This window comes from Coregonus clupeaformis, unplaced genomic scaffold, assembly GCF_020615455.1.
Source record: "Coregonus clupeaformis isolate EN_2021a unplaced genomic scaffold, ASM2061545v1 scaf1798, whole genome shotgun sequence".
Taxonomy (NCBI): domain Eukaryota; kingdom Metazoa; phylum Chordata; class Actinopteri; order Salmoniformes; family Salmonidae; genus Coregonus; species Coregonus clupeaformis.
The window spans coordinates 1599-73687 of NW_025535252.1; the positions used below are offsets into that span (position 1 = coordinate 1599).

Genomic DNA, 72089 nt, shown 5'->3' on the forward strand with positions numbered 1-72089 from the left:
CCACTTCCTATCTAGCACGACCGCACAGTGTTCCGTACTGTTGCTGTTATCAGGTTGGCTACTCTTCCAATTCCTAAACTCAGCCTCTCCGTCACCATAATAGGCCCTATCTTCCAGAGACCACCTCCAGCTGTTAACATCATTATACAGCCCTATCCAGACAGTATCATTGTGATCACCAAAAGCCCAGTTCTGCCCAGTTCTTGCCCATGTTCACAAAGTAGTACTGATGAGGGAGTTATAGAGAGGGTAAAAACAGCCCTGTGAACAAAACTATCATTTAGTGCATAATTATCTGTTCCTTATCACAGGCCTGCTACACTGGATGCATAACCTTTGCAGAGCGTTGGAAGCTCCCATTGTTGTCAATAAATACAGGGTGTAAACAACACAACACCACTCTGGAAATGAACACTGCTTCCACAGTGCCCCAGTGTAGCTGACAACACATAAATATAACTTAAAGAAATACCAGTGACTGTCTTTCTCACCTTACATGCTTACTCACTGATGCACATACACACACACTATGAATTTACTGTACTGACCTGTTAGAAACAGTAAGAGAATGATTCTCCACCCCATCGTCTGGCTGACAGTGTTTCCAGAGGCTGAAGAGATAGTTCAATCAAATTACAAAATTACATATTGTTTTCAGTACCCTTTAAGCAATCGATTGAAAAAGAAGACAACCATTTATGCTTTGTTTCTGTTTACCTGGCGACTGTCTTCAAATGCTAACTTGCAAATATTTACCCAAAAAAACAATGCAAGTCAATGCGTGTCCAAATCATCTTAAAGTAACTTTACTGAGGTACACATGTCTTGTGTTTAAGACATTTTAAAGAAATTGCTGAAAAAAACGATAATTTCGAACATATTGCAATTTCCATTATTCATTTTAAGAGGGAAAACGACAGTTATGGATGTGACAGAGTGTGAAATAAACATTTTATATTGAAGATTTCTTGATCAGAATCTATCGTAAGATGTTTGTTGTCATCTGGAACGTTTTTAAAACGTCAGCAGAAGCCATAGTACCTTAGAACTACATAATTGCAGGTAGCCTGAAAGGTTTACTGCATGCTGTAGGCTAAGGCTACGCACCACACCCGAATATAGTATTTATTTCTCTTTATACATGTACATACATGTACAGTACTAGTCAAAAGTTTGGACACACCTACTTATTCAAGGGTTTTCTTTATTTTTACTATTTTCTACATTGTAAAATAATAGTGAAGACATCAAAACAATGAAATAACACATATGTGATCATGTAGTAACCAACAAAGTATTAAACAAATCAAAATATATTTTATATTTGAGATTCTTCAAAGTAGCCACCCCTTTGCCTTGATGACAGCTTTGCACACTCTTGGCATTCTCTCAACCAGCTTCACCTGGAATGCCTTTCCAACAGTCTTGAAGGAGTTCCCACATATGCTGAGCACTTTTGGCTGCTTTTCCTTCACTCTGCGGTCCAACTCATCTCAAACCATCTCAATTGGGTTGAGGTCGGGTGATTGTGGAGGCCAGGTCATCTGATGCAGCACTCCATCACTCTCCTTCTTGGTAAAATAGCCCTTACACAGCCTGGAGCTGTGTTGGGTCATTGTCATGTTGAAAAACAAATGTTAGTTCCAGTAAGCGCAAACCAGATGGGATGGCGTATCGCTGCAGAATGCTGTGGTAGCCATGTTGGTTAAGTGTGCCTTGAATTCTAAATAAATCACAGACAGTGTCACCAGCAAAGCACCCCCACACCATCACACCTCCTCCTCCATGCTTCACGGTGGGAACCACACATGCAGAGATCATCCTTTCACCTACTCTGCGTCTCACGAAGACACGGCGGTTGGAACCAAAAATCTCACATTTGGATGAATCAGACCAAAGGACAGATTTCCATCAGTCTAATGTCCATTGCTCGTGTTTCTTGGCCCAAGCAAGTCTCTTCTTATTATTGGTGTCCTTTAGTAGTGGTTTCTTTGCAGCAATTCGACCATGAAGGCCTGATTCACGCAATCTCCTCTGAACAGTTGATGTTGAGATGTGTCTGTTACTTGAACTCTGTGAAGCATTTATTTGGGCTGCAATTTCTGTGGCTGGTAACTCTAATGAACTTATCCTCTGCAGCAGAGGTAACTCTGGGTCTTCCTTTCCTGTGGCGGTCCTCATGAGAGCCAGTTTCATCATAGTGCTTGATGGTTTTTGCGACTGCACTTGAAGAAACGTTCAAAGTTCTTGACATTTTCCGGATTGACTGACCTTCATGTCTTAAAGTAATGATGGACTGTTGTTTCTCTTTGCTTATTTGAGCTTTTCTTGCCATAATATGGACTTAGTATTTTACCAAATAGGGTACTATCTTCTGTATACCAACCCTATCTTGTTGTCATGAGCACTCTCTCTCCCTGGTAGCAACATTTATTGCATTCAATTATCTTCCACTCTGCTCACCTCCCTCTCTCTACTCAGCCTAACTAGCTCCACCTGCCCTGCGCTGCTCTTGTTACCTGGCCAGCTGCACTGCATTTCCCACTCACCATCCTCACCTTGCCTCACTCTGTTCTAATTACTCTGCCAGCTGAACTGCATTTCCCCACTACCTCTCCCAGTATATCAAGCCCTGTTTTTCAGCCAAGCGCTGTCAGATCGTCTTCAAACCCGGACCAGTAACCTGCCTGTCTGCGCTCTGACTCCTGTTTGTGATACCGATCCTTTCTTGACTGCCTCCTTGTTCTACTGCCCCGTCTATCCCAACCTGCCTTCTGGACCTCGACTACTCTCCGATCTTCAGCCCCTCCGGTAACTCGTTTCTGCCTTCTGTCTCTCACCACGATATTTGCCCAGCCCTGATCTGTACTTCTGCCTGCCATTCATATTGCTGTTGTGTGTGTGTGTTCCCCCAGGTCTCCGACCACCAGATGAGCGTGCCCAGACGTTTCACCACCCTCAGCCCGATACGCGCGCTCCATCACTGGGGAACACACACACTAAGCACTTGGACTGGACACCCCCGGACATTTGGTGACCCCCGAGACAGGTACCCACAGGAGGACCCTGAAAGACCCCTGACACCCCTGGGACTCCTCTTCCCGCCTGTAACCTTGAATAAAGAACTCTGAATTTGAACTTGCGCTCTTGGGTCCTCTTCTGTTCTTGACAGAACGATCTGACCATCATGGACCCAGCGCACTCCCCGATCACGATGGAGGAAGAGCCAGAGAGGACTGCCCTACAGCGACTGGAACGCTCTGAGGGAGACATAAATCGGATGGCTGGCGACATCGCTTCCCTTCTCCAGCTATTCAACCAGCAGCAACAACAGTTCCAACTGCAGCAACAACAGCTAGCCCAAGCCCTGCAACTACTCTCAAGCCCGGCTACTCACCTGCACCCCCTGGTCCTTTTGTTCCTGTACCACCGATACTCCTTCATCCCTCCGCTGGAGGTCCCAATGCTGCAGGCCCGGCAGTGCTGCCACCAGATCCCCACGCTCCTGAACCAAGGATTGGGAACCCGGAACGCTTTTGATGGCAACCAGAAGCAAGTAAGACCATTCTTGAGCAGCTGCCGAATCCAGTTTGCACTACAGCCCAGGACTTTCTCAACAGAGGAGCCAAGGTGGGGTATGTCATCACACATCTCACCGGTCGAGCTCGGTTGTGGGGAACGGGCGGAATTCGACCGGCAAACCCCAGCCTGTGCCTCCTTCAGTGCCTTTGAGGAGGAGATGTTAAAGGTCTTTGACCTAGGCTCGCCAACAGCCGAGCTGCACAAGCTCTGCTCACCATCCGTCAGGGCAATCGGACAGTGGCAGACTTCTCCATTGACTTTCGTACCCTGGCCAGTCAAAGCTCGTTTAACCCAGAGGCACTGGTGCAAGCCTTCCTCCATAGCCTGGCGGACTATATCAAGGACGAGCTTGTTTCCCATGACCCGCCCTCAACGCTTGATGCCGCCATTGACCTTGCCGTTCGCATTGACCGTATACAGACCCGGAGGGAGGGAGAAGGGCCGTCTCAGTCAACCTGCCATCCGTACTCGGGTCGATACCGCTTCTGTCCAGCCCCTGCCTGTCAAGTCCCATAGCCAACTCAATCAGCCTGAGCCCATGGAGATTGGCCGTGCCTCTCTGACTCCCGAGGAGCGCCGGCGCCGTCTAAGCTCAACCTTTGCCTCTACTGTGGTGGCGGAATCACCGTGTCGCTACTTGTCCGGCAAAAGCCGCAGCTCACCAGGTGTAGGGGAGATCCGGGTGAGCTCAACAAGCCTTCAGTCTCCCCTCCATCCGAAAGACCCTGCTTCATCTCCGCCTTCAGCTTTGGACAAGACTCATACATTGGCCGCCCTTGTGGATTCCGGAGCCGAAGCAAACATCATGGACCCTGAGCTTGCACAGCAACTGGGCGTGAACCATCATCAACTGACACAACCCATTCCTGCACGAGCCCTGGATGGGCATCATCTTGGTACTGTCACTCATATCTCCGCCCCTGTGACAATCCTGCTGTCAGGAAACCACCAGGAGTCCATCCAGTTTCACCTCCTACACTCACCTGGCCAACCACTCATTCTTGGATACCCGTGGCTCCGTCAGCACAACCCCCACATCGACTGGGAGACAGGAACAGTCCGTGAGTGGGGAAGGAGTTGTCACCAGACCTGTTTAAGGGGGCCACCCTGCCCGTTCACCGGGAAGGATCTAGCGCTACCTCCGACATATCCAATGTTCCGGCCTGTTACCACAGCCTGAAAGAGGTGTTCAACAAATCCAAGGCGACATCTCTACCCCCACACAGACCCTATGACTGCGCGATTGATCTCCTGCCTGGCACAGCACCTCCCAAGGGTCGTCTGTATTCACTGTCAGCCCCGGAAAGAAAGGCCATGGAGGACTACATTAATGACTCTCTTGCCTCCGGGATATTAGACCGTCGTCTTCCCCGCGAGGAGCCGGATTCTTCTTTGTCGGCAAGAAGGACGGTTCTCTTCGTCCATGCATAGATTACCGGGGTCTGAACGACATCACGGTTAAGAATCGCTACCCACTGCCCTTACTTTCGTCTGCCTTCGAACTGCTGCAGGGAGCCACTGTATTCACTAAGCTGGACCTTCGCAATGCCTACCATCTGGTGCGGATGAGGGAGGGAGACGAATGGAAGACAGCGTTCAACACACCAACCGGCCACTATGAATATCTCGTCATGCCCTTCGGCCTCACCAATGCCCCAGCAGTTTTTCAAGCCCTAGTGAATGATATCCTCAGGGACATGCTAAATACGTTCGTATTTGTGTACCTTGACGATATTTTAATATTCTCAAAGACTCTGTCAGAACACACGCACCACGTCCGGTTGGTCCTGCGCCGCCTGCTGGAGAACTCTCTTTTCGTGAAGGCAGAGAAGTGCGAGTTCCATGCCAAGACCGTTTCATTCCTGGGGTATGTGGTGACCGAGGGCAGCATTCAGATGGATCTCACGAAGGTGTCGGCTGTCACTTCCTGGCCAGTTCCTGAGTCTCGGAAGAAGTTGCAACAGTTCCTGGGCTTTGCCAACTTTTATAGGAGATTCATCAGAAACTATAGCACAGTGGCTGCACCCCTCACGGCGCTAACCAGCACTAAACAACCGTACCAATGGACATCAGCTGCTGATAAGGCCTTCAATATCCTCAAGACATGTTTCACTTCTGCTCCCATCCTCCAGATGCCAGATGCAGCAAGGCAGTTTGTGGTGGAGGTAGATGCTTCGGACGTGGGAGTGGGTGCAGTGCTTTCTCAAAGAGCAGCTGAGGATGGCAAGATGCACCCCTGTGCCTTCTACTCCCGTCGGCTAACCCCTGCCGAATGCAACTACGACATTGGGAACCGCGAGCTGTTGGCTGTCAAGCTCGCCCTTGAAGAATGGCGGCACTGGTTAGAGGGGTCAAAGGAACCATTCGTAGTGTGGACAGACCACAAGAACCTGGAGTATATCCAAACAGCCAGGAGGCTGAACTCCCGTCAACAGCGGTGGTCTCTGTTCTTTACGCGCTTCATTTCACGCTCTCCTACCGCCCGGGATCTCGCAACATCAAACCTGATGCTCTTTCCCGGATGTTTCAGAAGGACGAGACCACCGCCATGACAGCTCCCATTCTTCCCAGCCACTTGGTCGTAGCGGCCCTCACCTGGGAGATCGAGAAGCAGGTCATGGAGGCTCTTCGGGACCAGCCAGGTCCAAGCACCAGCGCCCCCAACCGTCTGTTTGTTCCAGCAAATCTCAGGTCACCTGTGATTCAGTGGGGGCACGAATCCCGTCTGGCCTGTCATCCCGGCATCACTCGCACCCTTCATCTGGTCCGCCAGCGGTTCTGGTGGCGGGGGGATGAGACGGGATGTCCGAGAATTCATCCGAGCTTGTCCCACTTGTAACCGAAACAAGACTCCCAACCAGCCTCCTGCTGGGTTGCTGCAACCCCTACTCATACCCAAGAGGCCCTGGTCCCACGTTTCACTGGACTTTGTTACGGGCCTTCCGCCCTCTGACGGACACACAGTCATCCTTACCATTGTTGACCGCTTTAGTAAGATGACCCACTTCGTGCCCCTTCCCAAACTACCCTCTGCTAAAGAGACCTCCCAGGTGGTCCTGGAACATGTGTTTCGTATCCATGGCCTACCCCAGGATATAGTGTCAGACCGGGGCCCGCAATTCTCAGCAACCTTTTGGAAGGAGTTCTGTCATCTCCTTGGGGCCACCGCCAGCCTATCGTCTGGATTCCACCCGCAGTCAAACGGCCAGACTGAACGCATGAACCAGGAGCTGGAGAAGGCACTGAGGTGTGTGGCTTCCCAAAATCCCCCGGGCCTGGGCTCAACACCTGCTCTGGGTGGAATATGCCCATAATTCACTCACCAGTTCCTCCACCGGGCTCTCCCCCCTTTCAGTGTGTCTACGGGTATCAACCTCCACTGTTTGCCAGCCAGGAGGCGGATGCCACCTGTCCGTCTGCTCTTGCGTATGCCCGCCGCTGCCGCCGCACTTGGGCCCAGGCTCGCACTGTGCTCCTGAAGTCTGGAACCGGCTACGCCGTCGGGTGCCAACCGACGGAGGACCCCAGCACCTACTTACCGGGTTGGTCAGGAAGGTCTGGCTGTCTGCCCGGGATCTGCCGCTGCGGGTTGTATCACGAAAGCTGGCCCTCGCTTCATTGGTCCTTTTCCTGTGCAGAAAGTCATCAGTCCAACGGCGGTCCGACTTCAGTTGCCCGTTCCATGCGGGTCCACCCCACCTTCCACGTCTCCAAGGTCAAGCCGGTCCATGAAAGTCCCCTGGTCCCTGCAGCTCCGGCGCCACCTCCTCCGCGCCTCGTAGATGGCGGTCCTGTCTTCACCGTCCGGCGGCTGCTCCGCTCTAGGCGAAGGGGTAGGGGTCTCCAGTACCTCGTTGATTGGGAGGGATATGGTCCAGAGGAGAGGACCTGGATCCCGGCCAGGAGGATAGTGGACCGGACCCTTATCACTGACTTCCACCGACTACATCCTGATCAGCCTGCAATCCGTAGGGGGCCGTCCAAGAGGGGTTCCTAGCCGTCCGGCCCGCCCTGCTCCTGTCTCAGTGGCTGTCCTGTCTCCCGACCGTGACCCTCCAGCTCCTTCTGAGGATGAGGAGATTCACTCGGACCGCTCGGAGGAGTTCTGACCCGCCGCCTGCTCCCCTCCACCCTCCCGGCATGATGTTGTTCTTGGGACTTCTGGGGGCCGTCCCTTGGAGGGGGGTCCTGTCATGAGCACTCTCTCTCCCTGGTAGCAACATTTATGTGCATTCAATTATCTTCCACTCTGCTCACCTCCCTCTCTCTACTCAGCCTAACTAGCTCCACCTGCCCTGCGCTGCTCTTGTTACCTGGCCAGCTGCACTGCATTTCCCACTCACCATCCTCACCTTGCCTCACTCTGTTCTAATTACTCTGCCAGCTGAACTGCATTTCCCCACTACCTCTCCCAGTATATCAAGCCCTGTTTTTCAGCCAAGCGCTGTCAGATCGTCTTCAAACCCGGACCAGTAACCTGCCTGTCTGCGCTCTGACTCCTGTTTGTGATACCGATCCTTTCTTGACTGCCTCCTTGTTCTACTGCCCCGTCTATCCCAACCTGCCTTCTGGACCTCGACTACTCTCCGATCTTCAGCCCCTCCGGTAACTCGTTTCTGCCTTCTGTCTCTCACCACGATATTTGCCCAGCCCTGATCTGTACTTCTGCCTGCCATTCATATTGCTGTTGTGTGTGTGTGTTCCCCCAGGTCTCCGACCACCAGATGAGCGTGCCCAGACGTTTCACCACCCTCAGCCCGATACGCCGCTCCATCACTGGGGAACACACACACTAAGCACTTGGACTGGACACCCCCGGACATTTGGTGACCCCCGGAGCACAGGTACCCACAGGAGGACCCTGAAAGACCCCTGACACCCCTGGGACTCCTCTTCCCGCCTGTAACCTTGAATAAAGAACTCTGAATTTGAACTTGCGCTCTTGGGTCCTCTTCTGTTCTTGACATCTTGTCACAACACAACTGATTGTCTCAAACACATTAAGAAGGAAAGAAATTCTACAAATTAACTTTTAACAAGGCACACTTTTTAATTGAAATGCATTCCAGGTGACTACCTCATGAAGCTGGTTGAGAGAATGCGAAGAGTGTGCAAAGCTGTCATCAAGGCAAAGGGTGGCTATTTGATATATTTTGATTTGTTTAACACTTTTTTGGTTACTACATGATTCCATATGTGTTATTTCATAGTTTTGACGTCTTCACTATTATTCTACAATGTAAAAAATAGTAAAAATAAAGGAAAACCCTTGAATGAGTAGGTGTGTCCAAACTTTTGACTGGTACTGTATTTCAAAATGACATTACCAGTTGAATGTAGACACAAATATGATGCTTTTTCTTAAATGTTATATAAAAATATGTAAATGAGGCAATAGACATTTGGCTATAACGCCAAGCCAAGTTTTTTTGCAAGTTTCTTTATTAACTTCATAAAAAACAGAGGGGGACAGCTGAATTGTAAAACAAGCTCTGTGAGCGCTTTCCAAAAGCCATGAAATATAGTGCATTCGGAAAGTATTCAGACCCGTGGACTTATTCCACATTTTGTTACGTTACAGCCTTATTCTAAAATTTATTAAATAAATAAAAATCCTCATCAATCTACACACAATACCCCATAATGACAAATTGAAAACAGGTTTTTAGAAATGTTTGCAAATCCATTACTAATAAAAAACAGAAAGACCTTATTTACATACATTTTCAGACCCTTTGCTATGAGACTCGAAATTTCCAAAAGCCATGAAATATGATTAACTGAAAAGCAGTATTAGAGATTTGGCATCATCTGTAATGACAAAAATAAGTAAATACACCCTACATACACAGGTAAAATAAAGCCTGCACCCCAGAATACCTTAACGATAATCTGGAATATGGTTTCATTTGAGACACACTTTGTTTTTTCTCAGGTTGACCTGCCCTTGTACCCAAAACCAAAGCATGGATTGATGTCTTACTGTACCTTGTCCATAGACTGAGTACAAAAACAACTACAACATGACAAAAATTACTGGTAAAGAAAACAATATGCAATTTTGGAATTTGGGCAAATTATAGCCCATACAGTATCTAAAATGTTGACACAAGCTATTTCTAATTTCTCACTAAGTTAAATGAATTTCCAAACTGCACATACAGTAACAACTAATAATAATAATTAAGTTGCTGCAAATATAGGTAAAACAATAAGGGCAACGTTTTATTATTTATTTATATTTTAAAAAATTCTTACAAAAGAGCACAGATCTGTGCAAAAAATACCATAAACCTTAATATAATATGGAAGTGTGATGTAATTTGAAACTTTTTTTCAACAATGTGCATTTCAAGGAGGTGACTATTTATGCATCACTCAGTTTACTTAACTTTAATCAAATAATCGCGGCAATCGCCTCCTTATAACAAACATTGTTGTGGTGTCACGGTTTCGGCCGAGGCTGCTCCTCCTCCTGGTTCGGGCAGGCTTCGGCGATCGCCGTCCCCGGAGTACTAGCTGCCACCGCTCTATGTTTCTGTGTTTGATTGCTTTTGTCTGTCTGTCACACCTGTGTCTGTTTTAGAGTTGATTACGTGTCTTATAAGTTCAGTGGTGTGATCTAGGGTAGTTGTGTGTTGTTTTCCCTGTTGCCTCCATTTTTGATACGTGTTTGTTTTTTCCGTATCATTTATTTATGTTTAGTGTTTTACGCGTGTGCGTAATTTTCTCCCTCGTACTTCTTGTTTTGAGGTCGAGGTTGTGTTTGTATTATTGAGACTATTAAAGTCTTGTTGGACTATACCTCTGTTTTCCTGCGCTTGACTTCTCCACCACACCCACGACGGATTACTGACAGAACAACACACCATCATGGAGTCAGCAGGAACAGCGGCAGCACCCGAATCCCTGGAGGTCCGGATCGACTACCAGGACACCTTGATCCGGCAACTCGGGGCCGCCGTGGAAGAAGTGTCCAACCATCTGCGCCGATTGGTGAACCGAGAGGTGCCCACGCACTCTCACAACATCTTATCACCAACGGCCAGTCCTCCTCTCTCAGCACCGGAACCCAGTGGCATTCGGCTCTCGCTCCCGAGGGCATATGATGGTTCTGCAGCCGGGTGTCAGGGATTTCTTCTGCAGGTGGAACTTTACCTGGCCACCATACACCCGGCGCCCTCGGGATACGAGAGTGTCTCCGCCCTCATCTCCTGTCTATCCGGCAAGGCGTTGGAGTGGGCCAACGCCGAATGGAGGGGAATAGACGCCGCAACCATCACCTACGCGGAGTTCTCCCGCCGCTTCAGGGCTGTCTTCGATCATCCACCTGAGGGGAAAGCGGCGGGAGAGCGTCTGTTCCACCTCCGACAGGAGAAGAGGAGCGCACAGGAGTTCGCACTGGAGTTCCGGACACTAGCAGCGGATGCGGGGTGGAATGAGAGGGCCCTCATCGACCACTACCGGTGTAGCCTACGAGAGGACGTTCGTCGTGAGCTGGCCTGCAGGGACACCAACCTATCGTTCGACCAGTTGGTGGACATTTCCATCCGTCTGGACACCCTGCTGGCTACCCGCGGACGTCCCGAGTGGGGGTCGTCCATTCCGCCCTCCAACACCTCCGAGCCGATTCCCATGGAGCTCGGGGGTGCTGGCGCTAGAGAGAGGAGGAGAGGTAACCCGAGGGGGGCCATCCCCTGCACCACCTGTGGTCGTGGAGGACACACCGCGGCCAGGTGCTGGGGAGGGTCTCCTGAGGGGGGTGACAACAGGCCACGCACTGGGGAGTCATTTCAGGTGAGTAGGCGCCCCACTTACCCAGAGCTCTCTGTTGGTCACATGAGTATTCCTGTGAGATTTCCACAGGTGGCACCTCATTCCCAGCATAAGGCGCTAGTAGATTCAGGCGCAGCTGGGAACTTTATTGATCGGGTTTTTTGTCGTAGGTTAGGAATTCCCCTTCGGCCGGTAGAAGCTCCATTTACTGTCCATGCTTTAGCCGTTGGGGTCGGGCCTGATCAGGGAGGTCACAGCACCACTGACGATGACGACGCAGGGGGGTCATGAGGAGATCATTCAGTTTTATCTGATTGACTCTCCTGCGTATCCCGTGGTGCTGGGTCTTCCCTGGTTAAGTACCCATGATCCTACCATAGCGTGGCAACAGAGGGCTCTTATGGAGTGGTCTGCCCAGTGTGTAGGGAGATCTAGGTGTTTCCGTAGGGGCGACCTCGGTCGAGAGTCCGAACCAAGTGCCCGCACTGTGCATTCCCCCTGAGTATGAGGATTTAGCACTTGTGTTTAGTAAATCGAGGGCAACACGGCTACCTCCTCATAGACAAGGGGACTGTGCGATAAATCTCCAAACAGGAGCGGCTCTGCCACGGAGTCATGTGTATCCCCTGTCTCAAGAGGAGACAGCGGCTATGGAGACTTACATAGCCGAGTCCTTGGCACAGGGATACATACGGTCCTCTACTTCCCCGGTCTCCTCGAGTTTCTTCTTTGTGAAGAAGAAGGACGGGGGATTGCGCCCGTGTATTGATTACCGTAGTCTCAATCAGATCACAGTTAAGTACAGTTACCCACTTCCTCTGATTGCGATGATGACGGAGTCGTTACGCGGAGCGCGCTTCTTCACAAAGTTGGATCTCAGGAGCGCGTATAATCTGGTGCGCATTAGGGAGGGGGATGAATGGAAAACGGCATTTAGCACCACCTCGGGTCATTACGAGTATCTCGTCATGCCATACGGGTTAATGAATGCTCCTTCAGTCTTCCAATCCTTTGTTGACGAGATTTTCCGGGACATGCATGGGCAGGGTGTAGTAGTTTACATCGACGACATCCTAGTGTACTCTTCTACACGAGCCGAGCATGTAGCCCAGGTGCGCCGAGTGTTGAGAAGACTGTTGGAGCATGACTTGTATGTCAAGGCAGAGAAATGCCTGTTCTTCCAGGAGTCCGTCTCCTTTTTGGGTTATCGGTTGTCCGCGTCTGGTGTGGAGATAGAGGTAGACCGGGTATCGGCCGTGCGTAATTGGCAAACTCCAACCACTGTAAAGGAGGTGCAGCAGTTCTTGGGTTTTGCTAATTACTACCGGAGGTTTATTCGGGGTTTTGGACAGGTTGCAGCTCCCATTACGTCCCTGCTAAAGGGGGGTCCGGTTCGTTTGCAGTGGTCGGCTGAGGCGGACAGGGCATTTGTCAAACTAAAGAACCTGTTCACCTCGGCTCCTGTGCTGGCACATCCGGATCCCTCTTTGCCATTCCAAGTAGAGGTTGACGCGTCCGAGACCGGTATTGGGGCAGTTCTGTCACAACGGTCCGGCACGCCACCTAAACTCCGCCCCTGTGCGTTCTACTCCAAGAAGCTCAGCTCGGCGGAGCGCAACTATGATGTTGGGGACAGGGAGCTGTTAGCCGTAGTCCAGGCCCTAAAGGTGTGGAGGCATTGGCTAGAGGGGGCTCAACACCCTTTCCTCATTCTGACTGATCACCGTAACCTGGAGTACATCCGGGCAGCTAGGAGATTGAACCCTCGTCAGGCTAGGTGGAACATGTTCCTAACCCGGTTTGTTTTTAAGATCACGTACATCCCTGGGTCCCAGAATGGTAAGGCAGACGCCCTGTCCCGGCAGTATGACACAGAGGAGAGGTCCAACGAGCCTACTTCCATATTGCCGGAGTCTTGTTTGGTGGCTCCGGTGGTATGGGAGGTCGATGCGGAAATCGAGCGGGCACTGCGTACCGACCCTACTCCCCCCGAGTGTCCTGTGGGGCGGACGTACGTGCCGCTCGAGATTCGTGATCGTCTTATTTATTGGGCTCATACATCACCCTCCTCTGGACATCCAGGTATTGGCCGGACCGTGCACTGTCTTAGCATGAAATACTGGTGGCCAACGTTAGCTAGGGATGTGAGGGTTTATGTCTCCTCCTGCTCGGTGTGTGCCCAGTGTAAGGCGCCTAGACATTTGCCCAGGGGTAAGCTACATCCCCTGCCCGTTCCACAACGACCATGGTCCCACCTCTCGGTAGATTTCGTAACCGATCTACCCCCCTCCCAGGGGAATACCACCATTTTGGTCGTTGTGGATCGGTTTTCCAAGGCCTGTCGTCTCCTTCCCATGCCGGGTCTCCCTACTGCCCTACAAACCGCTGAGGCCCTATTTACCCATGTGTTCCGGCACTATGGGGTCCCCGAGGATATAGTGTCTGACCGAGGTCCCCAGTTCACCTCCAGAGTTTGGGGGGCGTTTATGGAACGGTTGGGGGTCTCGGTAAGCCTTACCTCGGGGTATCACCCAGAGAGCAATGGGCAGGTGGAACGTGTCAACCAGGATGTGGGTAGGTTTTTGAGGTCCTATTGCCGGGACCGGCCGGAGGAGTGGTCGAGGTTCATCCCCTGGGCAGAGATGGCCCAGAACTCGCTCCGCCACTCCTCCACCAATTTAACACCCTTCCAGTGTGTTTTAGGTTATCAGCCGGTCCTGGCGCCATGGCACGAGAGCCAGATCAAGGTCCCTGCGGTGGACGATTGGATTCGGCGCTCGGAGGAGACGTGGGATGCTGCCCATGTCCATCTGCAGCGTGCCATCCGTCAACAAAAGGCGAGCGCCGACGCACCGGGAGATCGAGTCTGGCTCTCGATTCGAAACCTGCCCCTCCGCCTGCCCTGCCGGAAGCTGGGTCGGCGGTTTGTGGGGCCCTTCAAAGTCCTGAGAAGATTGAACGAGGTGTGTTACAGGTTACAATTGCCTATAGAGTATAAAAATATTAACCCCTCGTTCCATGTGTCTCTTCTCAGGCCGGTGGTAGCTGGTCCACTCCAAGAAGATGAGATAGGAGAGACCCCTCCGCCCCCTTTGGACATCGAGGGGGCCCCGGCGTACAGGGTCCGGACCATCTTGGACTCGAGGCGCCGGAGGAGTGGTCTCCAGTATCTCGTGGAGTGGGAGGGGTACGGTCCGGAGGAACGGTGCTGGGTGCCCAGGAGGGACATTCTCGATCCATCCCTCCTGACTGAGTTTCACCATGGGCATCCCACGCGCCCGGGTCTGCGTCCTCCTGGCCGTCCCCAAGGCCGGGGTCGGCGCGCGGCTGGAACCGCGCGTCAAGAAGGGGGAACTGTCACGGTTTCGGCCGAGGCTGCTCCTCCTCCTGGTTCGGGCAGGCTTCGGCGATCGCCGTCCCCGGAGTACTAGCTGCCACCGCTCTATGTTTCTGTGTTTGATTGCTTTTGTCTGTCTGTCACACCTGTGTCTGTTTTAGAGTTGATTACGTGTCTTATAAGTTCAGTGGTGTGATCTAGGGTAGTTGTGTGTTGTTTTCCCTGTTGCCTCTATTTTTGATACGTGTTTGTTTTTTCCGTATCATTTATTTATGTTTAGTGTTTTACGCGTGTGCGTAATTTTCTCCCTCGTACTTCTTGTTTTGAGGTCGAGGTTGTGTTTGTATTATTGAGACTATTAAAGTCTTGTTGGACTATACCTCTGTTTTCCTGCGCTTGACTTCTCCACCACACCCACGACGGATTACTGACATGTGGAAAAGTTTCAAATTAAAACATGCGCAGATTATAATGAGGTTTGGTCTGGTCTTGCCTGGTTCTCTGGTCTGTGGACTGAGGTCTCCCGCTTGGTGTGTGTGTCTGGTGTAGTCTCTGTCAGTGGTTGCCTCTCCTCTATGCAGAGATCTTGAGAGGGCTGAGATGCATCTTTCCACTTCCACAGGTCAAACAATACGGCTGCTGCTGCCGTGACTCTAAGCCGGGAAAAAAGGACGTGGCAAGGTGCAAACCCATATTTCAATTCCGAATTCGTTAAAATTTGATTTAAGTTTAGGGTTGACATTAGGGATAGTTTTGGATTTTAGCAATGAGGCCTTTTATCTACTTCCCCAGAGTCCGATGAACTCGTAGATAAAAAATGTATGTATCTGCTTCCAGTATGAAGGAAGTTAGAGATAGTTTCGTGAGCCAATGCTAGTTAGCAATTGCACTAACACTAGTTAGCAACTTCCTTCAAACTGCACACAGACATAAAAATGATATCCACAAGTTCATCTGACTCTGGGGAAGAAGGTTAAGGGCTTCATTGTCAAAATCCCGAACTATCCTGTACCCCCAGTGTAGCGCAGATGCTCGCAATCGCTGACACACATGAACAATGTGGCTGAAATGATTGATGAACATGTTACCGTTAACTTTAGCAATGCTCACATACACAAGACGGGTGGTGTGGAATTCGTGTACAGGTCAGTTTTAGGTTTTGGGATGTCAATGGGATAGATGTTCATCAGAAATGTCCCCTTAGTCTCTCCCTTCCAAGGAAAAGGGTAGGGTAATATATACTGTTTATATAGTGGGCTGGCGTGGTTACACGTGGTCTGCGGTTGTGAGGCCGGTTGGACGTAGTGCCAAATTCTCTAAAACGACATTGCAGGTGGCTTATGGTAGAGAAATGAACATTCAATTCTCTGGCAACTGCTCTGGTGGACATTTCTACAGTCAGTATGCCAATTGCACGCTCCCTCAAAACTTGAGACATCTGTGGCATTGTGTTGTGTGACAAAACTCCACATTTTAGAGTGGCCTTTTATTGTCCTTAGCACAAGGTGCACCTGGGTAATGATCATTCTGTTTAATCAGCTTCTTGTTATACCACACCTGTCAGGTGGATGGATTATCTTGGCAAAGGAGAAATGCTCACTAACAGGGATGTGTTCACTAACAAATGTGTTCACAGAATATGAGAGAAATACGTTTTCTTGTGAGTATGGAACATTTCTGGGATCTTTTATTTCAGCTCATGAAACATGGGACCAACACTTTACATGTTGCGTTTATATTTATGTTCAGTATAATACAGTGGGGAAAAAAAGTATTTAGTCAGCCACCAATTGTGCAAGTTCTCCCACTTAAAGAGATGAGAGAGGCCTGTAATTTTCATCATAGGTACACGTCAACTATGACAGACAAAATGAGATTTTTTTTCTCCAGAAAATCACATTGTAGGATTTTTAATGAATTTATTTGCAAATTATGGTGGAAAATAAGTATTTGGTCAATAACAAAAGTTTCTCAATACTTTGTTATATACCCTTTTGTTGGCAATGACACAGGTCAAACGTTTTCTGTAAGTCTTCACAAGGATTTCACACACTGTTGCTGGTATTTTGGCCCATTCCTCCATGCAGATCTCCTCTAGAGCAGTGATGTTTTGGGGCTGTCGCTGGGCAACACGGACTTTCAACTCCCCTCCAAAGATTTTCTATGGGGTTGAGATCTGGAGACTGGCTAGGCCACTCCAGGACCTTGAAATGTTTCTTACGAAGCCACTCCTTCGTTGCCCGGGCGGTGTGTTTGGGATCATTGTCATGCTGAAAGACCCAGCCACGTTTCATCTTCAATGCCCTTGCTGATGGAAGGAGGTTTTCACTCAAAATCTCACGATACATGGCCCCATTCATTCTTTCCTTTACACGGATCCGTCGTCCTGGTCCCTTTGCAGAAAAACAGCCCCAAAGCATGATGTTTCCACCCACATGCTTCACAGTAGGTATGGTGTTCTTTGGATGCAACTCAGCATTCTTTGTCCTCCAAACACGACGAGTTGAGTTTTTAACCAAAAAGTTCTATTTTGGTTTCATCTGATCATATGACATTCTCCCAATCCTCTTCTGGATCATCCAAATGCACTCTAGCAAACTTCAGACGGGCCTGGACATGTACTGGCTTAAGCAGGGGGACACGTCTGCACTGCAGGATTTGAGTCCCTGGCGGCGTAGTGTGTTACTGATGGTAGGCTTTCTTACTTTGGTCCCAGCTCTCTGCAGGTCATTCACTAGGTCCCCCCGTGTGGTTCTGGGATTTTTGCTCACCGTTCTTGTGATCATTTTGACCCCACGGGGTGAGATCTTGCGTGGAGCCCCAGATCGAGGGAGATTATCAGTGGTCTGTAATATTCATCATAGAGGCCTGTAATTATCAGAGGCCTGTAATATTCATCATAGGTACACGTCAACTATGACAGACAAATTGAGAATATTTTTTCCAGAAAATCATATTGTAGGATTTTTAATGAATTTATTTGCAAATTATGGTGGAAAATAAGTATTTGGTCACCTACAAACAAGCAAGATTTCTGGCTCTCACAGACCTGTAACTTCTTCTTTAAGAGGCTCCTCTGTCCTCCACTCGTTACCTGTATTAATGGCACCTGTTTGAACTTGTTATCAGTATAAAAGACACCTGTCCACAACCTCAAACAGTCACACTCCAAACTCCACTATGGCCAAGACCAAAGAGCTGTCAAAGGACACCAGAAACAAAATTGTAGACCTGCACCAGGCTGGGAAGACTGAATCTGCAATAGGTAAGCAGCTTAGTTTGAAGAAATCAACTGTGGGAGCAATTATTAGGAAATGGAAGACATACAAGACCACTGATAATCTCCCTCGATCTGGGGCTCCACGCAAGATCTCACCCAGGATTTTGAGTGAAAACCTCCTTCCATCAGCAAGGGAATTGAAGATGAAACGTGGCTGGGTCTTTCAGCATGACAATGATCCCAAACACACCGCCCGGGCAACGAAGGAGTGGCTTCGTAAGAAGCATTTCAAGGTCCTGGAGTGGCCTAGCCAGTCTCCAGATCTCAACCCCATAGAAAATCTTTGGAGGGAGTTGAAAGTCTGTGTTGCCCAGCGACAGCCCCAAAACATCACTGCTCTAGAGGAGATCTGCATGGAGGAATGGGCCAAAATACCAGCAACAGTGTGTGAAAACCTTGTGAAGACTTACAGAAAACGTTTGACCTGTGTCATTGCCAACAAAAGGGTATATAACAAAGTATTGAGAAACTTTTGTTATTGACCAAATACTTATTTTCCACCATAATTTGCAAATAAATTCATAAAAAATCCTACAATGTGACTTTCTGGATTTTTTTTCTTCTCATTTTGTCTGTCATAGTTGACGTGTACCTATGATGAAAATTACAGGCCTCTCTCATCTTTTTCAGTGGGAGAACTTGCACAATTGGTGGCTGACTAAATACTTTTTTCCCCACTGTATCTGCAAAAGCAGGGTATCTGCGGAAAGCTGAATATCTTGGCTATTGATCGGTGCCTTCAAATCTTTGGTATGATGTACTACCATATATGGGCATACGAATTTATGAGGGCAGGCCGAGCCGATGACCTCATTTCAAGATGGCTGCTACCTACATTCCATTTAGCGTTGTGAAGCATAAACGAAATAAACACGGAATACGTTGATACACACCGAAAGCCGGAACTCCACAGATCATGAGGATATCTTATTTGTCTGCCTTTGACCTACCGTTATCGATCACCAGACCCGAGAGTCAAAATGTTTATTTTACAAAACGTTTTCACCAAACAGTAAACTTCTGACAAGGTAAGTGCCGATTTGGTCTGTGTTTGAGCTATAGCTACATGGGGGTATTACATTAAGGTTGGTAGGAACAAATCTAGCCTATTGCCAATGTTATCTGATGATGTATGACCTAATGGCAACATCGAATGTCCACTGAGTGACTATGTCTTTGCTCATCAAAAATATGATGTTGCCTGCTCAGGCATCCATTACACAGGGGATTAGCTACTATGGCACCTTGACAGTCTTGTAGCCAATGAGATAAGCTTTCCAGGGATATGCAGTTGACCTGGGTGGGACAAAGCAAGGCCTAGAACCTTTTCTGCGTAATGCGAACTATTGCTACCTGGCTCAGAGACGAGATGCACCGAGCACGCTACATTACTTTGTAAACAGATTTTATCGCTTTAATTTAATTGCTTTAGCATAAAAGATGGCTTCTGAAGGGGGGAGAAAATTTAAAAACTAAGAATATCGAACAGGAACCTAAAAAGAAGGCAGCTATGAATAAGTATACCGACATAGTCTTTGAATAAGATACTGGAGTCGGACTCGGATCAGGGGAGCGATTTTCCACCACTCGACAAAGGCCCCACTCCTCTTCAAATACCCCCACTGCAGGCCCTGGCATCACTCCCCTCTCTGCAAGTTCATCTGGAGGTGCGAGGGCAGGGAGGAGATCTAGGCCTCAACAGAGAAGAGGGAGACAGAGGAAGCAGCACAACAGAGGAAGATGAAACTGAGGACAGGTGGCATACGGTCCTTGAAGATGATGAGCCAGAACAATGTAAGTTTAAACCCAAATGACCTGAAGTCCCACAGTTGGTTAGTGATGAAAACATACACCCTCTTACAGCTGTTTCAGCTCTACTTTACCACCTCTGTACTGGGAACACTAATTAGTCATACCAACAAGTATGGGGACAGGAAGCAGCAGGGGGGAAGGAAGATGTCCTGGAAACCTGTCACCATGGGTGACATGCTCAACTACATTTCCTTGGTGATTTACAGGGGACTGGTAAAGGTATCAAGACTAGTTGACAACTGGAGCAACTCCCCACTCTATCGGTTCAAACCCCTCTCTCCCAGTTGGCCTTCTGAGAGCAGCTGGTGTTGGAAATGTCTGAATTAGGGAGCCCAAATCAACCTCAAAACCATAACAAAACCCCCCACTCAAGGTGAGCGCCACTATGCAACACACATGCCAAAAGACAAAAGGAAGAACTGCAAGCATTGCACAAAACACAGTGGGGAGAAAATTGTGAAATGCCAGATCTTCTGTCCGAAATTCCAGTTCGCTTTTTGTTCCCTGGAAGAGAGGGACTACTTCAAAGACTATCACGACATGCACAAGCTATGCTGAAAGTGAAATCTAATCATCTACACCTGGGATGTCAAACAAACACGAATGCCATTTGTAAATAGTTTAGCTTATTTCTATTTTTGAAGGACACGTGTGTAACCAAGTTTGTGTTTGATAAGACATTTATATATATATATATATATTTTTTTCTATGTATATCTGTTGCTTTTTATATTGTTTTCGTAAACAGTTCATTTGTATGTGGGACCAATACATTGGATATGCCTAGGCTAAACGTTCAGACACCCCCACAACGTTTGAGAGAGGTTGGTGTTGTAGAAATTTAGTTTTTATAGTGAACAAAAACTTTTAGGCACATCCAGTGTGCAAAAACAGTGCAATTACCACATTCGGACACTTTGGAGAGGTTCAAAGGACACTTGAATGTACCCTGGATACCCCATAACACCATCACAATGTTTGAGTGAGGTTGATATGGTAGAAATTGTGTTTTTATACTGAACAAATAGCATTTAAGGATTGCAAATATCTAATAGCACTTGAATGATCTAATTTACAGACATATGCCACTTTGGAGAGGTTTAGGACACTTGGAAACGTCCCGTGACCACACCTGACATAACTTACTAAAACAACTGCCCATTTCTAGTTGTTAGGTTTATCAAAAAAAAATCTGATATTGTTCACATGCTGTGGAAGCCATCTGATGTGTTTCCAGCTCATGTCATCAATAATTCATTTACAGCTTGTCAATGAAAGATGACTTTCAAAATAAAAAATAAAATAATGGTTATTTTGTGTGTGCTTGATCTTGTGTATTCTGAACTATGTAACTCCTATCTATCTTCTGATCATTTCCTCATCATCTCCCAGATGTCTTCTTTCCAAATATACAACGTTTTTGCATGTCAGAATCATGTAATTACACATGAATAGCAGTTACCTTTGGGTGTGTCTATTTAGGTGGAAATCTACATTTTGCCATTACATTTAAGAGGTTTAACTATACTTTTGGGCACTAGAAGTCCCCACAAGAATAGTAAACAATCAAAAATTTGACCAATTGGGGACATTATGTTAGTCCCCACAAGGTCAAATGCTATTTCTAGGGGGTTTAGGGTTAAGATTAGAATTAGTGTTAGGGTTAGACTTACGTTTAGGAATAGGTTTATGAGCTAGGCTTAGTTTTAGGGCTAGGTTTAGGGTTAGGGTTAAGGTTAGGTTTTCGGGTTAGGGTAAGGTAAAGGTTAGGGTTAGGGGTTAGGGAAAATAGTATTTTGAACAGGACTGAATTGTGTGCCCCCACAAGGTTAGTTATACAAGACTGTGTGTGTGTGCGTGCATGTGCATGCATGTGTGAAGAATTGGTTTTCCCCTTGTAATTTGAGATCATGTGACTTGAGGTGTGTGCGTGTGTGTGTACGTCATTGATCACGAGGCTCCTAGAAATCTATTATTCCTTCCCGTCTTCCATCACCGATCTGTATGTTATTGTATAAGTGAGAGGAGGAGGAGAGGAGGACAGGATGAGAGGAGAGGAGAGGAGACAGGAGGAGTGGAGTGGAGGAAGAGAGAGGAGGAGGAGAGGAGGGGAGGAGGAGAGGAGAGGGAGGAGTGGAGAGGAGAGGAGGGGAGAAGGGGGAGGGAGGAGAGGGAGAGGAGAGGGGAGGAGTGGAGTGGAGGAAGAGAGGAGAGGAGAGGAGGAAGAGAGGAGAGGGGTGTGTGTGTTCCACCATATTGATTGTACAAACCCAACCCTCCCAGGAATGTATTTGAACTAAGCCTGGGGTTCTTATTGAATGGACTGTTATTATGCAGTAGTTCACTTCCTATTTGACCTCTGACCTAACCTTACTTCCCCCTCCAACAGGTAGGTAGGGTAGGTACACTACTAATATGATATTCCAGTCCACACTATGTTTAAATTGAAGTTCTTTAAAGGTATGTCCTCTCTGTCTGTCTGCTCTGTGGAATCTGTCTATTGGTAAGGTGTGTCTCTGATATGAGTGTTGTCAAACACACAAAGTGATGTCAGACAGGGGTATTGATAATGATTAAGGTCGTGGTCGTGGTCCTCTGTAGCTCAGCTGGTAGAGCACGGCGCTTGTAACGCCAAGGTAGTGGGTTCGATCCCCCGGGACCACCCATACACAAAAATGTATGCACGCATACGACTGTAAGTCGCTTTGGATAAAAGCGTCTGCTAAATGGCATATTATTTATATTATTAATGATTCCCTTTCAACACTAGGGTGGGATACTATAATCCATGACAGTGTGGAAAATGTATATGAAATATATTAAAAAATATATAGTATTTCATAATACACACATAACTAGATTCACAATATTGCACTTTCTTTATCTGGCTTGTTAATGAAAATAGGACATCCATATCTTAAACTTCTGTCACCTCCAGACAAATGTAATGTCATCAATTTCATCCATTGAAACTAAAGCTAGTATGTAATTTCTTGATTCACCAAAACTGGTGTCTAACCCTTTGGGCCACTTGACACAATCAAGATTGAATTCAAAAAGACTGCCTGCCCTCCACTGTTTGACGCTCAACTCAACTTAATCAATCAAACAGAGCAAGAATAACGTGTTACTGGAGTTAGACAGGTGTGAATGACTCTGTGTTATTGGCCTGGAATGAATCATAGAATACCTGTATTTAAAACAAATTAAATATCATTTGGCGTTGGATGTGGATTATATTTAGGCCTGAATTGTATATATTGGTAGCTAACTAAATGATATTATTACCCTTTCTTTGCAAATTGCCTTGCCTGTAGTCACCAAGCATATTTTATACACAAGGAAGTGAGTAGAAGAAATTGGAGCCAGGAAGATGGGTCTTTAACAAAAAGGGTGACTCTACATATCTATTGTCGGAGGAGGAGCAGGGGTAGGCCTAACAACATCATTGTTTCCATTGAGTGTTGTCACCGGTTCACCCCTCCCCTGGGAAGACTATGTCACACCTACCTGCATGATATTGAGCAGAGAGGCAGGTTTCTCAATCCTTTGTCCCACGAGTGCTGTTTTTAAATAGCGGGAGAGTGAGCTTAGGTGGTGACATCGCCGCATGGACACCTGTTCTCGAGCGCACCTGTGACTTACATTAGTTTCAAGGACAACTAGTTCAAGGAAAACCACGACGCTTTTTACTTCAAGAAATCTTCCAAGTCACAAAAGTACAGGTAACATTTCCATCTCTTTTATCTAATGTTGTGGATATTTTAAAACAAAAATGATTTCTTTGTTTTAAAAATGTATTCCAAGTTTTTTTCACGTTTCACTGGTGGATATGTTGTTGTTGTTGTTGTTGCAGCTGGTTAAACTACACTATCAGATCAGATATTATTAACTCCTCCTTGGAATACAGACGTTTTTCATTGTTTTTGTCACATTATTTAATTTAATCAGGGTGTCTACTAATTAATAATGTGAAAACAATAATGGTGTATTCTTAATTCAACAATATTACCCATTCACTATGAAGTATTTTGTTGTTGTCGAATACACCACCGTGTAATAATAATTAATTACCAATTGCTATTGTGAACCTAATAATGGTACGCCTATGTTTATTCACTGGTACGTTCATGTATTTATTAAATCTGGTATGATAGTTTTATATTCCCATTGATACAACGCAAAGCTTTAGAAATGTACATTTACATCATTTAGCAGACGCTCTTATCCAGAACGACTTACAAATTGGTGCATTCAACTTATGATAGCCAGTGGGACAACCACCCTATTTTTTATGGGGGTAGAAGGATTACTTTTATACTATTCCAGGTATTCCTTAAAGAGGTAGGGTTTCAAGTGTCTCCGGAAGGTGGTCAGTGACTCCGCTGTCCTGGCGTCGTGGGGAGCTTGTTCCACCATTGGGGTGCCAGAGCAGCGAATAGTTTTGACTGGGCTGAGCGGGAACTGTGCTTCCGTAGAGGTAGGGGGGCTAGCAGGCCAGTGGTGGATGAACGTAGTGCCCTCGTTTGGGTGTAGGGTCTGATCAGAGCCTGAAGGTAAGGAAGTGCCGTTCTCCTCACAGCTCCGTAGGCAAGCACCATGCTTTTGTACTAGATGCAAGCTTCAACTGGAAGCCAGTGGAGTGTGCGGAGGAGCAGGGTGACATGAGATAACTTGGGAAGGTTGAACCCCAGACGGGCGGCAGCGTTCTGGATAAGTTGTAGGGGTTTAATGGCACAGGCAGGGAGCCCAGCCAACAGCGAGTTGCAGGAATCCAGACGGGAGATGACAAGCTTGTAGTATCATTGTCATCATGTGCAAGCCCATAAATGCAAGCATACACAAGGCGGTGCAATGCATTTGAATGTTGTTGATTACATTTGTAAAATATTAATTGTATCTGTCCTTTATCAATACAGGTAACACTTTGTTTTATATTTGGTCATACTTCAGAATAGGGAACAAATATTGAGGTACTATGCCCTTATCAGTCCCATATTGAGACAGCTTACTAAGAGTCTGTTTGTTCTGTAACTGGGTCTTAATTAACTATGAATATGCCTTTATTATAGATAATAATGAGGTTATTAAGGATTGGCTAGTAACACATTACTTATAATGTTTGAGTAAGAAAAGCCCTTAATTAAGGCTCACTATATGGCTGATAAGACATAACAAAGGATTTATTAGCTACTTGTATACATACTTATAAACTACAGATTAGTGGCTAATATATGTACCTTAAAATACCCAAATACATGATTATTATTATTATTATTATTATTATTATTATTATTATTATTGTTATTAGTAGTAGTAGTATATCCTTACTATGTGGATATCTGCAGTGGTGTAAAGTACTTAAGTAAAAATACTTTAAAGTACTACTTAATTCGTTTTTGGGGAATATGTACTTTACTTTACTATTTATATTTTTGACAACTTTTACTTTTTATTCCATACATTTTCCCTGACACACAGAAGTACTTGTTACATTTCCAATGCTCAGCGGGACAGGAAAATGGTCCAATTCACACACTAACATTTACTCAAGTATGAAAATTGAGTACTTTTTCCACCAATGGATCTCTGTTACTCTATCAGGAATGGACAATATCAGCAGACTGATGTTCGTATTCATGATGGCAATGGCGTACATGGCGATGGGAGCCGAGGCACAGAACTCCACAATCGCTCCAAACACCACAATTGCAGCTAATGCTACTATGGCACCCAACGTAACAATGGCACCTGTTGTCAACACCACCGTCACAGATCTCACGGTGAGTTACCTAGGATTCATGTCTCACTCTGTCAATTTGTATTTTGAGTGCATTTGAAGTGCCTGTTTGGGAGTTAAAATAAACTCATGTACTACACTATGTCACATAGGATTCTATAGGGCTTTTTAAAAGTCCCCAAAAGTGCTTTATAACAATGCAGCAAACAAGCTAAAAAAATTAAATAAGAAGCTATTATGTTGTGTTCTGATAAGGTAGTTAAACTAATCTTGTGAGGAATTTATAAGTTACGTTCTTCAAGAATCAGTAGGTATATGTTAATCATTTAAAAGTGAAAAATGTATCTACCAATAGCAAATTGCCCCTTTAAGGTAAAAGGAACAACAAACATGATTGCAACTAATGATTAACTCTTCATACACAGGGAAACATCTCAAGGGCGGAATGTGGAAAGTCTCAGTTCTGTGCTGCTGTGCCAGACAACTGTGATCCGTCCGTGGCTGGTTCCTGTTTCTTCGTCTCCACCCAGCAGTCCTCGGGACAGACCTTCTCCTTCCAGCTACGAGGAGTGTCCAGCGGCTACATCGCTGTAGGCTTGTCCACAGACTCCACACAGGTATGAAAAACTGCCTTTAGAATTACTATACATTTTACAATACAAAGGACAAGGGAGTTGGGGTTGGGGAGAGAGGTCATTTTAACTTTAGGAAATTCTGGATTTTGTCAATTTGGGGTATTGACATTTACATTTTATTCATGAATTGGGAAGAAATTGCCTAAATGAATACTTTTTAAATAATAATGTATTTGTATTTATTTATTTGATTTCATCCTCTCTCTCCTCTACAGCGTGGTAACGACACCACCTATGTGTGCGCAAACAACAAAGGCAGCGTGAAGTTCTTCACCGCTCTCCTCGACAAAGGAGTTCTGACCGTCACCAACACGGTGAGTTGGACCTATCAGAACACACTGTTTTATTTTTGACTTCCTGGAACAGTCCGAGGTTTGATTTCAGGCAAATTCAGGAAGTGAACTGATATTCAATCAATGAGTTTGATGAGTTTGACAAGATATTGAGAGCACAAGTATCAGTATTCATGAATTTGAATTCCATATTTTCTGGGTGGTCATTGAAGTTGGATTTGACCCTAATTCTCACGGTTATTCCCTGCATATACACTTGGGTGCCATTTGGGAAACTGCCTGGGAGAATAACAGTGTACCTGACTAATTCTACAGTGTAGGCCTACTGACATTTGTCTAATGCTCATTTTGGTTAATACTGTTGTGTTGTGTAGCTACCTGTGAACTCTATGAAAGGCTCAGTCAACGATCAGATCATCCAGTGCACCTTCTCTGCTACTGTCCCCAACGCTACGGCCACCCGGAGCTCCGACACCAGCTTCTTCCTCTCCATCTCCAATGGGACTTTTAATAACGGTGAGGCACTCATCCATACAAGCTCCGGGGTAAAGTTTCCACTAGGGAGAGATGTAGGATCAGCTTCAATGTCCATGTGGACACTGCATCTCTTCTTTTTAGTCTGTCTCTAATGCTCTCTCTCTCTCTCTCTTGCGCTGTACTTCTCTCTCTCTTTATCTCTCTCTCTCTTTCTTTATCTCTCTCTTTATCTCTCTCTCTCTTTACCTCTCTCTCTCTCTCTCTTGCTCTGTACTTCTCTCTCTCTCTCTCTCTCTCTCTCTCTCTCTCTCTCTCTCTCTTTATCTCTCTCTCTTTATCTCTCTCTTTATCTCTCTCTCTCTCTCTCTCTCTCTCTCTCTCTCTCTCTCTCTCTCTCTCTCTCTCTCTCTCTCTCTCTCTCTCTCTCTCTCTCTCTCTCTCTCTCTCTCTCCTTGTTCACCTCCCTCAGGAACACTGGGTAGTCCCACTGCTGTCCTGGTCGGTGATAAAGCGGTGGACCTGGGCAACTCCACCGCTACTGTGACCAACTCTTTGAACACCAACACCACCACTGGTAATGCCACGACTACTGCTAGACCCTCCACTACTGCTGCTCCCTCCAGCCACGCCTTTGTCCTGCAGCACACCCTGTCTCAAGGTAATAAGCCCATAAGAAGCACCACTAACACTTTATAATGATAACTGATAACATGATTAAGCATTAATAAACTATTTATAAAATAATGTATAAGCATTAAATGCACTGCAAGAACATGTATGACCATGCATAATGTTGCAATTCATGGAAGTTATTATAATGTTACCGTAATAACTAATCTCATATAATCCCATGTTACCTAGAGTAGAAAACCAATATGAAAGGTTAAATAATTTTATCTCTGTCCCTCTTTCTGTCTCTCTCTCTCTTGCTCTCTCTTGCTCTCTCTACTTCTCTCTCTCTCTCTCTCTCTCTCTCTCTCTCTCTCTCTCTCTCTCTCTCTCTCTTACTCTCTCTGTCTCTCACTCTCTCTGACTCTCTCTCTCTCTCTCTCTCTCTCTCTCTCTCTCTCTCTCTCTCTCTCTCTCTCTCTCTCTCTCTCTCTCTGTCTCTCACTCTCTCTGTCTCTCACTCTCTCTGACTCTCTCTCTCTCTCTCTGTCTCTCACTCTCTCTGTCTCTCACTCTCTCTGACTCTCTCTCTCTGTCTCTCTCTCTCTCCTCCATAGCTCTTCTGATCCTGCTAGGTGTACTAGGTATGATGATGCTGTAATGCAGGTCTGAAGGGGAAGCACCATGCACTCAGGAATCCTGCCTCCTTACCTTTACTCACCTTGGTCAGGCTGCGTCCCTCAAATTACACCCTGTTCCCTACATAGTACTGTACTTTCACTATGTAGGGAATAGGGTGCCATTTTGGACTCACTTTGGTACCAGAACAAAGGACCATGTCAGATCTGAAGTTATATGCTTATAAGTGCAACAATGTTTTTCCACATAGTTAATGAAACACCTTCTAGTTGGGGGTAGTAAGACATTAACCTACAGAATGGACTCAGTGATACAAGGATAAGTACTAACATATTGTGTGGATTGACAATACTGTTTAAAGGAAACATTTAATCTATTTAACCTCATATTCATCATCTCCAGCACCACCCCAAACATCATATGTGAAAATTGAATTTTTCTATGGGGACATAAGTATATGGAGGATCATTTCTTACCAACTTCTTGTTTCTTAAAGGGACATTTCAACTTCATCTTCATCTCCAGCAACACCCCCAACATCAACACTTATGTTCTTCTATCTTGTTGACTACAAAACATAGAAACCAGCCAGATTACAATTCTTTCACATTGTTCCTCAACTGTAGTGTATGATATACCATTTTCGAGTGTCTACTTTTATCCAATGTAAAAACACAATTTCAAATGTTGCTACATAAGACCGAATCGAGCCGTCGGTCACGTGTTGCTGTTGGAGTGTTACTGGTGTTTTTAAGAAATAAGAAGTTTGTGTAAAAACAGATCCTCCATATTCGTTTACCCCCATGTCATCCCCTACATGTAACTCATTTATTTGTACCAATTTTATTTTATTTTATTCTCTCTCTGCTGATATCGCGTTATGAAGGAAGACATGTTTGTCTGTGTTTCTTGGTGTAAGTGTTTGTGTCCGCACACATACCCCCCACTGGGTACAGACGTCAATTCAACGTCGGTTCAACGTCATTTCAACCAGTGTGTGCTCAGTGGGCCATAGATGAAGTCACAAGGGCTGCGTTTAGACAGGCAGCTGATTTCTGATCTTTTTGCATCAGATCTTTATTCAGAGCTGATCTGATTGGTCAAAAGACCAATTAGTGAAAAAAAAAACACAGAATTGGTCTGCCTGTCTAAACGCAGCCAAGGTGGCAGAAATTGTAATTTGTGGGTGTATACTGTGTGTATATACTGTGTGTGTGAGGGATTTTGTGTGTGTGTGAAGGCGTGCACAATGATGAAGCCACTGGATGGTGAACTGTTCCTCCTGATTACCCTTTTAAAGTATGTGCAATTATGGAAATATTAGTATTTATTTTTATGTTTTAAATAAGAACTTTTATTTACAATACAATGCATGTTTTATCTTTCATGGGTCTAATTTTATTAAATCTATTGTGTGACGTCACGAGAGGCTACACAGCTTTCAGCGGGATTGCTCAAGTAGTGCAAGGAGACAAGGTTCAAACAAAACAAGGATTTTATTATAGGTCTTGGGAAATTAACGAAAATATAACAAAATTCTGTTCTCTTGTGGCTCTTTAAGGGTTAACAGTTCAGGGATGTCTCTGCCACATCCAAAGTCATAATTCTCACTCGCTCAGATAACTTTTCCCCAGCCTTACTGTAGTCCACGTTGCAGCTAGTGGCCAACCCAGCAAAAAGTCCTTCCAAATGTATCTCACATATTTCCACAGGTGCATATATCCAAAGGTGAGTATTTCCCAAAGGTAAGTATCTCCAAATCCTTATATTCCTCATGGAAGTGGACGTGCAGCACTCTTGTCCTCCAGAGAGCCCAGGTTGGAGACTGTCTCTTCCCTTCCCACACCTTCAGCTCATCAGCTCCTCATTTGTTTCAGCTGCGTGGGAAGATTGGCCATAGAGGGGTGGAGTTCCCGACCATACCAGCAGATGGAGCCATAGCTGTCTGGGTTTGCAGCCACCTCAGGGGGATGTAACGTCCCTCCAGGACACAGCCTCTCGTGACATCACAATTGACACAAAAAAATGACAACATTTAACATACTGTAATATACACTCAACATCTGACACAGGCGCAACAAGGACAGCAGGTTGCACAGTGGTTAAGAGTGTTGGGCATGGGGGGGCATAGGTCTGATCTGTGGGTGTGGCCAGGGTTTATTTGGGGGGTCTCAAAACTCTCTCTCTCTCTCTCTCTCCTCTCTCTCTGTCTCTCTGTCTTCCTTGGTGTACTGCCTCCAGCTTGTCTCAGTTTTTGTCCCAGCCACCCTATTCCCTACTTAGTGCACTCCTTTTGACCAGGGCCCTATATAGGGAATAGGGTGCCATTTGGGACGCAGTCTCAGTGTCCTACCTGCTCCTATACTAATCCTAGCCAGCCTCAGACCTCACCGCAGGTCACTGAGGGATACAGTACATGACATGAGATAATGATTTGATTGGTTTGTATAGTCGCATTATTACCCTCTCTCTTCTGCTCCAAAAACATGGATTGACAGTGTTTTTTATGCAAAAAAAAACAAAAAACATATATACATTTAAAATAACATCCATCATTTAATTTAATTCAACAAAAGAATGTGATTCTTACAGAGAAATCATTTCTATAACCCAGATCAGATCAGGTAAATATGATTAACTATGTATCAATAAAGAGGCTCTGCTTTTATACATTTAAGTAAAACCTATTTTGTTTTCCATTGTCCTCTTTAGGGCACTTTCAAAAGGAAATGGATTGTCCATGGCAAAGTACATTTCATATTATGACGTCGTCATCCAAAGTCCCACCTCCATTGACAACACCAACAGGACATATAATGAGCGCCGATTTGTTGTTCCCGCTGTCACTCATATCAGGGTTGAACAAAGGTAACACTTTCTCAGTGAACTGTTTTCCCCGTGAACGAATAAATACAGTGGGGAGAACAAGTATTTGATACACTGCCGATTTTGCAGGTTTTCCTACTTACAAAGCATGTAGAGGTCTGTAATTTTTATCATAGGTACACTTCAACTGTGAGAGACGGAGTCTAAAACAAAAATCCAGAAAATCACATTGTATGATTTTTAAGTAATTAATTTGCATTTTATTGCATGACATAAGTATTTGATACATCAGAAAAGCAGAACTTAATATTTGGTACTGATACCTTTGTTTGCAATTACTGAGATCATACGTTTCCTGTAGGTCTTGACCAGGTTTGCACACACTGCAGCAGGGATATTGGCCCACTCGTCCATACAGACCTTCTCCAGATCCTTCAGGTTTTGGGGCTGTCACTGGGCAATACAGAATTTCAGCTCCCTCCAAAGATTTTCTATTTGGTTCAGGTCTGGAGACTGGCTAGGCCACTCCAGGACCTTGAGATGCTTCTTAGTTGCCCTGGCTGTGTGTTTCGGGTCGTTGTCATGCTGGAAGACCCAGCCACGACCCATCTTCAATGCTCTTACTGAGGGAAGGAGGTTGTTGGCCAAGATCTCGCGATACATGGCCCCATCCATCCTCCCCTCAATACGGTGCAGTCGTCCTGTCCCCTTTGCAGAAAAGCATCCCCAAAGAATGATATTTCCACCTCCATGCTTCACGATTGGGATGGTGTTCTTGGGGTTGTACTCATCCTTCTTCTTCCTCCAAACACGGCGAGTGGAGTTTAGACCAAAAAGCTCTATTTTTGTCTCATCAGACCACATGACCTTCTCCCATTCCTCCTCTGGATCATCCAGATGGTCATTGGTAAACTTCAGACGGGCCTGGACATGCGCTGGCTTGAGCAGGGGGACCTTGCGTTCGTTGCAGGATTTTAATCCATGACGGCGTAGTGTGTTACTAATGCTTTTCTTTGAGGTCATTAACCAGGTCCTGCCGTGTAGTTCTGGGCTGATCCTTCACCTTCCTCATGATCATTGATGCCCCACGAGGTGAGATCTTGCATGGAGCCCCAGACCGAGGATGATTGACCGTCATCTTGAACTTCTTCAATTTTCTAATAATTGCGCCAACAGTTGTTGCCTTCTCACCAAGCTGCTTGCCTATTGTCCTGTAGCCCATCCCAGCCTTGTGCAGGTCTACAATGTTATCCCTGATGTCCTTACACAGCTCTCTGGTCTTGGCCATTGTGGAGAGGTTTGAGTCTGTTTGATTGAGTGTGTGGACAGGTGTCTTTTATACAGGCAACGAGTTCAAACAGGTGCAGTTAATACAGGTAATGAGTGGAGAACAGGAGGGCTTCTTAAAGAAAAACTAACAGGTCTGTGAGAGCCGGAATTCTTACTGGTTGGTAGGTGATCAAATACTTATGTCATGCAATAAAATGCAAATTAATTATTTAAAAATCATACAATGTGATTTTCTGGATTTTTGTTTTAGATTCCGTCTCTCGCAGTTGAAGTGTACATATGATAAAAATTACAGACCTCTACATGCTTTGTAAGTAGGAAAACCTGCAAAATCTGCAGTGTATCAAATACTTGTTCTCCCCACTGTAGGTGACCTGCCCATTACATAATAAAATGACACCATCCCCTCGTTGTAATACACAAACACCCCCACCTTCCACGGTTTCTCTCCTAGGTGGATTAACACAGACTGTCTGTACTCACTTCCTCTCCTCAAATATATCATCCAATAGCCCTCCTCGGGGCTCAGCGTGACCACACCCTTCCTGTTGATGGACTCCATGGCCACTCCCAGCTCCCAAGCCGTCTCCGACCTGGACCAATTGAAAAAGTATAACTCACACACTTATAGTCTTGTAGTAGCATTTCCAATACCTATAGGTAAGGTTCCTGTAGGATTACCTATACCAACAGTATCACCAGGTGCATGGACAGAAACGGTATACTGAAAAATAAAATAAACTCCAGCCCTTTGGTGATCCTGATGCTCCACAGATTTAATGTATTTTAACCAATGTTTTAGTCTCAATAGACCTTAATCAGGTAAAATGTGTATTTCAATTTCAGTACAAACCCACTTCGACCTCCCAGTTGCTCCTCCCGGTGGCAAAGCAGTCCTTGGCGAGGACGCAGGGCACCTTGTTGAAGCACTGGGGACCGTCCAGGAGGCTCTGCTTCGTGTCCCCGTCCCAGACCATCTAGGTAGTCACCATCATAGAAGCAATAGCTGAACAATGAAGGAAGATATAATGGATTCATTGAAAGGATTCGAATCAAGGCCAAAGAAAACTTTTAACGGCATATTGCTGTATCTTTTCATGCTCAGCGAGGTAAGGAACCACAGAAAACACAACATTAAAATGGGTTGTAGCTCTTTCCTGCAGTGAATGACCAAAAGCGCTCTCTTTGGCCTCATGGGTGGAACGTTATTAATATTTTTTGTAATATCATTATTGATAAAGGTTTAAAAAATGTAAACCGCCGAAAATCCGGTGTTTCTATATCAAACAGTTTTGTTATATTTCAGTCTTCTGTGATGTATATCAAGCGTAATATTGAGATGCAAACTCAAAATTGAATATATTTCAACTATATCTGACATGGTACAGGTGTCTTCTGTTTTTAAGCCCATGTGTGTGAGGTGTATAGTTTTGTTTCGAAGACTACCAAGAATCACTCTGTGTGACCCTAATTTAGCCCACTTCAGTAAAAGGTTATATCATTGATGTCTTACAATGGATTTTAGAACTGTAGTGTGAGGACAACAGATGACAACGGCCTTTAATTGACAGTTTGTTTATTGCTGTATCTCCTTTCTCCTCCAGATGAGATACAGCTCTCCTCACATTCCCCAAACACAGGTCAGAGTGAACACTGATCTCAGACCAGTCCTTGGTGGGTAGAGGGGTGCACAGGGATGGAAAACGTTACCACGGGAATCAGGACAGACACTTTAGACATGAAACATTACATCCTGTAATACACAATGTATCCAGTATAGAGAAAGAGACACTGACCTGTAGGAGGTGGAGGTGGTCCTCAGTGTGTTACAGCCGCTCCAGCTCAGTGCTTCTCCTCTTCAGCTCAGTGATTTCCTGCTCCAGTTCTTTGATGAACTCTTCAGGTTGCCTCTCTGCTGCTTTCTGCTTCTCTTCAATCACCTCGATGAGCTCAGCCTGGCGTCTCTCGATGGAGCGCACTGAGCAGTGAAGACCTGCACTCCATCCTCCATCCTCTCTTTCTTTGAGCTTATCTGATTAAATGAAATACATTTTTATAAAAACGGTTGGTCTGAGAATTGAACCTTGTGGTACCCCACATAGAAAATCCCATTGAAGACTTGCACACTATCCTTTATCTCTTTCTTGGAACTGGTCTGATGACAACAAGGAAATACTGTAGAAAAACTGTCACATTCTGTTGAGCGTTTTACGATGTGTTTGATGTCCTGCACATTCTTCAGTCTGACCTGGATCATCTGATGCACCTCTGCCTCAGTCTTCTTCATCAGAGCCTAGGAATCAGAATCAGAATTGGAATCAGAATCAGCAATAGAACCAGAATAAGAATTGGAACCAGAATTGGAATCAGATATAAATCAGAATTGGAACCAGAATCATAATCATAATCATTACTATAGCCATTCTACCGTGTGGATATGAATTTGTCTTGGCTAAAAAGACAACAACCCACAGTGAAATCATGAAGCAGAAAGAAAATAAAAAAGATAGAAAGAAAGAAACGATTTAGTCAAAAAGAAAGTAGAATGAGAAAATGACCTACATGGCTTTACTCTCTCTCTCTGCTGGAACAATGTCGTGAGCTCTGTGGTCAGTGTCCATTTACAGCACACACACACATGTCTGGTCGCTCCTACAGAACAGCTCCAGGAGTCTCTTGTGCTTCTTATACGTCCTGTCCTCCAGGTTCTCCACAGGGTCGATCAGCTTGTGTCTCTTCAGATTCACCACTCTCTGATGAGGCTCCAGGTGAGTCTCACAGTAAGAGGTCAGACATACCAGGCAGGACCTCAGGGCATTGAGCTTCCTCCCAGAGCAGACGTCGTAGGGCACACCTCCAGATTTGACACCAGATTGCTTGAATCTGTTCCATCTTTTCATTTCTTTAGCTAATTAGTTCTCGAGAAGATCAGGGCATCCTTTCAACACCCTCTTACATTTGGGACAATGGCAAACGTCACTGCTTTCCCTAGTGACTCTTAATACAGGCCAGGCAGAAACTGTGGCCACATGGGATGGAGACTGGCTCAGTGAAGACTTCCAGACAGATAGAGCACTGGAACTGCTCTTCAGATAATAGACCACTGGGAGAAGCCATGTCTTCTGGTAGAAACATTTAAAGAATGGAACACAGTTTCAGAGTGACAGCCTAAAACAAAGCAGAGTCTTCTAAATGAATTTCCATTGTAAATGAAATAAAAAAAACTCCCTAATTTGAACACTGGACAAATATCTAAAACGTATCCAAATACTATTTATAAAGTGGGTGGTTCGAGCCCTGAATGCCACCGTATACCACGGGTATTGACAAAATGTTTATTTTTACTGCTCTAATTACGTTGGTAACCAGTTGAAAATAGCAACAAAGCACCTCAGGGATTTGTTTAAAATAGCCAATATACCACGGCTAAGGGCTGTCTCCAGGCACTCCTTGTTGCATGGCGCCTAAGAACAGACCGTAGCCGTGGTATATTGGCCATATACCACACCCCCTCGGGCCTTATTGCTTAATAAAACACTATGGACAAATATCTAAAACATCTTATAATCCTATATAAAACACTATGGACAAATATCTAAAATGTCTTCTAATCCTAAATAAAACTGTCACGCCCTGACTCAGGGGACTCGTATATGTTGAGTCAGGGTGTGTATGTTTATTGTTGTATTTGTTCTATGTTGTGAATCTAGTATTTCTAGATCTATGTTGGCCGGGTGGTTCCCAATCAGAGGCAGCTGTCGCTTCGTTGTCTCTGATTGGGGACCATACTTAGGCAGCCTATTGGCACTAGTTAGTTGTGGGATCTTGTTCCGTGTGAGGTATGTTGTGTTGTGCTGCCTTGGACTTCACGCTTTCGTTCTGTTTGTTGTTTTGTCGTGGTGTTTAATATTTAATAAACATGTACGCATATCACGCTGCGCCTTGGTCCGTCCCGTCTGTAAACGAACGTGACAAAAACAGAGAAAGTAAATCAAAGAGTTAACTCAAACTCATTCATAGCTCACATGCATCGCGGCTGCTTTTTACGACAAACCATGAATTAAAAATTATATTAATTACTGCATACACTAGCAAAACGTTTAGCAAGAAAACAAACGTTTCTTATTGGACAGCTTCACGTTAGTCCCTCCCCATTTGCTTCTGTTTGCTTCTTAGTGAATACAGACCTAGTGTCTTATCAGCTGCCTGTGAAAGAATCACAGATACCAACGGTCAAAGTCCAAAGAGTCATCATGAATCATATTCTGAACTATGGGAAACCAGCATCCAGTGACAGACAACCCAATGTTTTAGATTCAAGCTGATAGCACACAACTGCACAGCAGACATTCTATCTCCCTATTTGATGTCACTTACCTTGTCTGACAGGATGTTGACCTCTCAGGTGACAGAGTAGAGTTACTCAGGTTCCGCTGTGTGTCAATCAAATGCTGAGGTAAAGTTTATCCCCCCCCCTTTCTACAGTGCTGTATGTATGATACTGTGTCTGCCTCCCCATCTTTTAACCCTATCCACACCAGAAAGGTCTGCCACGCAGACATTCAGAAGAATAAAACCTTATATTTTCAAAAGATGCAAAAGAAGTTTCCATGATTTGTCAAAATCAAATTCCTATCCACAATAAACATAATAAACACACAAATCTAGGTAAAAGGGGGGGGTAGAAGGATTACTTTATCCTATCCCAGGTATTCCTTAAAGAGGTGGGGTTTCAAATGTCTCCGGAAGGTGGTGAGTGACTCCGCTGTCCTGGCGTCGTGAGGGAGCTTGTTCCACCATTGGGGTGCCAGAGCAGCGAACAGTTTTGACTGGGCTGAGCGGGAACTATGGCTTCCGCAGAGGTAGGGAGCCAGCAGGCCAGAGGTGGATGAACGCAGTGCCCTCGTTTGGGTGTAGGGACTGATCAGAGCCTGAAGGTACGGAGGTGCCGTTCCCCTCACAGCTCCGTAGGCAAGCACCATGGTCTTGTAGCAGATGCGAGCTTCAACTGGAAGCCAGTGGAGTGTGCGGAGGAGCGGGGTGACGTGAGAGAACTTGGGAAGGTTGAACACCAGACGGGCTGCGGCATTCTGGATGAGTTGTAGGGGTTTAATGGCACAGGCAGGGAGCCCAGCCAACAGTGAGTTGCAGTAATCCAGACGGGAGATGACAAGTGCCTGGATTAGGACCTGTGCCGCTTCCTGTGTAAGGCAGGGTCGTACTCTCCGAATGTTGTAGAGCATGAACCTACAGGATCGGGTCACCGCCTTGATGTTAGCGGAGAACCTAAATGGTTTCATTTCAAATGTATTACAGAACATTTATTATGGTTAATACAAATTCAAACAACTAAAATTATTCCTTATAGTTACAGTAGTTAATGTGGTAAGGTTGTAATCTGCAAGATAATCTATTGTATAGAATGTGTGTAAGCTATCTTTGTGATTCTGTCCTGTCTATGTTTTCTCTCCAGCTTCCTCCTCCTCTTCCCCCTGACACCTAGCTCTGAACGATTCTCAATCGCATTGTAAAGTCTCCTGGCAGCCCTCGTCTGATCAGTTCCTCACGGAGCTGGAATAAACACAGGGGTTACATCATTTAGTAAATGTGTTATTGCTACTTTCCCTCTCCTCTTCACGCTCCTTCCCCCTCATTCACTTTACTTTCCATCTTTATTCAATATTCTAATTTGTTAAAGCATTCTTACACTTCGAATCCCTTAGAGCGAGGTTTTTCCTCATCCCATAATAATATTTGGGGATGAATTATTCATAATGAATTATATGTTTGACAGTGACTCTCACCTGCTTCAAGATCTCAGATTCGGTAAGCTTTGTCGTCGAGGTGAATTTCACCTCAGTACAAACTTATATCCTGTAGAGACACAATGAGTCAATAATATGAACAAGTATGAAACAAAGAGACTGACAGACTGACAGAGAAACAAACACATACTGTACTGTATGTAAAAATGAAGGGACGTGACAGGGTTGACCTCTATTACCAATTTGATTAGATATTAAGCACAGTAAATCACACTTACCAGATCCACTATTCGTGGTTGACTGTCCGGCGGTTGGAGGTGTAGTGCTCATCTGTTGAGTGATTGGTTGTGTAGTTGTTGGTAGTTCAGTGATTGGTTGTGTAGTTGTTGTCAGATTAGAGGCTTTAGTTGTCGTAGTAGGAGCTGCAGTTGTGATTGTCGTAGTATAAGCAGTAGTTGTTGTAGTAGAAGCAGTAGTTGTTGTAGTAGGAGCAGTAGTTGTTGTAGTAGGAGCTGTGGTTGTTGTAGTTGGAGCAGTAGTTGTTGTTGTAGGATGACTTGTATTGGTGACAACTCGGTTTACTGGCACGCTAGGCACTGCAATCCAAAATACACTGAAGGTCTGCATAAATGTTGTCCTTGAAGAGGATGACAGATAATAGTACCGATATTAGACAGCACACAAAATTCCTGAAACAGTCTCATCATACCCATGTTTTCCAAAATCCCATGGTTGTAGGATTCCCATTGCTCATTCAAGCCTGATTCTGCAGATACTCAATTTCTGTAAAATGTAACAGTTTTGGGAAAGTTTCTGGAATTTTGCAACACAGAGCAAACATTTAGAGGCATCCCACAGGGTAAAACTAATTGAAACAACGTTGTTTCCACGTCATTTCAACCCAAAAAATATATGTGATGACATTGAATCAACATGGAAACCTGATTAGATTAGGAAAAAGTCATCAATGTAAAGTCATTTCCTCTTTTTTTTCAGCCAACTTTGAACCTAAATCCAAAGACAGGGTGACATTTGTTGTTGATTGAACGTTGAATTCCGTTAGTTGACAATTCAACCAAACGTAACTCAAAACTAGATGTTAAACTGATGTCTGTGCCGTCGGATCATGCACCAAAGTGTTTTCATCCTACAAATGGATATATAGTGCTGTAATTTTTTCAATAGGCATGACACCTCTGCAAACATTTTGGGCAAGAAATATGTGATTTCAGTTGCTGACTAGAGAAAAATTCTGTAAAAAAGAACTGCGTCGTGTTTGTGATGGCTTTAGTGGAGACTATGGTTGCCAAATTCCAGTAACTTCCAACCAGGATTTCTGGAAAACCTGGGAATTTTGAGAAAGTTACCATAATTTTTCAACTCTAGTGGAGACTCACTTGACTAGGATGTTTCCCAAGGAGACTGAGGCTGGTGCTGTCCTGGTGACTGTTACTGTTTGTTTAGGCTGATTGTTGCTTTGACTCACCCCAGAGGCCTAACAGTAAAACAGCAGGTCAAGTCAATCAACAGAGAACAATGACTAGTTATGGTGTAAAATTCAATATCAATAAACTAACATTTGCAACTCTGATCATTGCTTATTGGTGGTTCAAGCTATAGTAGGTAAAGGTAACAAACTATTGTCTAGGGTTGGTTTTCCAGAAATCCTGGTTGGAAGATTCCAGGAATCAGGAGAGAATAACCAGGAATTCCGGAATCAAACCCATTTTGGGGAAAGTTACCGGAATTTTTGCAACCCTAACTCTATTTCCTCACTCTGTAGCCTGACCAGTAAAAACTATCCTATTATTGGGCTCAAGTAAGTTTCATTTGACATATTGTTGTGTCAATATAATCCAATAAGTCAGTAGGTAAATTGATAACAGTGAAGACTATGGCCAGAAAGACCTGTGCTGTATTGTAACTAGTGTTGCAAAATTCCCATGTTTTCTAGAAATCCCAGTTGGAGGATCCAGTATCAGGATGGCATGAGCAGGTTGGGAATCCTCCAACTGGGAAAGTTTTAGGAATTTTACAACCCTAACCGTAACTCACTGCGATCCCATTACACGGCACAAGAACGATACCAGACCCACTGCCGAGAGAGAACGTTCCCACAGCGGTGTTCTGTCCTTCCTCATGGGCCTCCAGAAGAAACCCACTAAAAGGGATGGTTCCTGACAGAGTCACTGAGAGAAAGAGAGAAAGAGAAAGTGAGAGAAAGGGAGGGAGATGGATGCCTCTCAGCAATCTTATATTGTCAGGTCAGCTGTTCTGGAATATGCTATGTGAAATGTGTCACACCCTGGCTCTGGGACTCTATATGTTGAGCCAGGGTGTGTTCATTCTATGTGTTTATTTCTATGTTGGCTAGAGTGACTCCCAATCAGAGGCAACGAGTGTCAGCTGTCGTTGGTTGTCTCTGATTGGGAGCCATATTTATACTGTCTATTTTCCCTTTGTGTTTGTGGGTTCTTGTTCCGTGTTCGGTCATTGTTACCGTGGACTTCACGAGTCGTTTCTTGTTTTGTTGATTGTGTTCTATTATCACTAAAGATAATAAAGTTAAACATGTTCGTTCATCACGCTGCGCCTTGGTCTATTCCCTACGACGATCGTGACAGAAGAACCCACCATGCAACGACCAAGCAGCGTGTCCAGGGGCAGCTCTTGGGCTGGACATGGGAGGAAGCCCTGGGAGAAGAGACGATGGAGGCGCGCCGTAGAGAGGAGCAGCGGCGCCAAACGGGTCAACGTCGGACAGGCGAGAGGCAACCCCAGACATTTTTTAGGGGGGGGCACACGGCATGGACGACGGGGCTGACGGAGGCAGAAAAGGGGCGGATTCAGAAGGCCACCAGGTTACGGATACACCGCCCTGTACGTCCTGTGTGGATGCTCACACAGAGTGTGTGAGGGTAGGCATTCAGCCAGGACGGGTTGTGGCCGCTCTTCACTCCAGGTCTCCTATCCGTCTCCACAGCCCGGTTCGGCCTGTCCCTGCTCCACGCACCAAGCCTACGGTGTGCGTCGCCAGCCCGGTCCGGCCTGTCCCTGCTCCACGCACCAAGCCTACGGTGTGCGTCGCCAGCCCAGCCCGGCCTGTCCCTGCTCTACGCACCAAGCCTACGGTGTGCGTCGCCAGCCCAGCCCGGCCTGTCCCTGCTCCACGCACCAAGCCTACGGTGTGCGTCGCCAGCCCGGCCCGGCCTGTTCCTGCCACTCGCACCAAGTCTACGGTGTGCGTCGCCAGCCCAGCCCGGCCTGTCCCTGCTCTTCACACCAAGCCTACGGTGTGCGTCGCCAGCCCAGTCCGGCCTGTCCCTGCTCTACGCACCAAGCCTACGGTGTGCGTCGCCAGCCCAGTCCGGCCTGTCCCTGCTCCACGCACCAAGCCTACGGTGTGCGTCGCCGGCCCGGCCTGTTCCTGCCACTCGCACCAAGTCTACGGTGCGCATCGCCAGCCCGGCCCGGCCTGTTCCTGCCACTCGCACCAAGTCTACCGTGCGCGTCGCCAGCCCGGCCCGGCCTGTTCCTGCCACTCGCACCAAGTCTACGGTGCGCGTCTCCAGCCCGGCCCGGCCTGTTCCTGCCACTCGCACCAAGTCTACGGTGCGCGTCGCCAGCCCGGCCCGGCCTGTTCCTGCCACTCGCACCAAGTCTACGGTGCGCGTCACCAGCCCGGCCCGGCCTGTTCCTGCCACTGCACCAAGTCTACGGTGCGCGTCGCCAGCCCGGCCCGGCCTGTTCATGCCACTCGCACCAAGTCTACGGTGCGCGTCGCCAGCCCGGCCCGGCCTGTTCCTGCTACTCGCACTAAGCCAGGGGTGCGAGACGTCAGCCTGGTAAGGCCCGTTCCTGCTACTCGCACTAAGCCAGGGGTGCGAGACGTCAGCCTGGTAAGGCCCGTCCCTCCTCCACGCACCAAGCCAGGGGTGCGAAGTCGTCAGCCTGGTAAGGCCCGTTCCTCCTCCACGCACTAAGCCAGGGGTGCGAGTCGTCAGCCTGGTAAGGCCTGTTCCTCCTCCACGCACTAAGCCAGGGGTGCGAGTCGTCAGCCTGGTAAGGCCCGTCCCTCCTCCACGCACCAAGCCAGGGGTGCGCGTCATCAGCCTGGTAAGGCCCGTTCCTCCTCCACGCACCAAGCCAGGGGTGCGCGGTCGTCAGTCCAGCACAACCCGTGCCTGGGTCACCGGTGCCTGGTAAGGTACCGGTCAACTGCTCCACTATGGAGCTGAAGCTAACCGCTCCTGCTAAGGCCAGTTCAGCTCCAGCCGGGCGGGGCCAGACTGGACCAGGGGCGCTATGGGGGGTTTATTGGAGGGTGGTGGTCAAGGCCTGAGCCAGAACCGCCGCCGAGGAGGTATGCCCGCCCCGCCCTCCCCTGTTTTGTTCAGGTTGAGGCGCGGTCGCAGTCCGCGCCTTTAGGGGGGGGGGGTACTGTCACACCCTGGCTCTGGGACTCTATATGTTGAGCCAGGGTGTGTTCATTCTATGTGTTTATTTCTATGTTGGCTAGAGGACTCCCAATCAGAGGCAACGAGTGTCAGCTGTCGTTGGTTGTCTCTGATTGGGAGCCATATTTATACTGTCTATTTTCCCTTTGTGTTTGTGGGTTCTTGTTCCGTGTTCGGTCATTGTTACCGTGGACTTCACGAGTCGTTTCTTGTTTTGTTGATTGTGTTCTATTATCACTAAAGATAATAAAGTTAAACATGTTCGTTCATCACGCTGCGCCTTGGTCTATTCCCTACGACGATCGTGACAAAATGTTTACATCTGAGCAGGGATGGACTGCCATAGGGCAATTCTGGTTAATGTTCCATTTTTAGCCCTGTCTAAATGTTTATTTAAATTTTCTCGCAAAATGAACATTATTTGCGGGGGCCTCAAGGAACAAAATGGGTTGTGTATTAGAAATGCCCGGGCAGATTACTGGTCCCAGTCCGTTCCTGCATCTGAGCCAATACAGTATGGATCTGGTAAGCCCAGTAGTGTGTTTCAACCATCTTGGTGACTCACCTTGGATGGTGTCTCCTGGCTGGTAGGTGGTCTGGCTAACAGTGACAGTGTATGGTGAGGGAGAGCTCTGCCCTGTGTTGCCATGAATACTACCAGGTAGCATTAAGCCACACTGAGTAGCAATGGAAGATCCTCCCCCACTGAAACACTCCACTTGTAAAGCAGTCAGAGAGAGGAGAACATAGAGAAAACCCACCATTTCTCTGTATAGCAGGTCTACATTGTGTGTGTGTATGTGTGTGTGTGTGAGAGAAAGAGAGAGAGGAAAAGAGAGTGTGAGTGAGAGAGAGAGAGAGAGAGAGAGAGAGAGAGAGAGAGAGAGAGAGAGAGAGAGAGAGAGAGAGAGAGAGAGAACAAGAGTTGGGGGAGAGATGAAATAGGACATCTCATATCATTTGTCATGTGTACAATTGAATCCATTTACAAAGACACATCTATGAATTATAATATTACTATTGATATTATAGCCATTTTATAACTACAAAAATGTTTAGGTAATGAATAGTTGCTGGAGCAGTACAGACAATGGAACACAAACACCTGTGGAGACATAAACTCTGACCTTTTGTCACTACAGCTCTCTTGTTTAGACAGAAGGTTAAACACTAGTAACAACTGTATAGCTAGCCATAAACTATAATTACATTGTAATAATAATTATGTTTAACATTTAAAGATAGGGGAAAACCCATGGAATTATCTTAAAGTAAGAACATGCATGAGCCTCCATGTTAGAACCTATTGAAACAACTATCCAGTCTTGCTCAATAGCACCTCATCTAAAAATATGACAAAGTATTAAGGTGAATTGTCTGGTGCCAAATTATGTATGAGTTTACATTTTCATTTTAATCATTTAGCAGACGCTCTTATCCAGAGCGACTTACAGTTAGTGAGTGCATACATTTTCATACTGGCCCCCCGTGGTAAACGAACCCACAACCCTAGCGTTGAAAGCGCCATGCTCTACCAACTGAGCTACAGGGGACTAGAGTTATGTATTATCTATCCCTAACATGACGTCTTAAACCCTAGTTGCCAACGTTACTGAGGACAATTATTATTGTTATTAAAAGAACAACGATACATTACAAAGACAATGTGAATGGGCGCTCGCATCAGTGGGTGATCTGGTCAGTGGGTGCACTCGTCCCCACTTGCCTGAGATGCCGGCATGGCGAAGCCCCCTGCCCAAAGGGATTTTCCAAGGGCGGGAAGGACCAAGCCTTGCCTGACGCCCAGGCTGGCATGGAAGTGAGAGCACCCATAACTACAGGGACCAGCACACACACTACCACAGCGTGAAACCAAAACACACAACATAAATAACTAAACACAAAACATACAGTAATCCCATCCCCACCCTCACCCCTGATTGAAGAAGGTATTTATACTGTTCATGTGTCTATGAATTTATTCTAACCTTCAGAAAGTCACAGATCAACCCATCTTTCCCAGGAAATCCTCCAATTTTTTTCTTGCAACACATCCCTCCATTCACTATTGACTGAAAATTATTTGTTAGTGTTATTTACATAGGCCTGTTGCATGACATAAGTATTTGATACATCAGAAAAGCATAACTTAATATTTGGTACAGAAACCTTTGTTTGCAATTACAGAGATCATACTTTTCCTGTAGGTCTTGACCAGGTTTGCACACACTGCAGCAGGGATTTTGGCCCACTCCTCCATACAGACATTCTCCAGATCCTTCAGGTTTCGGGGCTGTCGCTGGGCAATAAGGACTTTCAGCTCCCTCCAAAGATTTTCTATTGGTTTCAGGACTGGAGACTGGCTAGGCCGCTCCAGGACCTTGAGATGCTTCTTACGGAGCCACTCCTTAGTTGCCCTGGCTGTGTGTTTCGGGTTGTTGTCATGCTGGAAGACCCAGCCACGACCCATCTTCAATGCTCTTACTGAGGGAAGGAGGTTGTGGGCCAAGATCTCGCGATACATGGCCCCATCCATCCTCCCCTCAATACGGTGCAGTCGTCCTGTCCCCTTTGCAGAAAAGCATCCCCAAAGAATGATGTTTCCACCTCCTTGCTTCACGGTTGGGATGGTGTTCTTGGGGTTGTACCCATCCTTCTTCTTCCTCCAAACACGGCGAGTGGAGTTTAGACCAAAAAGCTATATTTTTGTCTCATCAGACCACATGACCTTCTCCCATTCCTCCTCTGGATCATCCAGATGGTCATTGGCAAACTTCAGACGGGCCTGGACATGCACTGGCTTGAGCAGGGGGACCTTGCGTGCGCTGCAGGATTTTAATCCATGACAGCGTAGTGTGTTACTAATCGTTTTCTTTGAGACTGTGGTCCCAGCTCTCTTCAGGTCATTGACCAGGTCCTGCCGTGTAGTTCTGGGCTGATCCCTCACCTTCCTCATGATCATTGATGCCCCACGAGGTGAGATCTTGCATGGAGCCCCAGACCGAGGGTGATTGACCATCATCTTGAACTTCTTCCATTTTCTAATAATTGCGCCAACAGTTGTTGTCTTCTCACCAAGCTGCTTGCCTATTGTCCTGTAGCCCATCCCAGCCTTGTGCAGCTCTACAATTTTATCCCTGATGTCCTTACACAGCTCTCTGGTCTTGGCCATTGTGGAGAGCTTGGAGTCTGTTTGACTGAGTGTGTGGACAGGTGTCTTTTATACAGGTAACGAGTTCAAACAGGTGCAGTTAATACAGGTAATGAGTGGAGAACAGGAGGGCTTCTTAAAGAAAAACTAACAGGTCTGTGAGAGCCGGAATTCTTACTGGTTGGTAGGTGATCAAATACTTATGTCATGCAATAAAATGCAAATTAATTACTTAAAAATCATACAATGTGATTTTCTGGATTTTTGTTTTAGATTCCGTCTCTCACAGTTGAAGTGTACCTATGATAAAAATTACAGACTTCTACATGCTTTGTAAGTAGGAAAACCTGTAAAATCGGCAGTGTATCAAATACTTGTTCTCCCCACTGTATCAACACCCCCACATCAGACATTTAGCTTTAGAAAGACCAAACCAACTGATACTTGATTTGCATTTTAATGAGGGAAATAATTATTTGACCCCTCTGCAAAACTTGACTTAGTACTTGGTGGCAAAACCCTTGTTGGCAATCACAGAGGTCAGACGTTTCTTGTAGTTGGCCACCAGGTTTGCACACATCTCAGGAGGGATTTTGTCATTAAGGTTTCGAGCCTGACGTTTGGCAACTCGAACCTTCAGCTCCCTCCACAGATTTTCTATGGGATTAAGGTCTGGAGACTGGCTAGGCCGCTCCAGGACCTTAATGTTCTTCTTCTTGAGCCACTCCTTTGCTGCCTTGGCCGTGTGTTTTGGGTCATTGTCATGCTGGAATACCCATCCACGACCCATTGTCAATGCCCTGGCTGAGGGAAGGAGGTTCTCACCCAAGATTTTACGGTACATTGCGCCGTCCATCGTCCATTTGATGCGGTGAAGTTGTCCTGTCCCCTTAGCAGAAAAACACCCCGAAAGCATAATGTTTCCACCTCCATGTTTGACGGTGGGGATGGTGTTCTTGGGGTCATAGGCAGCATTCCTCCTCCTCCAAACACGCGAGTTGAGTTGATGCCAAAGAGCTCAATTTTGGTCTCATCTGACCACAACACTTTCACCCAGTTCTCCTCTGAATCATTCAGATGTTCATTGTCAAACTTCAGACGGCCCTGTATATGTGCTTTCTTGAGCAGGGGGACCTTGCGGGCACTGCAGGATTTCAGTCCTTCACGGCGTAGTGTGTTACCAATTGTTTTCTTGGTGACTATGGTCCCAGCTGCCTTGAGATCATTGACAAGATCCTTCCGTGTAGTTCTGGGCTGATTCCTCACCGTTCTCATGATCATTGCAACTCCACGAGGTGAGATCTTGCATGGAGCCCCAGGCCGAGGGAGATTGACAGTTATTTTGTGTTTCTTCCATTTGCGAATAATCGCACCAACTGTTGTCACCTTCTCACCAAGCTGCTTGGCGATGGTCTTGAAGCCCATTCCAGCCTTGTGTACGTCTACAATATTGTCCCTGACATCCTTGGAGAGCTCTTTGGTCTTGGCCATGGTGGAGAGTTTGGAATCTGATTGATTGATTGCTTCTGTGGACAGGTGTCTTTTATACAGGTAACAAAGTGAGGTTAGGAGCACTCCCTTTAAGAGTGTGCTCCTAATCTCAGCTCGTTACCTGTATAAAAGACACCTGGGAGCCAGAAATCTTTCTGATTGAGAGGGGGTCAAATACTTATTTCCCTCATTAAAATGAAAACAATTTATAACAATTTTTGACATGCGTTTTTCTGGATTTTGTTGTTGTTATTCTGTCTCTCACTGTTCAAATAAACCTACCATTAAAATTATAGACTGATCATTTCTTTGTCAGTGGGCAAACGTACAAAATCTGCAGGGGATCAAATAATTTTATCCCTCACTGTACATATTACCCCAATTAACTCGACTAACCGGTGCCCCGGAACATTGACTCGGTACCGTTAGCCCCTGTATATAGCCTCGCTATCGTTATTTTTACTGCTGCTCTTTATTAATTTGTTACTTTTATTTCATATGATTTTATTTTGTATTTCTTTTTTTGGTATTCTTTCTTAAAACTGCATGGTTGGTTAAGGGCTTGTAAGTAAGCATTTCACTCTAAGGTGTATACCTGTTGTATTCGGCGCATGTGACAAATAAAATGTAATTTGATTTGATTTGATTAAGTGTGTGCCCTCAGGCCCCTACCACACAAAATGCATGTGTACAGTGCATATTCTACATTAACATTTTAGTCATTTAGCAGACGCTCTTTTCCAGAGCGACTTACAATAGTGAGTTCATACATTTGTGTACTGGTCCCTCATTGGAATCAAATCCACAACACTGGTGTTGCAAGAGGCATGCTCTACCAACTGAGCCACACAGGACCATATGTTATTGTGTGTGTGTATGCATGTGTCTGTGCCTATGTTTGTGTTGCTTCACAGTCCCTGCTGTTCCATAAGGTGTATTTTTATCTGTTTTTGAAATCTAATTTTACTGCTTGCATGAGTTACTTGATGTGGAATAGATTTCCATGTAGTCATGGCTCTATGTAGTACTGTACGCCTCCCATAGTCTGTTCTGGACTTGGGGACAGTGACGAGACCTCTGGTGGCATGTCTTGTGGGGAATGCATGGGTGTCTGAGCTGTGTGCCAGTAGCTCAAACAGACACCTCGGTGCATTCAACATGTCAACACCTCTTACAAATACAATTAGTGATGAAGTCAATGTCTCCTCCACTTTGAGCCAGGAGAGATTGACATGCATATTATTAATGTTAGCTCTCTGTGTACATCTGAGGGCCAGCCATGTGGCTCTGTTCTGAGCCAATTGCAATTTTCCTAAATCCCTCTTTGTGGCACCTGACCACACTACTGAACAGTAGTCTAGGTGCGACAAAACCAGGGCCTGTAGGACCTGCCTTGTTGATAGTGCTGTTAAGAATGCAGAGCTGTGCTTTATTATGGACAGTCTTCTCCGCATCTTAGCTGCTGTTGTATCAATATTTTTTATTTATTTTATTTTTTATTTAACCTTTATTTAACCAGGTAAGCCAGTTGAGAACAAGTTCTCATTTACAACTGCGACCTGGCCAAGATAAAGCAAAGCAGTGCGATATGTCTTGACTATGACAGTTTATATTCCAGGGTTACTCCAAGCAGTTTAATCACCTCAACTTGCTCAACTTGCTCAATTTCCAAATTTTTCATTACAAGATTTAGTTGAGGTTTAGGGTTTAGTGAATGATTTGTCCCAAATACAATGCTTTTGACTGGGATAAGCAATGTCATAAATGTGTCAAATGCAGCGTCTGGTTGCTTCTCATTACACACCACAGACCAGCAAATATGATTTACATCAATGAACATAGGAGTCACTACAAAACGTATTGTATGACCTCTTATACACTATATTAGGCCCAGCCTTTGGAACATTGGTTTCCCTAGATATGGATACTACATCCAATGGATTTGGATACTGCTTTCAAGCAAATTTCTGCAGCATTAGTAAAGATGTGATCAATACATGTTGATGATTTCATTCCTGAGCTGTTTGTAACTACCCTGGTAGGTTGACTGATAAACTGAACCAGGTTGCAGGCGCTAGTTACAGTTTGAAGCGTTCTCTTGAGTGGGCAGCTTGATGAAAGCCAGTCAATATTTAAATCACCCAGAAAATATACCTCTCTGTTGATACCACATACTGTAACGAAGACGCAGATAGTCAGGAAGCAGGTGCAGTCGGTGAGTTTAATAAGAACGAACATAGAGTGGAAATGCAAACAAGAATAGTGTCTGAACATAAACACAGAAACAACACTGCCTTTTGGGTGATAACAATGGAGTGCTATACAAAGGGGGATTAATCAGGGAAGTGATCATGTCCAGGTGTGCCTAATAATGAGGTGCAGGTGTGCATAATAATGGGTTGCCGGGACCGGTGGTTAGTAAACCTGTTACGTCAAAGGGAGGGGAGGAGCGGAAGTAGACATGACAGTATGCCAGTACCCTCCCCCCCACCAGCACAACGCCGGCCAGGAGGACGGCCCCGAGGGCGAGGAGTGGAGCGGTCCGGACGGCGAAGTTGAAGATCTTGGATGATGTTGGGATCTAGAATGTCGTCCACCGGAACCCAACACCGCTCCTCTGGACAGTACCCCTCCCAGTCCACCAGGTACTGGAGCCGACCCCCACCACGTCTGGAGTCAAGGAGGGATCTGCTTAGGCGGTACCTCCCTCGATGTCCAGGGGAGGAGGAGGGGTGTCATGGGGGACAGCATCAGCCAGGGGACCAGGGACCACCGGCCTGAGGAGGGAAATATGAAAAGAGGGTGAGATCCAGTAGTTAGTGGGGAGCTAAATCATTGACACTCCGGAGGACTTTGAATGGCCCCCACAAACTGGGAGCTCCTGATGGAGAGTCAGACGCGATCCCCAGGATGGAAAACAGCTGCCTCACTGTGGTGGCGATCTGCCTGCTTCTTCTGGCGGCGGATGACACGTTGGAGCCTCACGTGGGCAGCGTCCCAAACCTCCTCTGCGCCAGAACCACTCGTCCACCGCATGAATTTCGATCTGGATCGGGGTCCACTGATCCAGGGCCGGCTGGTACCCCAGGACACATTGGAAGGGAGACAGCCTGGTGGAGGAGTGACGGAGTGAGTTCTGGGCGTACTCCGCCCAGGGAAACCTCTCCACCTGCCCGTTGGACTGAGGCTGGTACCCGGATGTGAGGATGACCGTGACCCCTAGATTCTCCATGAAGGCTCTCCATGTCCTCCGGAAGGCCATAGTGCCGGAAGACCTGCTGAAACAGTGCCTCAGCGACCTGGAGATTGGTAGGGAGACCAGAGAGAGGAATAAAATGGCATGGTTTGGAGAATTTGTCCACAACAACCATAACAGTGGTGAAACCATCAGACAGGGGAAGATCAGTAACAAAGTCTATGGACAGATGGGACCAAGGCCACTGAGGCACGGGAAGGGGAAGGAGTTTCCCTGCTGGGGCGTGCCGGGGAGATTTAGTCTGAGCACATATGGAGCAGGAGTTCACGTAGCGTGCGACATCCTGTGCCAAGGTGGGCCACCAGTACTTAACGGAGATGGATTGAGTGGTGCGGGTAATACCTGAGTGTCCAGTAGCAAGGAATGTGTGTACCCAGGTCAAAAGCCAATCCCTTACCTCCATGGGAATGTAGGTGCGCTCCGGAGGACAGGTAGTAGGCGCGGGTTCCCTCTCCAGAGCCTGGAGGATGTCCACGTCTACGTCCCAAATCACGGGACCAACCATTTGAGAGGGTGGAACCAGATGATAATGGAATGCTCACGCCTACCCTGGGAGACAGAAGGCCATGGGGCCGCCCTGCTCTAGTGGACCCCCGGGTTGAGACTCACCAGACACCACTGAAGCTTGTACCCCTCCTGGCCACAATAGCCACAGAGCACCAGCTGTCTCCAGCAATGCCGCTCTACCGCGGGGAGGTGTGTGGAACCTATCTCCATGGGTTCAGGCTCTGCCTCAGGACGGCCAAAGGAGGGAGGCGAGAGGCGAGAGGCGAGGTGGGCACCGGCGCTCCCGAAGAAGGTTGCCCAGACGGATGGCCATTGCGATGAGTGCGTCCAAGGAAAGGTTGTCATCCTGACATGCCAACTCTGTCTGGACCTCCTCGGGCAGTCCTCTCCAGAATAGGGTACGGAGCGCCGGCTCATTCCATCCTCTGGAGGCTGCCAAAGTTGGAAAGGTAAGGGCCTACTCCGCAGCAGTCTGGGTGCCCTAATGGAGTTGGAAAAGATGCTCACCTCCATCTCTGCCCTCCGGGGGATGGTCGAACACCGCCCTGAACAGAGCCATCAACCTCTCGTAGGAACCCATGTCCTCCTCTCTCCGAGACAGCCGTAGCCCTCTCCAACTCCCGCCCGGTCAGCAGGAAAATGACAGTGTCAACCTTGGACCTCTTGGTGGTGGGGGATCCCGTCTGATGGACGAAATAGAGGGAGCACTGGAGTAGGAACCCACGGCATTTCGATGGAGTCCCATCATACTTCTCCGGAAGGGACAGTCAGGCATCGCTCACCTGGGTGGACTGCTGGGTAGGCTGGGGCACTGGCTCGTTGATACGACCTTTGGTAGGAGGCACTCTGATCTTCGGTGGTGTCGAGGCGGTGAAGAACACCTCTTCTGCTGCTTCCATATTGTTGAGGCAGTATTCTGTAATATTAATGCTGAGAAGTCAGGAAGCAAGTGCTGAAGGTGAGTTTAATAATGAAATACAAATAAACAAAACAGGAGAAGTGTACAGAATGAGAAACAAACCAATACTGCCTGATGACTGAAGGCTAATGAGGGCTAAATAAAGAGAGACTAATCAAGGAGATAATGCTGTCCAGGTGCGCATAATGATGGTTGCCAGGACCGGTGGTTAGTAGACCGGCGACATCGAGTGCTGGAGCGGGGGAGCGGGGGAGTGGGAGTAGGCGTGACAGCGAGAGGCATCCAATGCAGATACAGTATCTCTACCTTAAACTAATGGATTTTGATGGGGATTTTTTTGCTTTGTAACTTGGATTGACAAACCGGTGCGTCAATCGACTCTAGTTGGTTAATATAAGCTATTTTCGACTGATGACTGACATAAGGGCATGTATGTGATAGGCCTTTCTGGCTTATATGATTATGATGGTCATTATGCTTCTTGACAGTGTCATAAAGTGTGACACAGGATTGTTATAATGACAATGTCAAAAAGTGTATTTCTACAAGTGATTTAAAATATGATGGAAAAAAATGACTGTAAAGAGTTCATTACAACAACAACAAAGGATTTAAGAAAGAAACTTTCAAAGGAAAGGAAACTTCTTGGCAGGGAAAAAACACATTTGAATAAATGTTGGTTTTGACACTCTTCTGTAGGTGTCATAACCAGCCATAACATAATGCAATATATGTCACAACAGGTGTAAATATATGGGTCCATGACAGTGTTATGACTATATTATGACAGCTTATGACCGTGTCATAACGTGTTATGACGCTGGGTGTCAAGTAAAGTGTTATCGGAAATCCACATGTGAAACTTCATGTGAAATATCATCACATGTAAAGGGTTCCAAAACCACATGTGAAATGTCCTCCTCATAAAAAAGTATATCCGATTTCTGGTCATCATACCATCATACCAAGAATTTTAGGACTCCTTTAGGTATAAAATATATATATATATATATATATATATATATATATATATATATATATATATATACAGTGGGGGAAAAAAGTATTTAGTCAGCCACCAATTGTGCAAGTTCTCCCACTTAAAAAAGATGAGAGGCCTGTAATTTTCATCATAGGTACACGTCAACTATGACAGACAAATTCAGAAAGAAAAATCCAGAAATCACATTGTAGGATTTTTAATGAATTTATTTGCAAATTATGGTGGAAAATAAGTATTTGGTCACCTACAAACAAGCAAGATTTCTGGCTCTCACAGACCTGTAACTTCTTCTTTAAGAGGCTCCTCTGTCCTCCACTCGTTACCTGTATTAATGGCACCTGTTTGAACTTGTTATCAGTATAAAAGACACCTGTCCACAACCTCAAACAGTCACACTCCAAACTCCACTATGGCCAAGACCAAAGAGCTGTCAAAGGACACCAGAAACAAAATTGTAGACCTGCACCAGGCTGGGAAGACTGAATCTGCAATAGGTGAGCAGCTTGGTTTGAAGAAATCAACTGTGGGAGCAATTATTAGGAAATGGAAGACATACAAGACCACTGATAATCTCCCTCGATCTGGGGGCTCCACGCAAGATCTCACCCGTGGGGTCAAAATGATCACAAGAACGGTGAGCAAAAATCCCAGAACCACACGGGGGGACCTAGTGAATGACCTGCAGAGAGCTGGGACCAGAGTAACAAAGCCTACCATCAGTTACACACTACGCCGCCAGGGACTCAAATCCTGCAGTGCAGACGTGTCCCCCTGCTTAAGGCAGTACATGTCCAGGCCCATCTGAAGTTTGCTAGAGTGCATTTGCATGATCCAGAAGAGGATTGGGAGAATGTCATATGGTCAGATGAAACCAAAATATAACTTTTTGGTAAAAACTCAACTCGTCGTGTTTGGAGGACAAAGAATGCTGAGTTGCGTCCAAAGAACACCATACCTACTGTGAAGCATGGGGGTGGAAACATCATGCTTTGGGGCTGTTTTTTCTGCAAAGGGACCAGGACGACTGATCCGTGTAAAGGAAAGAATGAATGGGGCCATGTATCGTGAGATTTTGAGTGAAAACCTCCTTCCATCAGCAAGGGCATTGAAGATGAAACGTGGCTGGGTCTTTCAGCATGACAATGATCCCAAACACACCGCCCGGGCAACGAAGGAGTGGCTTCGTAAGAAGCATTTCAAGGTCCTGGAGTGGCCTAGCCAGTCTCCAGATCTCAACCCCATAGAAAATCTTTGGAGGGAGTTGAAAGTCCGTGTTGCCCAGCGACAGCCCCAAAACATCACTGCTCTAGAGGAGATCTGCATGGAGGAATGGGCCAAAATACCAGCAACAGTGTGTGGAAACCTTGTGAAGACTTACAGAAAACATTTGACCTGTGTCATTGCCAACAAAGGGTATATAACAAAGTATTGAGAAACTTTTGTTATTGACCAAATACTTATTTTCCACCATAATTTGCAAATAAATTCATTAGAAATCCTACAATGTGATTTTCTGGAAAAAAAATTCTCATTTTGTCTGTCATAGTTGACGTGTACCTATGATGAAAATTACAGGCCTCTCTCATCTTTTTTAAGTGGGAGAACATGCACCATTGGTGGCTGACTAAATACATTTTTCCCCCACTGTATATATATATATATATATATATATATATATATATATATATATATATATATTTAGTGAATACGGAAAGTATTCAGACCTCTTTAGTTTTCCCACATTTTCTTACGTTACAGCCTTATTCTAAAATTGTTTAAATAGTTTTTTTTCCCCTCATCAATCTACACACAATACCCCATAATGACAAAGCAAAACAGATTTCTGAACATTTTTTGCAAATGTATTAAAAATAATAAAACTGACATTTTACATGTACATAAGTATTCAGACCCTTTACTCCGTTCTTTGTTGAAGCACCTTTGGCAGCGATTACAGCATCGAGTCTTCTTTGGTATGACGCTACAAGCTTGGCACACCTGTATTTGGGGAATTTCTCCCATTCTTCTCTGCAGATCCTCTCAAGCTCTGTCTGGTTGGATGGGGAGCTTCCCTGCACAGCTATTTACAGGTCTCTCCAGAAATATTTGATTGGGTTCAAGTCCGGGCTCTGGCTGGGCCACTCAAGGACATTCAGAGACTTACCCCAAAGCCAATCCTGCGTTGTCTTGAATCTGTGCTTACGGTCATTGTGCTGTTGGAAGGTTAACCTTCACCCCAGTCTGAGGTCCTGAGCGGTCTGGAGCAGGTTGTCATCAAGGATCTCTCTGTACTTTGCTCCATTCATCTTTCCCTTGATCCTGACTAGTCTCCCAGTCCCTGCCGCTGAAAAACATCCCCACAGCATGATGCTGCCACCACCATGCTTCACCGTAGGGATGGTGCCAGGTTTCCTCCATATGTGATGCTTGGCAATCATGCCAAAGAGTTCAATCTTGATTTCATCAGACCAGAGAATCTTGTTTCTCATGGTCTGAGAGTCTTTAGGTGCCTTTTGGCAAACTCCAAGCGGGCTGTCATTTGCTTTTTACTAAGGAGTGACTTCCATCTGGCCACTCTACCATAAAGGCCTGATTGGTGGAGTGCTGCAGAGATGGTTGTCCTTCTGGAAGGTTCTCCCATCTACACAGAGAAACTCTAGAGCTCTGTCAGAGTCACCATTGGGTTCTTGGTCACCTCCTTAACTAAGGCCCTTCTCCCCCGATTGCCAGTTTGGCCGGGCTGCCAGCTCTAGGAAAAGTCTTGGTGGTTCCAAACTTCTTCCATTTAAGAATGATGGAGGCCACTGTGTTCTTGCGGACCTTCAATGCTGCAGACATTTGTTGGTACCCTTCCCCAGATCTGTGCCTCGACACAATCCTGTCTCTGAGCTCTAAGGACAATTCCTTCGACCTTGTGGCTTGGTTTTTGCTCTGACATGCACTGTCAACTGTGGGACCATATATAGACAGGTGTGTGCCTTTCCAAATCGTGTCCAGTCAATTGAATTTACCACAGGTGGACTCCATTTAAATTGTAGAAACATCTCAAGGATGATCAATGGAAACAGGATGCACCTGAGCTCAATTACGAGTCTCATAGCAAAGGGTCTGAATACTTATGTAAATAAGGTATTTTTGTTTTTTATTTTCAATACATTTGCAAACATTTCTAAAAACCAGTTTTCACTTTGTCATTATGGGGTATTGTGTGCAGATTGATGAGGGAAAACATTTTGTCAATACATTTTAGAATAAGGCTGTAACGTAACAAAATGTGGAAAAGTTGAGGGGTCTGAATACTTTCCAAATACACTGTGTATAAATATATATAAACAGTACCAGTCAAAAGTTTGGACACATTTACTCATTCAAGGGTTTTTCTAGATTTTTTTACTATTTTCTACATTGCAGAATAATAGTGAAAACATCAAAACTATGAAATAACACACATGGAATCATGTAGTAACCAAAAAAGTGTTAAACAAATCAAACTATATTGTATTTTTGAGATTCTTCAAATAGCCACCCTTTGCCTTGATGACAGCTTTGCACGCTCTTGGCATTCTCTCAACCAGCTTCACCTGGAATGCTTTTCCAACAGTCTTGAAGGAGTTCCCACATATGCTGAGCACTTGTTGGCTGCTTTTCCTTCACTCTGCAGTCCAACTCATCCCAAACCATCTTAATTGTGTTGAGGTCGGGTGATTGTGGAGGCCAGGACATCTGATGCAGCACTCCATCACTCTCCTTCTTGGTCAAATAGCCCGTACACAGCCTGTGTTTTGGGTCATTGTCCTGTTGAAAAACAAATGCTAAGGGCAAACCTGATGGAATGGCGTATCGCTGCAGAGAGCTGTGGTAGCCATGCTGGTTAAATGTGCCTTGAATTCTAAATAAATCACAGACAGTGTCACCAGAAAAGCACCCCCACACAATCACACCTCCCCCATGCTTCACGGTGGGAACCACACATATGGAGATCATCCGTTCACCTGCTTTGCGTCTCACAAAGACACAGCAGTTGGAACCAAAAATCTCAAATTTGGACTCATCAGACCAAAGGACAGACATCCACTGGTAAATGTCCATTGCTCGTGTTTCTTGGCCCAAGCAAGTCTCTTCTTATTATTGGTGTCCTTTAGCAGTGGTTTCTTTGCAGCAATTCGACCATGAAGGCCTGATTCACACAGTCTCCTCTGAACAGTTGATGTTGAGATGTGTCTGTTACTTGAACTCTGTGAAGCATTTATTTGGGCTGCAATCTGAGGTGCAGTTAATTGCCGATTTCTGAGGCTGGTAACTCTAATTAACTTATCCTCTGCAGCAGAGGTAACTCTGGGTCTTCCATTCCTGTGGCAGTCCTCCTGAGAGCCAGTTTCATCATAGCGCTTAATGTTTTTTGCGACTGCACTTGAAGAAACTTTCAAAGTCCTTGAAATGTTCCATATTGACTGACCTTCATGTAGTTTCTCTTTGGTTATTTGAGCTGTTCTTGCCATAATATGGACTTGGTCTTTTTCCAAATAGTGCTATCTTCTGTATACCACCCCTACCTTGTCACTGATTGGCTCAAAAAGAAGGAAATAAATGTTCCAGGTCAAGCTGTTGAGAGAATGCCTAGAGTGTACAAAGCTTTCATCAAGGCAAAGAATGGCTACTTTGAAGAAACTAAAATGTAAAATATATTATGATTTGTTTAACCCTTTTTTGGTTACTACATGATTCCATATGTGTTATTTCATAGTTTTGATATCTTCACCATTATTCTACAATGATGAAAATAGTAAAAAATTAAGAAAAACCCTTGGATGAGTTGGTGTGTCCAATCTTTTGACTAGTACTTTATATTAACTCAGAGGTTGAAAACCTATCTAATCAAGATATATTAGTGTTTTATATTAGTGTTTTATTTTCTTCCACTTTGACATTACAGAGAATTTTGTGTAGATCGTTGACAAACAAATACTATTAAATCATTTTTAATCCCACTTTGTAACACAGCAAAATGTGGAAAAAGTCAAGGGATGTGAACTTTCTGATGGCACTGTAGATATTTAGTTGCTAATACATTAGGTCCAGTTACCGTAGGTCATGTGGTAAGAATGTAATCTTGAGGATAATCTATTGTAAAGTATGTGTGTAAACTATCTCTGTGATTAGGTTTGCATTCTGTCCTATCTGTGTTCTCTCTCCAGTGTCCTCCTCCTCTTCCCCCTGACACATTTACATTTACATCATTTAGCAGACGCTCTTATCCAGAGCGACCTACAAATTGGTGCATTCAACTTATGATAGCCAGTAGGACAACCACCTTTTTACATTTTTGATTTTATTAATTTTTTTATGGGGGGTGGGGGAAGAAGGATTACTTTATACTATTCCAGGTATTCCTTAAAGAGGTAGGGTTTCAAGTGTCTCCGGAAGGTGGTCAGTGACTCCGCTGTCATGGCGTCGTGGAGATGATTCTCAATCGCAGTGTAAAGTCCCCTGGCAGCCCTCGTCTGATCAGTTCTTCACGGAGCTGGAATAAACACAGGGGTTACATCATTTAGTAAATTTGTAAATGCTACATTCCTATCCTCTTCACGCTCCTTCCCACTCATTCACTTCACGTTCCATCTTTATTCAATATCCTTATTTGTTAAAGCAACCTTACACTTCATTCCCTTTGATGAGTGAGGTTTTTCCTCATCCTGTAATCATTTTTGGAGATTAATTAATAATAATGAATAATAAAATGATACGTTTGACAGCGACTCTCACCTGCTTCAAGATGTCAAATTCGGTTAGCTCTGTCGTCATGGCCAATTTCACCCTCAGTACAAACTTATATCCTGTAGAAACACAATGAGTCAATAATACGAACAAGCATGAAATAAAACAAACAGACTGACAGACAGACAGACAGACAAACATACATGTACCGTACTACATGAAAAAAAGGAGACTTGACAGGGTTTACCGCTATTACCAATTTCCTTCGATATTAAGTAAAGTAAATCACACTTACTAGGCCCACTATTCATGGTTGTTGTTGTAAGAACAGCGGTTGTGGTTGTTGTAGTATGAGCTGCGGTTATCACATTAGGAGCTGTGCTTGTTGTAGTAGGAGCTGTGGTAGTTGTATTAGGAGCTGTGGTTGTTGTAGTAGGAGCTGTGGTTGTTTTATTAGGAGCTGTGGTTGTTGCATTAGGAGCTGTGGTAGTTGTATTAGGAGCTGTGGTTGTTGTAGTAGGAGCTGTGGTTGTTGTATTAGGAGCTGTGGTTGTTTTAATAGGAGCTGTGGTTGTTTTATTATGAGCTGCGGTTGTTGTATTAGGAGCTGTGGTTGTTGCATTAGGAGCTGTGGTTGTTGTATTAGGAGCTGTGGTTGTTGTAGTAGGAGCTGTGGTAGTTGTATTAGGAGCTGTGGTTGTTTTATTATGAGCTGTGGTTGTTGTATTAGGATCTGTGGTTGTTGTATTAGGAGCTGTGGTTGTTGTAGTAGGAGCTGTGGTTGTTTTATTATGAGCTGTGGTTGTTGTATTAGGAGCTGTGGTTGTTGTATTAGGAGCTGTGGTTGTTGTAGTAGGAGCTGTAGTTGTTGTATTAGGAGCTGTAGTTGTTGTAGTAGGAGCTGTAGTTGTTGTAGTATGAGCTGTGATTGTTGTAGTAGGAGCTGTAGTTGTTGTAGTATGAGCTGTGATTGTTGTAGTAGGAGCTGTAGTTGTTGTAGTATGAGCTGTAGTTGTTGTAGTAGGAGCTGTGGTTGTTGTAGTAGGAGCTGTAGTTGTTGTAGTAGGAGCTGTAGTTGTTGTAGTAGGAGCTGTGATTGTTGTAGTAGGAGCTGCGGTTGTGGTTGTTGCAGTAGGAGTTGCGGTTGTTGTAGTAGGAGATGTGGTTGTTGTAGTAGGAGCTGCGGTTGTGGTTGTTGCAGTAGGAGTTGCGGTTGTTGTAGTAGGAGATGTGGTTGTTGTAGTAGGAGCTGCGGTTGTGGTTGTTGCAGTAGGAGCTGTAGTTGTTGTAGTAGGAGCTGTAGTTGTTGTAGTAGGAGCTGTAGTTGTTGTAGTAGGAGCTGTGATTGTTGTAGTAGGAGCTGCGGTTGTGGTTGTTGCAGTATGAGTTGTGGTTGTTGTAGTCGGAGATGTGGTTGTTGTAGTAGGAGATGTGGTTGTTGTAGTAGGAGCTGTGGTTGTTGTAGTAGGAGCTGTGTTTGTTGTAGTAGGAGATGTGGTTGTCGTAGCCGGAGCTACAGCTGTGGTTGTTGTAGTAGGAGCCTCATTTGTGGTTGTTGCAGTAGGAGTTGCGGTTGTTGTAGTAGGAGATGTGGTTGTTGTAGTAGGAGCTGTGGTTGTTGTAGTAGGAGCTGTGGTTGTTGTAGTAGGAGCTGCGGTTGTGGTTGTTGCAGTAGGAGTTGCGGTTGTTGTAGTAGGAGATGTGGTTGTTGTAGTAGGAGCTGCGGTTGTGGTTGTTGCAGTAGGAGTTGCGGTTGTTGTAGTAGGAGATGTGGTTGTTGTAGTAGGAGCTGCGGTTGTGGTTGTTGCAGTAGGAGCTGTAGTTGCTGTAGTAGGAGCTGTAGTTGTTGTAGTAGGAGCTGTAGTTGTTGTAGTAGGAGCTGTGATTGTTGTAGTAGGAGCTGCGGTTGTGGTTGTTGCAGTAGGAGTTGCGGTTGTTGTAGTAGGAGATGTGGTTGTTGTAGTAGGAGCTGCGGTTGTGGTTGTTGCAGTAGGAGCTGTAGTTGTTGTAGTAGGAGCTGTAGTTGTTGTAGTAGGAGCTGTAGTTGTTGTAGTAGGAGCTGTGATTGTTGTAGTAGGAGCTGCGGTTGTGGTTGTTGCAGTATGAGTTGTGGTTGTTGTAGTAGGAGATGTGGTTGTTGTAGTAGGAGATGTGGTTGTTGTAGTAGGAGCTGTGGTTGTTGTAGTAGGAGCTGTGTTTGTTGTAGTAGGAGATGTGGTTGTCGTAGCCGGAGCTACAGCTGTGGTTGTTGTAGTAGGAGCCTCATTTGTGGTTGTTGCAGTAGGAGTTGCGGTTGTTGTAGTAGGAGATGTGGTTGTTGTAGTAGGAGCTGTGGTTGTTGTAGTAGGAGCTGTGGTTGTTGTAGTAGGAGCTGTGTTTGTTGTAGTAGGAGATGTGGTTGTCGTAGCCGGAGCTACAGCTGTGGTTGTTGTAGTAGGAGCCTCATTTGTGGTTGTTGCAGTAGGAGTTGCGGTTGTTGTAGTAGGAGATGTGGTTGTTGTAGTAGGAGCGGTGGTTGTTGTAGTAGGAGCTGTGTTTGTTGTAGTAGGAGATGTGGTTGTCGTAGCCGGAGCTACAGCTGTGGTTGTTGTAGTAGAAGCCTCAGTTGTGGTTGTTGCAGAGCAGAGGCTGCCTATTCCTGAGAATAATATAATGATTATTAGGTAGCTTAACAATACCTTAAGCCCATGGACAGATCACCAGAAATTGGCCCAGGCATTTCTAAGACATGGGCCCATTTTTTTCCCTCAAGGTCAAAACACAGGCCTATTTTATTTTTCTCCGTTACCATACAGGCCCATGTTTTCATTTTTTTTAGGCACCCAAATGATGAACATCCTGCGCAAAATAATCATAATTTAGAAAGGCCTATTGGGCTTAAGTTGGACCAGCCCATTTGGCATTTGCATGAAATTCAATATAACATTTGTGACCCGTTTCAAGGAGACTTATGTCACATGTCACTAATTCACAGGAGAGGCATTTTTTTATTTTTTATTTTTTTTATTTTTTATAAATGTTTTATCAAATGTCGTTTTTTGACAGAAATGCCTTCTGGAACATGTGAACTTTCATGTGCCTTCATAACAAACGTGTATGCCATCTGTAAATATTAATCAAATTGTTAAATTACGAGCCTAGTTGGTTTAGCCACGGAAGAATACAGGAACCTTCCTGCTAGCCATGATTGGCTGATATAATGGATGGGCTGGACATGCCGAGAGATGAGTTTGGATTGGTCTGCCATGTAGCATGCTCCTATCTAATACATCAGCAGCTCAGTATGTGTGGATAAACCTTTCTACTGAAGCTTTTTTTAAAAAGATATAATGAAGACTACAGTGGCTTGCGAAAGTATTCTCCCCTTTGGCATTTTCCTATTTTGTTGCCATTCAACCTGGAATTAAAATAGATTTTTTGGGGGGTTTGTATCATTTGATTTACACAACATGCCTACCACTTTGAAGATGCAAAATATTTTTTTGTGTGAAACAAACAGGAAATACGACAAATAAACTGAAATCTTGAGCGTGCATTCAACCCCCCAAAGTCAATACTTTGTAGAGCCACTTTTTGCAGCAATTACAGCTGCAAGTCTCTTGGGGTATGTCTCTATAAGCTTGGCACATCTAGCCACTGGGATCTTTTCCCATTCTTCAAGGCAAAACTGCTCCAGCTCCTTCAAGTTGGATGGGTTCCGCTGGTGTACAGCAATCTTTAAGTCTTACCACAGATTCTCAATTGGATTGAGGTCTGGACTTTGTCTAGGCCGTTCCAAGACATTTAAATGTTTCCCCTTAAACAACTTGAGTGTTGCTTTAGCAGTATGCTTAGGGTCATTGTCCTGCTGGAAGGTGAACCTCCATCCCAGTCTCAAATCTCTGGAAGACTTAAACAGGTTTCCCTCAAGAATTTCCCTGTATTTAGCGCCATTCCATCATTCTTTCAATTCTGACTAGTTTCCCTGCTGATGAAAAACCACCACCACCACTCGCTAGCTAACGTTACGTGTATGATCTTTGTAGTAATATTATTTGTATCTCATAAATCAATTTGCATTGCTAGTTATAGCCTAATGTTAGCTAGCTAACATTGAACCTATTTGGTAAGCTTTAGCTACTTGCAGATTCATGCATGGTAATATTGCTGCGTTCAACACCACTGGGAACACATAAAAATACGAGGTCAAATCATGACGTCAGTGATCTTCAGGTCGGAACGTTGGAGCTCTATAAAAGAGGCCAGAGTTCCCGAGTTGGAATTCCGAGTTGGATGATAGCTCAAAATCGATTTTTCCCAGTTGGAGGTCTTTTTTTTTGGTTATGCACTGAAGTCGGAAGTCGGAGATTTCCGAGTTCCTAATTGTTTTGAACGCGGCAATAGCTGTGATTATGTTTAATTGTTTAGCTAGCTAGCTACATGTCTAAACAAAAGACTCCACTATGCAAGTGACTATTTCACTGTACTGTTTACACCTTCTGTATCCTGTGCATGCGACAAATAAACGTTTATTTTATTTGATATTGTGTATGTTTACCAGAGACGGTAATCTGAAGAACAACATGACCTACACCAACGTCAGATTAGGATATAGGCCAAGGACTAGATAAAGTCTACTTTCATCACTTTTAGTTTTGATATCTTTGGTTGTTTACTACACTGTGAATACTTAAAGAGATTGGTGGGGCTAAGTCTTAAGAGTGTGTGAACAATGCTGAATGGGTGTAGACAAAGAAGAGCTCTCCAGTAGGTGTACCTAAACGTTCACGGGCCATTTTCTCAAAAGTGGGGTTACAGGTTTAGCAACTTTCAAAGCAGAATAACATTCCCATTGTTCCTCAGCTGCAGTGTGTGATATAATATTTTCTAGCTCTGAGTCTCTACTTTTATCCAATGTAAAAAACACAATTTCAAATTTTGCCATATACAGTGGGGAAAAAAAGTATTTAGTCAGCCACCAATTGTGCAAGTTCTCCCACTTAAAAAGATGAGAGAGGCCTGTAATTTTCATCATAGGTACACGTCAACTATGACAGACAAAATGCATTTTTTTTCTCTCCAGAAAATCATATTGTAGGATTTTTTTTGAATTTATTTGCAAATTATGGTGGAAAATAAGTATTTGGTCAATAACAAAAGTTTCTCAATACTTTGTTATATACCCTTTGTTGGCAATGACACAGGTCAAACGTTTTCTGTAAGTCTTCACAAGGTTTTCACACACTGTTGCTGGTATTTTGGCCCATTCCTCCATGCAGATCTCCTCTAGAGCAGTGATGTTTTGGGGCTGTCGCTGGGCAACACAGACTTTCAACTCCCTCCAAAGATTTTCTATGGGGTTGAGATCTGGAGACTGGCTAGGCCACTCCAGGACCTTGAAATGCTTCTTACGAAGCCACTCCTTCGTTGCCCGGGCGGTGTGTTTGGGATCATTGTCATGCTGAAAGACCCAGCCACGTTTCATCTTCAATGCCCTTGCTGATGGAAGGAGGTTTTCTCTCAAAATCTCACGATACATGGCCCCATTCATTCTTTCCTTTACACGGATCAGTCAGTCCTGGTCCCTTTGCAGAAAAACAGCCCCAAAGCATGATGTTTCCACCCACATGCTTCACAGTAGGTATGGTGTTCTTTGGATGCAACTCAGCATTCTTTGTCCTCCAAACACGACGGAGTTGAGTTTTTACCAAAAAAGTTCTATTTTGGTTTCATCTGACCATATGACATTCTCCCAATCCTCTTCTGGATCATCCAAATGCACTCTAGCAAACTTCAGATGGGCCTGGACATGTACTGGCTTAAGCAGGGGGACACGTCTGGCACTGCAGGATTTGAGTCCCTAGCGGCATAGTGAGTTACTGATGGTAGGCTTTGTTACTTTGGTTCCAGCTCTCTGCAGGTCATTCACTAGGTCCCCCCGTGTGGTTCTGGGATTTTTGCTCACCGTTCTTGTGATCATTTTGACCCCACGGGGTGAGATCTTGCGTGGAGCCCCAGATCAAGGGAGATTATCAGTGGTCTTGTCTTATCTTGGCCAGGTCGCAGTTGTAAATGAGAACCTGTTCTCAACTGGCTTACCTGGTTAAATAAAGGTGAAAAAAAAATAAAAATTTGTATGTCTTCCATTTCCTAATAATTGCTCCCACAGTTGATTTCTTCAAACCAAGCTGCTTACCTATTGCAGATTCAGTCTTCCCAGCCTGGTGCAGGTCTACAATTTTGTTTCTGGTGTCCTTTGACAGCTCTTTGGTCTTGGCCATAGTGGAGTTTGGAGTGTGACTGTTTGAGGTTGTGGACAGGTGTCTTTTATACTGATAACAAGTTCAAACAGGTGCCATTAATACAGGTAACGAGTGGAGGACAGAGGAGCCTCTTAAAGAAGAAGTTACAGGTCTGTGAGAGCCAGAAATCTTGCTTGTTTGTAGGTGACCAAATACTTAATTTCCACCATAATTTGCAAATAAATTCATTAAAAATCCTACAATGTGATTTTCTGGAGAAAAAAAATCTAAATTTGTCTGTCATAGTTGACGTGTACCTATGATGAAAATTACAGGCCTCTCTCATCTTAATAAGTGGGAGAACTTGCACAATTGGTGGCTGACTAAATACTAATTTTTTCCCCACTGTAGGACCGAATCCAGGTGGTGTGTCACATTTCTGCTTAAGCTTAACATTGAATAGCTTTTTAGAACAATAACTAAACAGGACATAGATACTAACCTGAAAAAATGATGAGAAACACCACAAGTTCCATGGTTGTACTGGTATTCCCTCTAATACATGGGAGAAATAAAATATTAATCAAATTATAAATAAATTATAAACAGTTATCAATTTTAATTATACATTTAAATACTAATCAATTATACAAATTGATTCATGTTAAGTCTCTACACAAAAGGTAGCCTAAACAGTAAGCCGTTTAAAATCTTATGAGTTTTTTCAATCAATACAGTAGGCCTACCTGTAAGTGACAGTGTTCACTATCCCTACATTTACATTCTGATAACAGTGCATGGACTTTCAATGTATAATAATTTATAGAATAATAGAAAATGTCTTACCAAAATGGTTGCTGCTTGTCTTCTTCAGTGTTCAGGCTTCTGTGAGCTCCTCATCAATTGATCTGCATAAGTTTCTCTTTAATTATTTATTCTCTGTCAGGTAGCATCCCAAATGGCACCCTATTCCATATATAGTGCACTACTTGTACTAGGGCCCATAGGGAATAGGGTGTCTCTGACAGTTACAGTAACTACACAGTTCAACAAAGAAGAAGAAACTACATTCCAACACCATCATGCCGGGAAGCAACTTCTGGTAACACTTGGAAATCAAACAAGAAGTGTTCAATATGTGTGACTGCATTTCTCTATGTGAATTTATGTCAAATGTTCAAGATTATCATTTTTTTTACATAGAAAAGTACAGACTCATTGCTTCAAAATGGTATATCATAAACTGTAGTTGGAGGAAACATAGGAAAGTTATACTGCTTTTAAAGTTGATAAACTCGTTATCCCACTAACGATAAAATAGGAGACAACGCCCTCGAAAGTGTTTCACACTTGCTCAAGAGCTTTTCTATGAGTCATTCAGCATTGTTCAGCATCGTCAAGAATGTCTTAAGCCCCACCCATCTATTTAAGGACTCACATGTGAGGACATGTGCTAAACAGAGTGAGTAAGGTAGTGTTGTAAAACAAGTGTTGAAAGTAATAGCCTACAATAAGGAAAAACTCCAGGTAAAAATACACTTAATCTAGTCCTTGGCCTATATCTTAACATGTTGTTCTTCATATTATTGTCTCTTGTAAACACACTCTACATCAAACCAACGTTTATTTGCACAGGATACAGAAGGTGTAAACCGTACAGTGAAATGCTTCCTTGCCAGTGCAGTGTCAATATCAGAAATATACAAATTCTCGACAGAAAAGTATCAAGATCAATAAATAGAAAGGAAAAAACTAAATGCCAGAAAGAACAAAATAATATACACTATGTATAAAAACAATATCAATAACGATGGCAGTGATACTGGTGATAGAAAAGGTAGTTACAGTGCATTCGGAAAGTGTTCAGACCCCTTGACTTTTTCCACATTTTGTTACGTTACAGCCTTATTCTAAAATGGATTTCATAAAATAAAATAATCAGCAATCTGTCGCTCTGTCGCTCTGCCCATCAAAACTATGACATAACACATATGGAATCATGTAGTAACCAAAAAAGTGTTAAACAAATCAAAATATATTTTACATTTGAGGTTCTTCAAAGTAGCCACCCTTTGTCTTGATGACAGCTTTGTACACTCTTGGCATTCTCTCAACCAGCTTCACCTGGAATGCTTTTCCAACAGTCTTGAAGGAGTTCCCACATACGCTGAGCACTTGTTGGCTGCTTTTCCTTGACTCGGCGGTCCAGCTCATCCAAAACCATCTCAATTGGGTTGAGGTCGGGTGATTGTGAAGGCCAGGTCATCTGATGCAGCACACCATCACTCTCCTTCTTGGTCGAATAGCCCTTACACAGCCTGGAGTTGTGTTGGGTCATTGTCCTGTTGAAAAACAAATGATAGTCCCACTAAGTGCAAACCAGATGGGATGGCGTATCGCTGCAGAATGCTGTGGTAGCCATGTTGGTTAAGTGTGCCTTGAATTCTAAATAAATCACTGACAGTGTCACCAGCTAAGCACCACCACACCATCACACCTCCTCATCCATGCTTCACGGTGGGGACCACACATATGGAGATCATCCGTTCACCTGCTTTGCGTCTCACAAGGACACAGCAGTTGGAACCAAAAATCTCAAATTTGGACACATCAGACCAAAGGAAAGATTTCCACCGGTCTAATGTCCATTGCTCGTGTTTCTTGGCCCAAGTAAGTCTCTTCTTATTATTGGTGTCCTTTAGCAGTGGTTTCTTTGCAGCAATTCGACCATGAAGGCCTGATTCACGCAGTCTCCTCTTAACAGTTGATATTGAGATGTGTCTTTTACTTAAACTGTGAAGCATTTATTTGGGCTGCAATTTTTGAGGCTGGTAACTCTAATGAACTTATCCTCTGCAGCAGAGGTAACTCTGGGTCTTCCTTTCCTGTGGCGGTCCTCATGAGAGCCAGTTTCACCATAGTGCTTGATGGTTTTTGCGACTGCACTTGAAGAAACTTTCAAAGTTCTTGAAATGTTCCGGATTGACTGACCTTAATGTCACTACACTTTGATTATTTGAGCTGTTCTTGCCATAATATGGACTTGGTCTTTTACCAAATAGGGCTATCTTCTGTATACCACCCCTACCTTGTCACAACACAACTGACTGGCTCAAATGCATTAAGAAAGAAAGGAATTCCACAAATTAACTTTTAAGAAGGCACACCTGTTAATTGAAATACATTCCAGGTGACTACCCCATGAAGCTGGTTGAGAGAATGCCAAGAGTGTGCAAAGCTGTCATCAAGTTAAAGGGTGGCTACTTTGAAGAATCTCAAATATAAAATATATTTTGATTTGTTTAACACTTTTTTGGTTACTACATGAGTTCATATGTAGCCTCCCGAGTGGCGCAGTGGTCTAAGGCACTGCATCGCAGTGCTAGCTGTGCCACTAGAGATCCTGGTTCGAATCCAGGCTCTGTCATAGCCGGCCACGACCGGGAGAACCATGGGGCGGCGCACAATTGGTCCAGGGTAGGGGAGGGAATGGCTGGCAGGGATGTAGCTTAGATGGTAGAGCATGTGGGTTCAATTCCCACGGGGGACCAACATGAAAAAAAAAAAAATATGTATGCACTCTCTGGATAAGAGCGTCTGCTAAATGTTTTGATGTCTTCACTAGTCTTCTACAATGTAGAAAATAGTAAAAATAAAGAAAAACCCTGGTGTTTCCAAACTTTTGACTGGCACTGTATGTAAATTATACTTCTCCCATTTGGCATGTCTCTTTTGGTGCGGTTCACAGCAGCACTCAAGGATGTATTGGCATGACAACTGCGTAAGAGTATTGAATAACCCTTTTTTTCCATGCTTGCTGAAGACCTACAGTGGCTTGCGAAAGTATTCACCCCCCTTGGCATTTTTCCTATTTTGCTGCCTTACAACCTGGAATTAAAATGGATTTTTGGGGGGTTTGTTTCATTTGATTTACACAACATGCCTACCACTTTGAAGATGCAAAATATTTTTTTTGTGAAACAAACAAGAAATAAGACAAAAAAACAGTGCATAACTATTCATCCCCCCAAAGTCAATACTTTGTAGGGCCAACTTTTGCAGCAATTACAGCTACAAGTCTCTTTGGGTATGTCTCTATAAGCTTGGCACATCTAGCCACTGGGATTTTGCCCATTCTTCAAGGCAAAACTGCTCCAGCTCCTTCAAGTTGGATGGGTTCCGCTGGTGTACAGCAATCTTTAAGTCATACCACATATTCTCAATTGGATTGAGGTCTGGGCTTAGACTAGGCCATTCCAATACATTTAAATGTTTCCCCTTAAACCACTCGAGTGTTGCTTTAGCAGTATGCTTAGGGTCATTGTCCTGTTGGAAGGTGAACCTCCGTCCCAGTCTCTAATCTCTGGACGACTGAAACAGGTTTCCCTCAAGTTTTCCCTGTATTTAGCACCATCATCATTCCTTCAATTCTGACCAGTTTCCCATTCCCTGCCGAAAAACATCCCCACAGCATGATGCTGCCACCACCATGCTTCACTGTGGGGATGGTGTTCTCGGGGTGATGAGAGGTGTTGGGTTTGCGCCAAACACAGCATTTTCCTTGATGGCCAAAAAGCTCAATTTTAGTCTCACCTGACCAGATTACCTTATTCTATATTTTTGGGGAGTCTCCCACATGCCTTTTGGTGAACACCAAACGTTTTTGCTTATTTTTTCCTTTAAGCAATGGCTTTTTTCTGGCCATTCTTCCGTAAAGCCCAGCTCTGTGGAGTGTACGGCTTAAAGTGGTCCAATATACAGATACTCCAATCTCCGCTGTGGAGCTTTGAAGCTCCTTCAGGGTTATCTTTGGTCTCTTTGTTGCCTCTCTGATTAATGCCCTCCTTGCCTGGTCCGTGAGTTTTGGTGGGCGGCCCTCTCTTGGCAGGTTTGTTTTGGTGCCATATTCTTTCAATTTTTTAATCATGGATTTAATGGTGCTCTGTGGGATGTTCAAAGTTTCTGATATTTTTGGGTAACCCAACCCTGATTTGTACTTCTCCACAACTGTGTCCCTGACCTGTTTGGAGAGCTCCTTGGTCTTCATGGTGCCGCTTGCTTGGTGGTGCCCCTTGCTTAGCAGTGTTGCAACTCTGGGGCCTTTTAGAACAGGTGTATATACAGTGGGGAGAACAAGTATTTGATACACTTCCGATTTTTGCAGGTTTTCCTACTTTCAAAGCATGTAGAGGTCTGTAATTTTTATCATAGGTACACTTCAACTGTGAGAGACGGAATCTAAAACAAAATTCCAGAAAATCACATTGTATGATTTTTAAGTAATTAATTTGCATTTTATTGCATGACATAAGTATTTGATCACCTACCAACCAGTAAGAATTCCGGCTCTCACAGACCTGTTAGTTTTTCTTTAAGAAGCCCTCCTGTTCTCCACTCATTACCTGTAATAACTGCACCTGTTTGAACTTGTTACCTGTATAAAAGACACCTGTCCACACACTCAATCAAACAGACTCCAACCTCTCCACAATGGCCAAGACCAGAGAGCTGTGTAAGGACATCAGGGATAAAATTGTAGACCTGCACAAGGCTGGGATGGGCTACAGGACAATAGGCAAGCAGCTTGGTGAGAAGGCAACAACTGTTGGCGCAATTATTAGAAAATGGAAGAAGTTCAAGATGACGGTCAATCACCCTCGGTCTGGGGCTCCATGCAAGATCTCAACCCGTGGGGCATCAATGATCATGAGGAAGGTGAGGGGTCAGCCCAGAACTACACGGCAGGACCTGGTCAATGACCTGAAGAGAGCTGGGACCACAGTCTCAAAGAAAACCATTAGTAACACACTATGCCGTCATGGATTAAAATCTTGCAGCGCACGCAAGGTCCCCCTGCTCAAGCCAGTGCATGTCCAGGCCCGTCTGAAGTTTGCCAATGACCATCTGGATGATCCAGAGGAGGAATGGGAGAAGCTCATGTGGTTTGATGAGACAGAAATAGAGCTTTTTGGTCTAAACTCCACTCGCCGTGTTTGGAGGAAGAAGAAGGATGAGTACAACCCCAAGAACACCATCCCAACCGTGAAGCATGGAGGTGGAAACATCATTCTTTGGGGATGCTTTTCTGCAAAGGGCACAGGACGACTGCACCGTATTGAGGGGAGGATGGATGGGGCCAACAACCTCCTTCCCTCAGTAAGAGCATTGAAGATGGGTCGTGGCTGGGTCTTCCAGCATGACATCGACTCGAAACACACAGCCAGGGCAACTAAGGAGTGGCTCCGTAAGAAGCATCTCAAGGTCCTGGAGAGGCCTAGCCAGTCTCCAGACCTGAACCCAATAGAACATCTTTGGAGGGAGCTGAAAGTCCATATTGCCCAGCAACAGCCCCGAAACCAGAAGGATCTGGAGAAGGTCTGTATGGAGGAGTGTGCCAAAATCACTGCTGCAGTGTGTGCAAACCTGGTCAAGACCTACAGGAAACATATGATCTCTGTAATTGCAAACAAAGGTTTCTGTACCAAATATTCTGTACCAAACATACAATGTGATTTTCTGGATTTTTGTTTTAGATTCCGTCCCCCACAGTTGAAGTGTACCTATGATAAAAATTAAAGACCTCTACATGCTTTGTAAGTAGGAAAACCTGCAAAATCGGCAGTGTATCAAATACTTGTACCATGGACATCCCAAGCCCTCCACCAAAGCTCAGAGCAGGACTGAAACAGGCTCTCCGATTATAGAATCCCTTGTTCATGCATGTTACGGACGGCCCAGTCTCAAGGTCATGTGCGGCGAGTTCCCAGTCATCCAGGATACTTATACAAGGCTGTGTATGAGGAAGGCCCGCAACATCACCAAAGTCTCCAACCACCTCAGCCATAGACTATTCTTCTTTCTACTGTCAATGACTGTCTACCTGCACCCTCGGACTATCTGCACTGCCTCTATGCACATTCACATTACTCTCTCTTAACACTCACTCACACACACACTCACACACACACACACACAACACACACTCAACCACCATACGTTGCTGCTACTTTTAATATTAATTCTGCTGCTCAGCCACTTTACCCTTTTCTATCACCAGCATCACTGCCGTCGTTATTGATATTGTTCTTATACATGGTGTATATTCTTTTGTTCTTTCTCTACTGGCATTGAGACTTTTTCCCTTCCATTTCTTGATATTTATACTTTTCTGTTGACAATGTATATTTATTTTTTATATTGATACTGCACTGTTGAGGAAGAGCTGGCAAGGAAGTATTTCACTGTACGGTTTACACCTTCTGTATCCTGTGTATATGACAAATAAAGTTTTGTTTGATTTGATATAGA

General features: G+C 45.0%; 1 protein-coding gene across 2 annotated transcripts; it reads left to right on the forward strand.

Annotated features, from left to right (window-relative positions):
• Positions 1 to 18912: 18912 nt before the first annotated feature.
• Positions 18913 to 28274, forward strand: LOC123480974 (putative ferric-chelate reductase 1). Of its 2 annotated transcripts, none has more exons than XM_045218779.1 (7): positions 18913 to 19003; positions 25392 to 25570; positions 25953 to 26144; positions 26378 to 26476; positions 26830 to 26971; positions 27402 to 27590; positions 28159 to 28274. In XM_045218779.1, the coding sequence occupies exons 2-7, from the start codon at positions 25394 to 25396 to the stop codon at positions 28200 to 28202; spliced, it is 843 nt and encodes a 280-aa protein (XP_045074714.1). In that variant the 5' UTR covers positions 18913 to 19003; positions 25392 to 25393; the 3' UTR covers positions 28203 to 28274. The 2 variants fall into 2 exon arrangements, with proteins under 2 accessions (XP_045074714.1, XP_045074715.1); XM_045218780.1 differs by lacking the exon at positions 18913 to 19003 and adding an exon at positions 23433 to 23512.
• The last annotated feature ends 43815 nt before the right edge of the window (positions 28275 to 72089 follow it).

Coding starts and splice junctions, on each gene's coding strand:
- LOC123480974 (XM_045218779.1), top strand. CDS start 25,394: ATGGACAATATCAGCAGACTGATGTTCGTATTCATGATGGCAATGGCG. Junction 26,145..26,377: donor TGTCCACAGACTCCACACAG/GTATGAAAAACT, acceptor TCTCCTCTACAG/CGTGGTAACGACACCACCTA. Junction 26,972..27,401: donor CAATGGGACTTTTAATAACG/GTGAGGCACTCA, acceptor CACCTCCCTCAG/GAACACTGGGTAGTCCCACT.